At 31.7% G+C, this 61,784-nt stretch overlaps 2 protein-coding genes across 22 annotated transcripts; both read left to right on the top strand.

The window, feature by feature from the left end:
- Positions 1-14,265: 14,265 nt before the first annotated feature.
- On the top strand, positions 14,266-17,900 carry LOC109791528 (kinesin-like protein KIN-4C). 21 transcript variants are annotated; one of them, XM_083077029.1, is made up of 11 exons: positions 14,273-14,741; positions 14,818-14,892; positions 14,999-15,084; positions 15,622-15,705; positions 15,822-15,860; positions 16,189-16,278; positions 16,581-16,617; positions 16,700-16,791; positions 16,918-17,070; positions 17,163-17,255; positions 17,366-17,900. In XM_083077029.1, exons 7-10 carry the CDS (start codon positions 16,611-16,613, stop codon positions 17,253-17,255), a joined length of 345 nt encoding a protein of 114 aa, XP_082933155.1. In that variant the 5' UTR covers positions 14,273-14,741; positions 14,818-14,892; positions 14,999-15,084; positions 15,622-15,705; positions 15,822-15,860; positions 16,189-16,278; positions 16,581-16,610; the 3' UTR covers positions 17,366-17,900. The 21 variants fall into 21 exon arrangements, 16 of the variants coding, with proteins under 16 accessions (XP_082933178.1, XP_082933176.1, XP_082933141.1 ...); XM_083077054.1 differs by having other exon boundaries at positions 14,274-14,741; positions 17,163-17,198; positions 17,366-17,850; XM_083077038.1 differs by having other exon boundaries at positions 14,273-14,660; positions 17,163-17,900.
- Positions 17,901-28,210: 10,310 nt separating this feature from the next.
- LOC109817368 (uncharacterized) lies at positions 28,211-30,720 on the top strand. Its single transcript, XM_020382601.3, has 2 exons — positions 28,211-28,617; positions 30,066-30,720. Exons 1-2 carry the CDS (start codon positions 28,294-28,296, stop codon positions 30,534-30,536), a joined length of 795 nt encoding a protein of 264 aa, XP_020238190.1. The 5' UTR covers positions 28,211-28,293; the 3' UTR covers positions 30,537-30,720.
- The last annotated feature ends 31,064 nt before the right edge of the window (positions 30,721-61,784 follow it).

Raw genomic sequence — 61,784 nt, 5'->3', positions numbered from 1 at the left:
GGTATTTCAGTTAAATTCTTTTTTTTTTATTTCTTATCTATAATAATGATTGTTATAATAAAAACAAACATGTAGACATTTTAGGGTTAATTGTATTATTTAAACTTCAAGTATGTAAATAGTCATCAATAAAAGGGGATCTAATATTTAACTTATTAATTCTTATCTCATTAACTTCATCATAGGGTACCAATTGAGGGCGCTGTAGGGGTGCTTAATACATTCTCTACACGTAATCGACCCCCGAACCCAATTCTGGTTATCAAGGCCATTATTGGATTTTTAAAAACCTTTTCTTTTTCCAATGTTTTGAGTAAAACATTGGTGGCGACTCCATGAACTCATTTTTTAAAATCATTAATTAAGGATTAGTCTGGTGTCCGGACATTCCTTAATTGATAAGATCTTTAAAAGGATGTCTAAACCATAGGTCGCGAGATCGTAAATTTTCGGGTTGCGACAACACCATTTACTACTCACGTTCGGAACGAGCCATTCTGAAATCAGAACGGGCCGTTCTGGATTAAAAAATAACAAATGAAAAATGGATCAGAACGGACCGTTCCAAAATCAAAATTAACACATAAAAAGTGGAACCAGAACGGGTCGTTCCGCATCCAGAACGAGTCGTTCTGGCATATAAATATAAAAAAAAACTTTGTTCGGTTTTCACTTATCAAATACCAAAACTCAAAAACTAACATCAAATAATTAAATTTATTGTATATTTAATATTATAAATATATCTAAATAAATTTATTAAAATTCAATACAACAATAAAGATCAATGGTGACAGAAACTGATTTTGTTGTTCTCTAATGTCCATCTCTATTTTAATCTTGCTGGACTTTGGCCGACCCTTGAAAGTTCGCTTCATTTCTGGATTTGGCTACAAAGTTGGACTAGTGTAAGTTGGCCAATAATCTTCATCTCGGAGCTCTCCAAACTGTCCTTCGTATACCTTTTTGGAACTTGCCGCAATCATACCACATTTTATTTAGCCTTACTGTAAATCTCCCAGCGGGTCAAACTTCTCTCGGATGTTGCGTTTCTTTCAACTTTGTGGCCAAATCCAGAACTCAAGAGAACTTTCAAGGGTCGACCAAAGTCTAGCAGGATTAGAACAGAGATGGACATTAGAGAATAACATAATCGTGTAAAAAATTGTTCCTATTGTCGCACTCCTAGTCACACTAGGAAGACATATCCAAATATTGGTCATGAATTATCAGTTTCCACCACCATTGATCTTTATTGTTGTAATGAATTTTAATAAATTTATTTAGTTATATTTATAATATTAATATTCAATAAATTTAATCACTTGATGGTAGTCTCAGAAGTTTAGTATTTGATAAGTGAAAATCAAACAAAAAAAAATTATTTATAGGCCAGAACGGCCCATTCTGGTTCCACTTTTTATGTGCTAATTTTGATTTTGGAATGGTCTGTTCTGATCCGTTTGCCATGTGTTATTTTTTAATCTGGAATGGCCCGTTCTGATTTCAGAACGGCCCGTTCCGAACGTGAACAATAAATGATGCTAGTTGGGAAAATAAATTTACAGAGTTGCTATTTGAGTAAAGTTTTTTTTAAAATAGTATTATTTGAATAAAAAACTCTATTTTAAATTATGATAGATGAAATTTATGTAATATAATATTGTAATTGTTACCCTATGTTAGAATTCATTTTTTTAATACTTTTATAAAAAAAATATTTAATTAATTTTTAGATTAGTATAAAATGGGTATGGACATATCCGATATCCGACAGAAATAGAGATGAGAAAACAAATACCTATCAAGTATGGAAATAGTAATGGGTATAAAATATGGATTTGGAGATAGAGGTGAAGATATTAAAACCTACACCACTCATATTCATTCTCATCCCTAATCTAAACATATTTATGTCAAATATTCTCTTACTCTTTCTTGAATTGTTTTATAGGACTTAAATACATAATTCATCTTAATTAAAGAATAGTTAATTTGATTGATAATATTAACTTTATTTTAAATTTATATTTTAATGTTGAGAATTGTTTTGTTAAAAATAATTAATGCAAGAGAATTTTCTTAGATTTTTCTTTATAAAAATAATCAAAGCAACACGTTTGATTTTATTTTTCTCTTATTCTATCATATTTATTTATTTATTGTAATATTATGTCAGTTCAAATGAAAATGAATTCACTACCGAGAAAAAAAAAATGAAACTCAATTTAGGTCTCTTACACAATTTTGACTCGTGACCGGAAACAAATCCCACTAAAATTAAGCAATTTTTTAAAAAAAAGATATTCATCAAGAAAGTCGATAAATATTTTAAAAGTTTGAATATATTTTTACCCTCAAATTAAAAACCATTGTTTTTAGTTCTTGTAATTTTCAAAAATATTTTTTTAGTCTCCCAGATCACTAATAACATATATGAAATTAACAAATTAAGATGGTTATATAATATCAATTAGATTTAATGTAATATTTTCACTAATAGGACATCTATCTATGCAATAATATTTGATAAATTTCTTAACAAAATTTAAATATAAAAATTAAAATAAGACTTTTTGAAATTACATGAACTAAAAGCATCAATTTTAAATTTGAGGGACCAAAAATAAATTTATCCTAAATTTAATGGATTAAAAACATATTTAAACCTATTTTAAAAATGATAAAAATAATATATCACCTGTCTATACTTGTTTCATTTCTCGAATATTGTTCAGTGTTCATCAAACTTATTCATAAGGGTGGGTATTGTTCAATTGGAAGACACTTTGGTGGTGATTTGTTCTTCAATGGTGATGCAATATTATCAATCGCAGGGATATGCAAGTCTAAGTATGAATGTGGACCATTTTCTGCTTCCTGTTAAGAATGTATAAAGGCTATTTAATAACCAACAAGATCTTCTCGTTAATAAAAGGTATGACGTAGTTATTCTCGTATTCTTACGTCTTTGACTTTGCTTAAGTTCTTTGTTCTCAACAGCTTGGAACTTTAATTTCCTTGATGGTTGAATTCTGAATTCATAAGATAAATGTATTGAATTTTTTTTCTTATTTTGGATTCGGTTGTGTATTAAATGTATTTAAGACAAACATAATTTACCATGGTAGTAAAAATAGAAAAAAAGTCTATATCTCAAATCCAAATGACTAGGTTCTGACAATTTTCTAACTAATAATGTTTTTAACAGTTTAAAAAAATAAAAATTTATTAAGAGAATAAGGAAAAAAAAATTAAAGTTCAAGTATTAAAGCATAAGAGAAGAAAGTGTTGTTGAGTTTCAAAGGAGAAAAAAAAAACCTAGCTGTAATTTATAATTTATTATCTCTAATCCCTCAAGATGAATTTTACAAATTATAAAATATTGTCACCAATTTATTTATGAAATTACTAATAACTTTTGATCTAGGAAGTGTTTGTTTTAAGAAATTAAATTTCAAATTTATTATAAGAAGTTTATTATTAAAATAAATCATAAACACATAAAATAAAATAATCTAATTGAAAAATAATATAAACAAGTTTGATCATGCAAATTTAATTTATTTAGGATTTTGTTAATTAAAAGAGTTCAATCATGCACCTCTAATAATTAATTAAAACAAGAATGTAAAACATTAAAACAATTCAACAATCACTAAAGATAATTCATATTTGCAATTCATCTTTGGAGTTTAACTAAAAATAATTACATCACAATTCTAGAACACGAAAATTGGATAACATGATAGGCAAATATCCCAACAAGCTACATTCATTAAATATAGGGAAGAAAAGCTAATTGTAAGGAGAATAATCTTTCTTCGAGGATTTGGTTTTTAGCCTGTTATAAAATCTCAACATCGAATACAAGAAAGAAAAAAAATATGAGAGACTAAAACTAAAAATTGTATGATTAGAACATGATTTAAACATCCCTATTTATATTTAGAAATTAGGACAAATTTTTAAGTATAACTATGTATCTTAACAAGCACGACTGTACTTTAATAATATGAGTGTGCTTCATTACAACTTACAAGGTAAGGGGAAGCAGGCCGAGCATGGTTTCAAAGTTCTATTTTGTTCCATTCCCCTTAAGTTGATTTCATTAGTTTAAGTATTTTTCATGTTCGTTGCACATTAAGTAAGAAAAATGAATTTTTGTTAAAGACTTGACAATAAAACAAGATCAAATTATCGTGAATAGCATATTATTATGTAAGAATTTGAGAGTTTAACCCCTCTAGCTGATTGTGACTAAGCATCTGAGCCAACTCCTTATGTCACTATTTGAACAAGACTTGATCAATGGCTGAGTGCTTCTCGGTAGCAAGCAAGACAAAGTGTCAAAATTTAAAAGATCATACATAATAATAATCATAATGACATAATTTGTAAGATAAAAGTCATAATAGCATAATTTGTGGGATTATTAATAATAATAAATAACATTTCACAATTTACAATATCGCGTTAAGAAATAAGAGATTCACTCCTAAAATATAATTCCAATATAAACAAGGGATCTTCAACTTAAAAAGAAGACAAATTACACTTTTTTAATACTTGACTTTGAATAACTGTTAGATTATTTCTAGTATATTATTTTAAATTGAAATATTTTAGTGCCCATCATATAGCTTCTTAAAAACTTTTCTCACTATCACTATAACTACAACTCGTAACCACACAGTTGATATCCGCCACTAGACACCTCTAAAATTCAACATATATATATATATATATATATATATATGCTATCATCAAGAAATTATCTCAACTTCGCAACTGATCATCAGTGAAATCTTTTTTTTCTTCTTTGATTATATGACAGTTGTTTGCTTGTGTGTTTTTTACTTCAGTTTGTCATAGAATTTGCGTATCATCCATTGGAAGAAAGTTTGAGCAAATGATACCGGAAACATTGCGTTCGCATGGACACTATTCAACACCATTTGTTTATAGAACAAATGCCACTTTGCTGGCAAGGTCAATTTCTTCATTCCCTTTATATTACCATGAAAATAACATTCTCAAAAATAACATATAAACAAAATATTATATGTTCTATTATCGTTTTATAGCATCATCACCATTATAGTCATTCCTTTAAAAGTTATTGTTTGTTACTAATTGGCGATCAATGGGGCATATTTCCTATCAATTTAATGATATAAAAAGGTAAAAGTTATGCTTTATTATTTTGATTTTTTTCTTTTAAAACTTTATATTTACATACCAAATAGTATTAAGGTTTCAAAAACATTACTCGTTTGTGAAAATTCTCAAGTTTTATTCATCAATACACTATTAGAGAATTATTGTTTCATGACGACATTTCTACATCAGTTTTAAAAAAAATAATATAGGAAAAGAATGCAATGATATTTTTGTCATTAAATGTAAAAAGTTAGGATATTTACATCAAATTTGAAAGGGGACCGAACTAAATATCTAGTATTCTACAACGATTTTCTCGTAATATTGAAAGCATTCTACATCGGATTAGAGTATAATTGATGTAGTATTGAATCCTCCCTCTAACAATGCTTAAACCTTCTTTGGAAACATATACATTCAATATACTCTAACTTAGTCTCTCGTCGAACTCGTTCTTTGACAACACCCACTCAAAAAGCTTTACCTTAGCAACACTAGAACTCCAATCCCACAACCTCAACACCATGTCCCAAACTTGGCCTCTTCAATGAAGAGTTTCCCCGTCACTCCCAAACTTGAATTCCACAACCATAATCTTAACCTCAAAATTATCGAATATCTCGACCATAGTGACAACATCATCAACAAAGAGTTTTTATGTCACTCCCTTTTTGGTTCTCCAAACCCAAATCCTCTTCAACTACGATGACGATGAAATCCAAATCCCTTTCCCTCAACTCCTTCCTCTAATAAACCCTAAACCCCAAGATTTTTATAGTAATAGAGTTCTTTGGAGGGGGAAGTAGAGATCAAAAAGATTGCCAATCTCTTTCCACAAAGATTGCTGCCATTTGGTCACTATAGTGGATGACACTTGGAGAGACAACTACATACAAGGTAACTTCTCCATTCTTGTTTTTTATTTTTTTTTCTAAGTTAGGTTAGTGCTAATTTCTCTGTCGTGTAGAAAAACATCAAGTGGCTAAAATAAACTTTCTTAGATATATATCAAACCCAAATAATTGCAGAAAATAGCATTACTAAGAAATTATTAGGTTGATTTTTGATCATTAAATGTGTCTCAAAACTACAAGGTTTGAGGTATGCCACATTAATATAATAAGTTTGAGTTCCCTTATCCAAACAAGGGAACTACCCTTTGGTGATCCCTTGTGCTTGGATTTGCTTTTGTGTCGATGTCTTTGTCTAGTGATATGTAGGGCAAGCCTTAATAGTAGGAAGAGAGGATCACGCTAAGGCCACATTGGAGACTATTTTTTAGTTAATGTATTACTATTTTGTTCAAATTGCATAATATATTCTGGTTTGTGAAGTTTTGAGATGCAACATGTAGTAGTGACATTTAGATAGGAAAAAGAACTAGAGTTGTCAAAATGGGTAATCTGGCCCGGCCCGACCCATCACGGGTTGATTATTTGGTGGGTCAACCCAACCTGACTCATTTATTAGTGAACTCAAAAAAGTTTAACCTGACCCGGCCCACCACAATTAGTGGGTTAAATGAGTTAGCTCACCTAATTTAAAAAAAAAATGTAATTTTTTTTATTTTCTTTTTTTAAATATACAACTAAAACCCAAAAAACTCAAACCTATTTTAAAAATTTAAAACTCTTAATCTGCGAGGTGTGAGGTGGCCCAGGGTGCTGATGCGCGGTGGCTTGTGGTGCTCATGATGGCTTGCGGTGCCTGCGGTGGCTCGCGGTGCGCGCAGTGGCTCGCGGTGCGCGCAGTGGCTCACGATGCGTGCGGTGGCTCGCGACGTCTGCGATGGTGCTTGGTAGTTGTGGTGCAGTGGCAACTATGGTGCGGTGTGATGGCAGTGTGGCAGCTATGGTGCGATGCGGTGTGATAGGGTGTGAGAGGCATTGAAATTATTCTGATTTCTAAAGTTGAAATTGAAACCCTATCTCATATTCTCATGTTGGGTTGGGCTACATCTACACATTAGCCCAATAACTATTGCTTTTTTATTTATTTTAATTACGGGTTGGTAAGTCAGTCCGACTCCCACGGGTTCAACCCGGGTGAGCCGAGTTCAAAATTAGTCCGTACTAAAATTTTTAATTTTTTTTACCTAACCCGGCTCAAATCTGTGGTGGGTCGAGTTGACTCACCGGGCTGAACCCACTTTAATAGCTCTAAAAAGAACCATACATATCTAAGAGAAAAAACAAATTTAAGACAAACCAAAAAATTAACTAAACCATCACACACACAACTGCAAGACAAAATCTTCACATATATGCATATGTGGGAAATTAACCTTTCATTCTCCATTTGCATAATGTTTTTAAGGTATATTACCTTTTAGAATACAAAAGTATGACTTGTAATTTTACCTTCAATAACGCTAGGGTCATAGTTTGTCTAAAGAAACTAATTATTGCCAACCTACTAAATAATATTAGCAATTACAATGCTTGATTTTCCCTTATTAAATTACAATTTTTTTTTTGTATCTAATACCTGATTGTATAATCTCTAAAATCAGGGCATCATATCATCATTATAGTTTATTTATGATCATTATAAATAAAATTTTGAAAAATCATTCTCCTCAAGCATTCAGATTCATCTAAGTCTAATATAGTAATATTCAACATGCTTCTTTATTATCTAAATGACTATGATACATTGCGTTTGATAAATCATTCTCCTCAAGCATTCAGATTCATCTAAGTCTTATATTCAACTTTCTTCTCTATTATCTAAATGACTATGATATATTGTGTTTCCATATATTCTTCAATTTATACCTTTTAGATGTCATATTGCATGTAAATGGATGTAGAGGGTTGATTTTATACAAATTAGAAGACATGAAGTAGTGAATGAAGAGGTCAGAGGACATTACCTTTCAGGTTTGCAAATTTATTTCTTATTTGATCCCTTTCTTAAGTTATAAATTTGTAATAAATCTCGATAGTAGTTTCTATTTCAACGACGAATGTACAAGGTGTTAAGATATCAAAATAAGGTTGGAACAAATCAAAGGTGTTGGAGTTACTTGTCTGGGCATTTATAGTCACTTGCTTGCCGGTGTGAGATATGATATATGCATTATAGATGAAACTAGACAGACAACTCTACGAGCATACTTCTTATTTATTTCTTTTGTATATTTTACAAGGCACATGTGATATCTATTATTAGTGCTTGTTATTTACACAATATATATGTAACTGAAAATTGGAGTTGAAAATATTATTACACTTTGTTAAAATTAACTCTTTACTATTTATGTAATTTGATATCTATAACAAACACTACTAGAAAAATTAATATTTGTGACGAATTTTGTGACGGAAAAAATAGCATCGCAAATAGTGACGGATTTTGTGAGGGATTTTTAAGTTTTGTGACGGACAAGAATTTAATGACTTTTGTGACGGATTTTGTGACGGAATATATCCCGTCTCTAAAAATCCGTCACAAATTTCGTCACTGAATCAAAAAAAAAAGATTTGTGACGGATTTTGTGACGGAAAAATTTCCGTCTCTAAAAATCCGTCACAAATTTCATCACTAAATTAAAAAAAATGTTTGTGACGGATTTTGTGACGGAATGAGCTTCGTCTCTAAAAAATCCGTCACAGATTTCGTCACTAAAATGAAAAAATTTAGTGACGGATTTTTCCCTCTCAAAATTCCGTCACAAATAGGTTAAAATATTTTGTGAAAAAATTTGTGACAAATTATTCCCTCTCAAAATATTAAATTTTATTTATGAAACTTTTATATTTAAGAATTATGCATAATTAAAGAAAATATGTTAATTTTTTTTTAAAAATAATAAAATTAAAAATATTTTATTTCATTAAAGGACTGAAAAAATTATGAAATTCATTTAATTAAATAAAAAATTGTCAATTTTGAACATAAGAAACTAAGACATTCATTAAAAATATTTTAAAAAAAACTTGTGAAAATAATAAAAAAAATATTAATTTAATTTTGCCTTAATTACATTTTTGATCCCTCAAGTATTGTAATTGTGCAATTTTGATCCCTAAGATTTTAATTGGATAATTTTAGTCCCTAAAGAATTGTAATTGTCCAATTTTAGTCCTATAATTTTTAATTGAACAATTTTAGTCTCTCAAAAATCATAATTGTGCAATTTGAATCTCTCTCATTAAAAATTTAAAATTTTAATATATATATATATATAATAATAATAATAATAATTTAAAATTATACCATTATTTGCTTATTTAAGTTAACATATACTATAATTTTTATTAATGTAACAAATGATATATATTTATTATTACTAAATAAATAAAACTTATATATTATTAATAATTTAATATTGCTAATAAATTAATATCAATAATATTTTTAGTATATTTATAGATAAATTGATAATTTGATAAATATAACTTAGTATATATTAATATACTTTTACAAAAATATAAATATAGTAGATAAGATATGTATATTTATATTTTTGTAAAACTATATTAATATATAATAAGTTATATTTATCAAATTATTAGTTTATATACAAATATACTAATAATATTATTGATATTAATTTATGAATAATATTATAAATATATATATATATATTTTATGTATTTATTAATAATAAATATATATCATTTGTGTGACACCCTCTACCCCACATACCATAACACAAATAACAAAAATTGAATAACATAATCTTTTTCTTTCGTGAGGAAGAAGACGAACTGCACTTTTTTAAGTGCAGAGGAGTCGCGTAATCGATTACCTGACTATGGTAATCGATTACACCCTTTTCAGATCCTTTACATTTTTGGCACTGGTAATCGATTACATGACTATGGTAATCGATTACACCCTTTTGAGTTCTTTTGCATTTTGGCACTGGTAATCGATTACAGTATTCGATAATCGATTACACTATGCCCAGATAAGTGGATAAGCACTGGTAATCGATTACACTTCTCCGTAATCGATTACATATATCAGGACTAGCAAACATGCACTGGTAATCGATTACATGACCAATAACTGATACTTTAAAACATTCTATAAAAGTCATTAAAATAACTATAAGAAGATAATATCCACAAATATAAAATAAATAATAATTAACTAATTTAGTTATTTATTGCAAAATATGTTTCTAATTTTATATACCTGAACAAGAGCTGTCAAAACGGGCTAGCCCGGCCCGTTTGGCCTGGCCCACCTCAACCCATGTTTTAAATGGGGCAACCCGGCCCAGCCCACCAAGTTTATTATCTAAAATTTTGTAGCCCGGCCCGGTCCACGACAGGTTGGTGGGCTAAACGGGCAGCCCACCAACCCGCCTTATTTATTTAAAAAAATTATAATTTAAAATAAATTTCAATATAAAATAATATTTAATGTAAAGTTAATATAAATATTTTTATAATATAAAATTTTTTATAATATAAATATATTTAATGTAAAGTTAATATTTTTATAATTTAAAATAAATTTCAATATAAAATTTTTTATAATATAAATATATTTAAACAAAGAATTTAATTGTTTCGGTAATAAAAAATTCATACGTAAAAATTAAATTCAATATATAATTTAAATAAAATTAAGTATATACATACTAAATCAATTATTCATCTTTCGATATAATACTTGATTTCTTTTGGTTATGATATTTTAATATATTTTATTTAAAATATCAATTAACATATTTTATTATTATTATTATTTAATTTATTGTAAAATAATTAAAATATTTAATTTAACATCATTAAAAAAATAACCATTATAAAATTTAATTTTTTAGTTTAATTATTTATTATAATACTTTTTAGTTACTGTATTAACCAAAAAAATATTTTTAATTAAAATATATTTTTGAATTTTAGTTAATTCATTATCATTCACTCACTTTATTAAAAAGTGATAAAATTTAATTAATTTAATAAAATAAAAACTTTAAAATAAATATCTAAAATCTTTAACAATTTCTTAAATACAAATATTTAATTAATTAATTTTAATATATACTAAATTTAATATTAGAAAATTTATAAATATTTTAGTTATAATTTTTATTATCTTTTGAATTAATATTGGATTTCTTTTGATTATGAAAGATAGTAAATAAAATTTAAAATCTGAATGAGTTTGTTTGATAAAAATATTTAAAAATGAATTTAGAAATTATTGAAACGATAATTTATATTTATGTTATTTTATATATAAAAAAATGAATTTGATAAATAGAAATATCTTAAATTTAGATTTTTAATAAGTTGAATATGTAATAACTCAAAATTGCTGGTGGCCGGAACGGGCCGTTTCAAAAGTGAAACGGGCCGTTCCGGAATAAGAAAAATGCCCAAAACTGGAGAAGCAATATAGGGCATTTTTGAAACGGCCCGTTCCGTCTACTGTTACAGAATAAATTTAAATTCAGTATAAAAATAATAATAAAATGATTATAAAAAGTAAAATTAAATAACTTAGTTAAAAAATGACTATAATTAATAATTTAATGTAAAATTTGTTTAAAAAAATTTGAAAATAAATAATAAAATAAATCCTCCCTTTCGTCTTCTCTTATGGTGTGTTTAGATGAGGAATTTTACAAATTCAAGGAATTTTAAATTCTTGGTATTTGAATTACTTTGATTTCAATTTCTATCATTCTTAGAATATTTTGTTTGGATAATTAAGTCAATTCAAATATCTCAAATTTTAAATTATTAGGTTAGATATGATAATTTGATTCCATCATGATAAAATTAATTTTAAAAATATATTTATATGTTGAGATTTTTAAAAATAAATTTTATAAAAATAAATATTAGCTAATTTTTAAATATTTAATAATTTTAAAAATTAATATAAGATAATATTTAATAATTTAAAAAATATTTTTGAATATCTAATAATTAAAAGAATGAAAAGAAAATATAAAATATATAGGTGAAATAAGAAAAACAAATATGAGAAATTTCAAATTCTACTATTTTTGCGAGAATTTGAAATTATACTATTTTAAGGAATTTCACAAATGTTCCAGTGTGAGAACGACCCGTTCTAGGCTACTTAAAAATCAAAATATTATAAAAATTAATTTTCATAAATATTCATTATTAAAATACTAATAATTATTAAAAACCTTTAAAACACTCTATAAAAGTCATTAACTATAAGAAGATAATGTCCACAAATATAAAATAAATAATAATTAACTAATTTATTTATTTATTGAAAAATATCTTTCTAATTTCATAATTTTTATTTTTAAAATTTAAATTTTTAGTTAAAAATTAAAAAATTCTTATTTTTTTAATAAAATAATATCCTTTAATTTCTTATTTTTTATGCTTAAAAGCAAACTTATAAATTAATCTAATTTAGATTTATGAAAGAAATAAGCACAACTTAAAAAATGGAGATATTTTGTTTTGCATGAAAGTTGTTAATATGACAGGTATTACTCGATCTTGTGTTTTCAAGTATCATAATATTGTGAAAAATATGAATTAGAATTGATTCAAATGAATAATTGACATTGTAATAACTATCCACAGTCAACGGTAGAATCAAACACCATTAAATTAGCCTCAAACAACTCTAACCTCTCATTTGTACTCTCAAGTAATAATTTACAAAGCATGCACACTCATTATAAAGTATACAAATTTTTAGACTTATAAATTTCACTTTATTATATAAATCAACAAGTTTAATATTTAAAAAGATAAATAAAAGTATATATAATTTCAATATATTATTGTAAATTTAATATAATATATATTTGATTACTTTGTATGTTTATTAAATATATTTGATTACTTTGTACATTTATTAATTTTTGTATGTGGGTGGAGTAAATTACATTATTTTTAAAAAATATTGTGTTTTTTGTTATATATTTATGTTAAGATAATTCTATAAGATATAGTTTACATATACTAGTTTATCATCTCCTAATTTCTAGTTTAGTTTCCTTAGTACTTGAATCTGAATGATTTTCATGCTATTGAACTGATGGACACAATAAAATAAATAGGCATAAAACATAATCAATCCCTAAAGTTTAGGGATTTAGATAAAACTGACTAAGGAAACTAAACCAGAAATTAGGAGAGAATAAACTAGTATGAATTTGTTTGATAAAAATGTTTAATTAATTTTAATATATAATAAATTTAATATCAAAATATTTACCTAGATTTGAGTTATGATTTTTATAATCTTTTGATTTAATATTGGATTTTATTTATTATAAAACATAATAAATAAAATCTAAAATCTTTAGCAATTTCTTTGATACAAATCTGTAATTAATTTTAATATATAATAAATTTAATATCAGAAAATTTATTACAATTTTAATTATGATTTATATAATATTTTGATTTAATATTAAATTTCTTTTGATTATAATATTTTAATGTATTTTATTTGATATATCAGTTAGCATATTTTATTATATTTTTATTTTAATTTATTATAAAATAATTAGAATATTTAATTTAGCATTATGAAAAAATAACCATTATAAGATTTAATTTATTTAATTTCATTATTTATTATAATACTTTTTAGTATTGACCAAAAAATTATTTTTTTAAAAAATATATTTCAAAATTTTAATTAATTCATTATCATTAACTCACTTTTTTAAAAAACAATAAATATAATTAATTTTTAATTAATTTAATAAAATAAAAACTTTAAAATATATGTCTAAAATCTGTAATAATTTCTTAAATACAAATATTTTATTAATTTTAATATATATTAAATTTAATATTAAAAAATTTATTATGACTTAATAATAACTTGTTTGATTCAAATTAAATCTTAAAATAAATAAATATTTTTTTATTTATTTTAAATAAACTGAGCAGAAACTAAAATTAAAAATAATACTCATAAAGAATTAATTTATTTTTATTTTTATAACTTAGTTTTGTAATACACAAATTTATTTTTATAACTTAATTTAATTTATTCATTAAAAATTATGATTCCCACCTTTTTGTTTTTAATTATTTTTCATTTCCCCCTTTTTTTTAACTTATTTTTCATTGACCAATTCTACATCGGTTTTACTTATGACCGATGTAGAAATGAGCCCCTCCCGCGAACGCGTTAGGTTAAAGCATACTCGGGGCCAAGAACTCTTCGCTCTCTTCCTCCTCCATCTTTGCCGTCACCACGTCTTCGTCTTCCTTCAACCACCGCGTCACCGTCCCGATTTCCTAACCCTACACGAATCCCGCGCCTTCCTCCTCGTCCTCCTCAACGACCTCCTCCTCTCCAATGTCCCCTCCCGCACTCCCCTCCTCATTTCCCAAACCCTAAATTGAAAACCTCACGCATTCTAATTCGACGACGCAGACGTCATCGAGCACGAACTCCCTGCGCTCCACACTACCAATCGTTCCACGCTGCTCGCTGTCTCCGCCATTCTCGACCACCACTCTGTCATGCTCTTCGCCTTCGCTGACGTCGCCGCCGCGTTCTCGTGCAAGGTGCTCAAGGTCGACGTGATGCCTTTCAATTTGATGGATTCCGGCGACGGACATGCCTCCAAGTTGGTTGGCAAGAACAAGGTTCCCTCCGTCGCCGCTGACCTGAGGGTTCTCCTCAATGGATCCAAGTTAATATTTTTCCTCATTGTTGGTGCAGATGGGTAAATTTTATGAGCTTTTTGAAATCGATGCACATGTAGGCGTGGAAGAGCTTGACTTGCAGTATATGAAGGTGTGCATGAGTATCTAGGGTTGTTGATTTTCTTTAGAATCTCAAGGTGTCTTATTTGCTTGCTCTAAATAATGCATGCTTACTGGTTTCCATATGACTCTTACAGGGAGACCAACCTCATTGTGGATTTCCAGAGAAGAATTTGTCGATGCATGTGGAGAAACTGGCCAGATTTTTAAAAAAAATTTTTTGGTAAACATGACTTATTTCCTGGTAAAAATTTATGATTTCTTGTATCTTTAAAGGGATCAGATTATAACATTCTTTTTTAATTTCATGTCTTTCCCACATGCTTACAAAACTGTCATTTTCTTTATAGTATGTGGATACTGCAGTCATTTCCCAAGTAGCAATATTAAAAATAATTGTTTGAATTGGACTAGGAAGAGTTTGTTTTAAATCATGTTGATCTTACATATGCAATCACTTATTTACATTATATATTACAGAAATATGTCTTTCACCTTTTGCTGTTTAATTTTTTACTTGCTACTTCTTTATGATTTTCTTTTACCAGAATCAAAATGTATTATTCGCTTATAATATTTTAATGTCTGCACAAGTTCTAGGCTTGCTAACATATTTCTTACAGTTCCCTTTACTTATCCTTCATTCTTTCTGGACACAAATTCTTCAAAGACTCTTGATAATCATGAATTGTTTGTCTAAAATAATTCTTTCCCTTTGCCATTTCTACCATCTCAATTTTTTTTTCTCTATGTTCTGCAGCTTGCAAAGAAGCTCCATCCTTACACAAACAAAGATGATCCTGAGGCTGAAAAGAAGTTTTAAGAAGTTTCAATTGCATATGAGGTGTACTGTTGTTGTTGTTCTTTTTACTGCCTAGAACTCTAATTGAAACTGTTATGTGATGAGTGAACTGGCTTCTGGTTTCTTGACTTTCCCCCCTTTGAATAATTGCACTGTAGGTTTTGAAGGATGAGGAAAAACGCCAACAGTATGACTAGGTCTCATGTCGTTCTAGTTTTTTTTTTTGGCTCCTTTATTGAACCTTGTATTGTTACTATTAACTATGTTTATAAAATAGGTAACTGATTATATGCACAAGAGACCTAAATTGTAGATCATAAGAGCATAACATGGAAATAATAGTAGGACTTGAGCAAAAAATATCTGTTTTATGGATATTAGAGGATATATATATATATATTTGAGTGAAAAAGTAGAGGGGAGAGGTTGGAGAACAATGGCATTTTTACTTTTTTGCTTTAGTTGTTATTTTATTGTATTTATTGTCAATCTCTTTATTTGATTTAGTTTAACATGGATATGTAGATTGGCCATGATGGGTTTGTAAACCAACAAAGCTCTGGTTTTGGAGGCAATAGTGGCTTTAATCCATTTGAGCAGATATTTCGTGACCATGTAATGACTTACTAGCTTCTATATTCTTTTTTGCATATAATATGTATGAATTTTTCTATATCTCACTCCATAGTTTATGGCTTCTTTGGCTCATTATTTAAAAGGTCATGTATTGTTAGGAAAGGAGGCGTGCCTGTTATTTTTGTAGCTGAACTGAGTGTTGTGTGTGGGATTTATATATTGCAACTTCAATCTAGAAATGAGATACTAAATTTTTAGTTGTTAGTGTTTATTTTTGAAATATCTAAATCATGGATTCATATTATATTATCTTGACATGGAATTGGTTAATGAATATGTAGGATTCTCTTGGAGGAAACAACAAAACTGTTATGATAGGTACAATACTTGTTTGATGGATTTTGAAAATTTTACACTTTTAATATCTCATGTATCATCTAATCTGTTTGGAACACTGCAGCCTGTGTTAGTCCAGCTGACACCAATGCTGAAGAGACATTGAACATTCTAAAGTATGCTAACCGAGCTCGCAATATTCAGAACAAGACAGTTGTAAGCGCTAGATTTTAGTGTTCTTGATGTTTATGTTTTGTTTTGTTTCATTTTGTCCCTTTTTCTTAAAATGTGAGTGACAATTTTCATGTTTATTATATTTGATGATTTTAATTTTTCTTACAGATCAATCGTGACCCAGTGGGAATGCGAAGTCAGATTGAGCAATTGCAGTCTGAGCTTCTATTTTACAGAGGTGAAAAGGACCAACTGATCATGAAAATTGAATCAATTCGAAATGGTAAATCTTGGGATGAAATTGAATCAAATTCAAATCAGGTTTGAACTCATCAAATCATTTTGTTAATGTATAATTATAATTTTCTGATGAAGCAATCCATCACTGACTCACGGTCTAAACTTGTTTCTAGGATTATGACCTGGTTAAATCTTATGTGGAAGCATTGGTCTGTGTTCTCTCTTTTCCGTTGCCTACTGCTATAATCTCTTTAGATTTAGTTTAGGTTATTTTATTTTCGTGTCTGTTGCTTTTCTTTATCTTAACATGATGGCTGCAATTTCGTTGTTCTCTCCTTTTACTTACTTTTTACCAATTTTGTTGTTGATAATGCAGATTGGATAGTAGAGCCTCAATTTTGGACTTGAGAGTGGAATGTCAGGATTTAGAAAGATTTTCCGTCATCAATCGATTTGCCAAGTTTCATGGTCGGGGGCAAAATGATGGGGCAGAAACCTCATCCTCTAAATGCAACTGCAAATGCTCATAAATCATGCCCCCAAAAATATGTTACTGTAGTTCCAATGCCTACAAACCTACCAGACAGGGTACAATGTCTTTCACTTTGATAATTATTTAATTCATTTTTCCATCTTTCTTGGTCAGTTGTCTCCACAACATCCTGTTTCTGGTCCTTCTCTTTCAACTTATATTATTGCACTTCATCGCCATAGAACCATACAACTGGCAATGTAGGAGAAGAATGATACTAGATTGCCTCGTCAACCAATGGAGGCTATTAGATCTTTTCAATCTATATATGTATGTATGTTAGATTTGCGCAATCTAGTTATCTTTTACTATTGGTTTTCAGGTTCCAAGCCTTTTGTATATATTAAGATAAGATATGCAGTTTACTTAGTTTTAACCATACCATTTAATGATTTAGTAATCACTTATTAAATTGGTTAAACTGATCTATATTAAAAAATTAAATATTTGGTTTTTATGATGATACATTTGGTGATACTTATTCCAATTTAGTTTTTATGATGATAGATTTGGTGATGCATATTTTTTTATTAGTACATTATGTGATCATGTGATTAATGTATTTTATTTTTTTTAGGGGGGGATGGCATTATAACTTGTGGTATCATTTGGATTTTTCAGGCATAAGCTATAGTATTTTGAACTCTCCTAATGTGTGGCATGATCTATTTAAACGTATAAATTTATTTCACTTGTTGGACTGAGCAATATAATGATCTTCCTACTCTAGTTTCCTTCATTAATTTCTTTCTGTAGTGTAGGATTAGTTATTTCACTTTATTTTTAACTTGTAAATAAGTTAATTTTTAGTTTATGGAGAAACTTATTTTGATTTTCTTTTCTATATATATTTGATTGTTAATTTGTGTGTGAAAAGTAAAATCTTGATATCATTTGAGTATCAATGTATGTGAAAAGTAATTATTACACACACATTTTGTCTGGTAATCGATTACATGTATAGGTAATCGATTACCAGACTCTTAAAAATAATGGTTTCCTCAGATTTTGTCATCAACAGTTAGTGAGGGATTCATCACAGTTTGTGACGGATAAAATCCCTCACAAATTGAGAGGGATTTAATCCCTCGCAAATTGTGACGGATTCTACTTAATTAAAGTCATCACAGTTTGTGACGGATTTAATCCCTCACAAATTGTGAGGGATTTAATCCCTCGCAAATTGTGACGGATTCTACTTAATTAAAGTCATCACAGTTTGTGACGGATTTAATCCCTCACAAATTGCGAGGGATTTAATCCCTCGCAAATTGTGACGGATTCTACTTAATTAGAGTCATCACAGTTTGTGACGGATTTAATCCCTCACAAATTGCGAGGGATTTAATCCCTCACAAATTGCGACGGATTTTTATTAATTTCTAAACATTTATTGTTACAAATTAGTGACGGAAATTATATTGTTTGTGACGCCTTAATTCCGTCACTAATTGTGACGGAGAAAATAATCCGTCACTAAATATTTTGTGACGCCAAATTTTGTGACGGAATCATTTCCGTCACAAATTCCGTCACTAACTGATTTGTGACGGATTTTTTGAAGTTTAGTGACAGATTTTTTCCCTCTCTAATTTTAATTTTTCTAGTAGTGAAAAAGCCTCATGAATCTGCTTAGGAATAAGGGCCTATTACTAAAGTGTATTCTAGATATAATAGGAGAATAACTTTTAGAAGCATGGTATCTTATTAAAAAGAATAAAGGATTTCTCCCCTCAATGCAATGTTTAACTTGAAGAATTTGGAGGATCTAAACCTTTTTTTTTTTTTTGGTTCGTTATAGACAACATAATGTCTTAGTCAATCTATCTAAATCATCAATGTAGCTAACTTGTCATAACTAATTGTTAATAGGATTAACTAACAATAACAAACTTGAATATAATTACAAAGGTAATTAGGGTCATAAGTTTAATAGTTGAGAACTTCATATGCTTCTAATTCTTCGAATCTATTGATTGGGAATTTAAACATATATTCACCAATGTGAGTCATATCAGCCTGGAATTGCATGCTGTCTATTTAGGTCAAGAAGAACAACAATTAAGGTCTGTTGTTACATATCATGAATACCTGATATAACTCTTTCATTTTGGGACAAGAGTAATAGCTATTAAGTTGGCAACTGATCCGAAATTTGAATTATCAATGGACCTTGAAGAATAGTAAAGATTCAAATAAATATGAAATGACCCTTCTTAAAAGATAAATTAGGTTTATTATTTTTAAATTTTATAATATAGTTTTTATTTATTTTTCACATTTTATTATGGTGTTATTAAATTATTGCTGCTTGTAAGAAAAAAAAGCATAAATATCCAAAAACTTGAAGTGTCTAAACCCTAATAGTCTAGGAAGAGACATTTGATACAAGGACTCGCCCAGCCTCAGACTAAAAAAGAAGAGCATATGCTCTTCAAGCGTGCCAAGCCTTTGTTTGAATTAAAGCAAAAAGAGCAAAAAATAAAAAAGATGATTTAACCACTAAAAAACCCAAAATGCTTGAGAAAGCACTGCGTCTCTCTACGAGAACCTCACCACCACAATAAACTCATTTATTTTTGTTGGTCATAAGCTTTGGTCTTCGGCTCAATAAGGACCATCTAACAAGGACGAGAGTCTTCAACCAACATATACCGATAAGTGTTGAACAAACGCTAGCATGCTAACACTCCCATAGTCTAAGATGCAGCACCTACTGACCCAGCTACTACTGTTGAAGAAGTCTCACAATCTATCCCAAAGACTATAGGCTTGGCTGATGACTGTTAGTTTATGAATTATCAAATAGTAAAAGCTTATTCGATTGGTAGAAAGAATAGGGAGGCAAATTTATAATGATAGGCTTAGTTGAGAGGTAAAACTAGTTTAGAGGAATAGTTAGAATAGATTTGAGTAGTAGAAATGACTTACTAATTGCTTGTTACAAATGTTGAGTACATGACCTATTTATAGGCCTCAACACATCATTCATGTTTTATGTAGAAAACTCTAGAAATATCTATTCTAGAGTTTTCTATCTATATGTAATTATCTACATAATTCTAGAGTTTGTATCAACTAGTACTTACTAGTATACATCTATGTATTTTCTATAATAATCTAGCTTATTCTAGAAGTTTGTATCACATTTTAACAATGACAATGTACAATTGCCACTTGAAGTGTTTGAATTGGAGGCCATTCCATTAAATATAGATACCTCATTGGTGTAACCAGATCCCAAAAAACTAGAAGCATTTGCATCTACTGTACTTTCTATTGATGATGTTGATAGCATGAGTGTCAACTCTGAGGAAGCCACAAAGATGGAACATCTAGAGGAAGACCGCACAACTGATGAGGAGTCTTGGGAACCAATTATGTATGATTCTACTAGACATTCTCCCTATTCAACATTAAGGAATACCTATAAAAAAGTGTTATATGTGTACGTGCGTGTGTAAGCGCGTGAGATTAAAATTATATTTTTTAAAAATAATTAAATTATAAGTATAATTTTTTTATAAATAATTAAATTAAAAGTATTTTTTTAAACCTTATAACAATAATTATTTAACGATGTTAAGTTAATATAATAAGAAAGTGATAATATAATACTTGAAACTTTAAGTGATAAAAGTGTAATTTATTTTATATTTTAACATATGAAAAATGGATAGTGTAATACTTATATCTCTCCAGGAGAGGAATGTAATTTACACTAACGATGTTAAATTAAATGGACTAAATTGTATATTTTAACATTAAAAAGGAGGGGAGTGTAATGCTCTTATCTCTTAGGAGAAGGTAACGTAATTTTCTCTTATATTAAATATGAATTTTGTCGATTCAACTGTTGAATTATAACTTTATATCATGTTGTATGTTTGTGTCAAATTGTGTTAAAATTGAACAACAATTTGAAGGTAATCAAAATATTCATATTTTAGATTATTTTGAAATGTATAAATTACATCAATTTTGTTCTATATGGATGAAGTATTAAATCATCTTTAAAGTTTTGTGTATATGAACTATGAATAAGGAACATTCAATCTAATGGTAATTTTTGAAAAATTTACATTTAATATAAAATTATTAAGTTGTGTAATAATTAGTAGAAGTTATATCGGAGTTAGTTAATCCCTTATACATATACATATATATATATATATATATATATATATATATATATATATATATATATATATAGAGAGAGAGAGAGAGAGAGGAGGGGTTCACTTACTCCAAGAATAAGTATATATACACTTACTCTACTAAATAACTCATATTCTACATCAAATTTCAATAATTCAACCATTCAATTAAAAGTTCTTAATGAATAGATTAAGGGGGGTGTGTTGTATTAGAATTTTAAAGGACTTTTTTAATTAAAAAAAATCTTGCAAATTTTAAAAGACTTTGTAAGATTTTCATGACTTTTAAGACTTTGCAGGATTTTACAAGACTTTAAATCAAGATTTTAATGGATTCTGCAAGACTTTTAAATCAAGATTTTAATGGATTATATGGGATTTTGTGGATTTTGAAGAATTTTCATGGATTTTTGACATATGATAAGATTTCAAATTTTTTTTCATATATTCAAATTTAAAAAGAGTCAAAGACAAAAATAACAATAAACAACAATGTATAGATAAATAATAATAATAATAATTCTCTATAATATCCTATCCTCTTAAATAGCATTCACCTACATTCTCTATAATGTCACTACCTTCATACATGCTCAAATGTGACATTGTGCCTATATAAAACAATATAACTAAAAATAATAATATAATAAAAAAATAAAACATGTTAAAATATTTCAATCAAGTACGACCAAAATTACACAAAAACAATATAATTCCACCATTCAAAATGTGTTCATACACAACCAAAATATAAAGCAAACACTTCAATCAAATGCAACCAAAATAACACCAAAACAATATAGTTTAACAAATCCAACATGTGTTCATACACAACCAAATTATAAAGAAAATACTCAAATCAAGTGCAACCAAAATAACATCAAAACAATATTGTTCATCCTAGCATGTACTTTGCCCAATCTGAACGCTCTTCCATTGACAGCATCAAGAAAAATTCTTTCTTTGCATTAGTATCGAGCAAATTAGCCGCCATGTAATGAGTTCGATTATCAAAATTTGGGATCTCTTTTATGGCACTCCAAATATTTCCCTTTGCCTCTTGGTATCTTTCTCTTTTCTCCAACAAGTTAGACATTTTTTCAAAATTGGCAGCTATAGTCTCAATGCCAACGATAGATTTTCTAGAACTTTAGCTTGACTATTGTTCCCAAATGAGTTAGAACTCATTCCATACTCGGACCTTGTTATGTTGTTTGGCAAGTGTACCAAATCGTATAAGTAGTTCAATGAAAGTATGAGTATCGTCTCCCAAGGGACTTGCGCAACACTTTGCAATTACACTTGTTATACTAACTAAGCTACCGAAAAGCAATAAGAGTTTGATTTGCTGCAGTAAATAATGTAAACAAGCAATAACAATTCTTTTTGGTATTTTGGTAAACACTTAGAGTGCAAAACTTGATTCTAATGCAATATTTATAAATTGTTGGGGTTTGACTTCACTAAACCTTCCTCTCATGTTTATCACTAAGTTCACAATAGTTATTATTCAGAATTTATCAATCACTCTCAAAAGTAACCAACCCTAATCTATTACAAGTTGGCATCTAAGTTGCTAGCTTAAACTATCAATCTCTTGTATAGTTTAACCAAAAAACCAGCTTTAAAAACAAGAGCTTAAGAAAGACCAATGGTATTTACTCTATCTCTAGCAATAAGCACCATTAGTTGCTCTATTTCAAGTCAAAGGTTTAAAATCATTTCTCAATCTCTTAAAAACCTTAAGTTCAAGTTAAGGGTGATCAAGCCATAACAAGCATTATGCACAGAAAAAGAGCAATAAAACTGAATAACAACTTAGATTTAGCTTAGAGTTTACACATGAGAATGGGTTTAGTTACATCAAACCCCAACAAGGGTGAGTTTAGCTACACATAGACATGTAGAACTCTACAAATGATGAAGAAAGGAAGAAGCTTGATCTTGAAGGTTCCAGAGCTCTCCAGCCACCACACACACTCCAAGAATGATCCTCCTTGCTTCTCTCCTCGAAAATCCCACTTTTAGGTCATAAAAACTTTTGTCTTATGTGAATAATGACATGTCAGCACAATCCACGCTAAGCGTGAGATGCCACGCTAAGCTTGAGGATAGGTCTAGAGAGAAATGAGGTTTTGGGACTGCCACGCTAAGCCTCAATTCCACGCTCAGTGTGGGACTCAAAATTCTGTTCCAGGGATTCTCTGCCATGCTAAGACTAAGCGTGGATCTGGGGCTTGGCTTGGGGACTTAAACCAAAAATTCCTTCAACTTCAAATTCACGACTTTGTGCTTGACTTCCTTCCTTCTTTCCTAGCTTTCTCCTAAACTACAAAACAATAACCAAATACTTGTAAGTTACCTAAAAACATGATTCAAAAACAAAATGTGATCACCTAACAATTTAGATATGTTTTGAGTTAAAAACAAAGTCTAAAGCAAGGAAAATTGATATAAGTGTTGCAAACTAGGCCATAAACTTAATGAAATCACAACACTTATCAACCTACTCCACTTACGATTAATTGGTTTTTTAGTGGGAACCTTTGAACTTAAAGGGGGTTGTGGTGGTGAGATGCTTGGGTGAGGTGATGGAGGCTAGTAAGGTGGTTCATAGTGATCTGGTGTTATGAATACATCATTGTTAAGATCATATGAAAAGTTTTCCATCCCAAAATCAACATTTTCTTTTCCAAAAGTTGTAGCATCAGTATCATTAGGGTCTAGTGACATGGAAGTGTGCCCACTATAGCGGTTTTACCCCCAACAACAATCTTCAAATCCTCATATAATCAACCATACTTTTTTCTTAAAGATTTTTGTGACTTGCGTGAGATTAGAAAAAAAAATACATTTATTAATATATTGAAAATAATATAATGCACTAAACTTGTAAACTATTAATATATTCAAAAGATTACGAAGTAATCTCACCTTTAAGTACTCTTTCCATACTTCATCACTAGCGGTGAATGTCTTTGTAATTGGATCCCACCCAAAGCTAGAGTTGTTGCGCATAAGTGTTGACATATTTCTTTAACCACTTCATTCGACTCAAGTAATGATTATACATTTTAGGGAATTTAATTTTAGCACTAAGACGAGGAAGGATGATTCTCTCCACATTTAGTTTGTTAATTGATCCATTAGCATCATGTAGTCCACTTTTTATAGCATCCACTATCAGTTGTAACAATTCATCGAAATCCTCCTTGGTCCAAGCTTCATAGTTTTCTTTCTCTTTCCTTTTCCTTTATTATTTCCTTGTGAATATCTCATTTTAATTACTAAAACAATATATGTCGTAAACTAGTTATAGAAATAATCATGGATAAGAGACAAAATCAATAAAATTATTTATTATTTTTAGAAGCACATCAATCATACAAGATCGAATATATCTTGGCTATCTAAATGGATCAAATACCTCAGCCATTATAAAAAAACATGTAAAAACGAAAATATAGAAACATAAGATAATTTTTTATATTAAAAAATTAGTATATTCGATACTGAGAAAATATTTAGATATATAATTTTTTTATATAAAAGGAAGTATTTAGATACAGAGAATATATATATATATATATATATATATATATATATTAGTATTTTAGTTATATATTATATGATAATTTTTTAACAATATTTATAAATATAAATTATTCTAACAAATATTTTAACAATATTTTTTTTAAAATAAGTTAATGGAGGAATAAATCCTAAACCTTAAAAAATTAGATACTGCAATGTCTTATGTTAATTTACTTTTTTAAAATATATAATAAAAAAATTAAAAGAAAAATTCATAGTAAAAAAAATAAAATAATTGTTAAGTCATAAAAGGAGCAGAGATAAGAGTAATAAACTCAAAAGAAGGAGAGAAATCGCAGTTTTTATGCAGAGAGGGTTCTTCTCCCAACTAAGATATATTTTCATCTCATTCTATTCACAGAAACCCTAACTCAAATATATATATATTGTAGAGATCATGATATCAATTTCATCTTTCACCTTTCCCTTTTTCTTGATGTGTGTTATAAAAAAAATTACCACTTCAAATTTGAAATTTCAAACATTTTTTTTTGTGTTATATAAAGGAATGAATTAAACTAAATAGAATAAAACAGAGCAAGTCAATTAAAGAGAACAAAGAGAAAAATAGAGCAAGTCAATGACACTGTCATTTACATATCAGAGTTTCACAAAATAAGGAAATGGAATGGGAATAATACTATAATATTATATATGAGCAATGAAAAGTAGTACAATATTATTAGCAGAAAAAAATGGAGAAGATAGGAGCATAGAAAAAAAAAGATGAAAAACTCGCTTTAAAATTCTTGAAGCACTTGAAAAGTCACTTCAGACAATCCCCCAAAATCTGATGGGTTTGGATGAGATTGTTTTATGAATTTGGTATTTATAGATAACACTAGAAAGTCCTTCAAAATCCCTCTAACACAACAATCCTTTAAAATCCTTATATTTTAAATACCAATGAATTATTTTTAAGTTGTAAAAAATCTCAAATGAATACCAATGGATTTTAATGGATTCTTTAAAAAATCTTGAAAATCCATATTGAATACCACTGAATTGTTTTTAAGTGACATAAAATTCTGATTGAATACTAATGGGTTTTTTTTACTCAAAAAAGCCTTTTAAAATCCTATGAAATCCTAAACCAATACACCCCCTAAGTGTGTAAATTTTTAAAAAAAATTTAAAACTATTTGACATCTTGTTTCATTAATTCAAATCAACGTATAAAATATTTTTATAATTATCCATCAATTTGAATTAATGAAAAAGATATCAAATAGTATGAATTTTTTTTAAAAAAAAATTCAAGAGATGATTGATGCATTAAGAACTTTTAGTTTAATGGTTGGATTACTAAAAAAATTAATATAAAATATGAATTATTGAATGGAGTAAGTATATATATATATAGATAGATACATACATACATACACATCACCAAATCTTGTTAACATAAATGGTTCAACATCTCTCTTCCTTAATCAAGGATTGATGTTTGATTCTCAACTTGAATGAGTTGTCATTGGAAGTACAACTACTTAATCACATTAACTTCCATGTAAGAAACAATATTTCTTTTTACTATACAAATATGTTATGTTTTTTTTTATATTTCAATTAAAATTTTTAATTTGCTAAAATAAATTTATTTTTTAAAATTTATTTATGTGACTAACTTAGTATGACTCTCACTCATCAATATTTTTTCGTTTAATTTTAAATAATATATTAACGGTGAATCAACGTTAACTAATTTTAAAAATATCAAATTTATAATAAAAAAATTTAAAATCCAAAATTACAAGGTTATGAAGCTAAAATACTAAAAGTGAATTTACGGAACATTTGGTAAGGTAGAAGTTATTTTATTTCTAGGAATCATGATTTTTTGGTAATTATAATCATGAATCTTATAAATAGTTAAAATCTATTTGGATACTTTTAAATGTTCTTAAGAACATTCATACAGAATTTTCAGGAATTAAAGATTGTCACATTTGGTTATAAAAATATACATTTTTGGGTATATAAATATTTCTTACGATAATATCTTTTATTAAAATAATTTTATTAGATATATTTATTTACTCAAATCTTATTATAAATATGACATTAAATTATTTTAAAAAGTTAAAAAATTTATAGTTAAAATTATTTGAATACAGAATTCTACAAAAAGAAATAAATAACGAAAAATACTACATGATAAATAAAAAATATAGAAATATATTCTTTTATTTTAGTCAAATAAATAAATAAAATGTTATCAAATATCATTAAATTGTACAAATAAAATATTTTATTTTAATAATATTATTAAAATTGATAAGTTTAAGAAATAAGAGAAAAAAACAATAAATATGAGAGGGGAGAGAAGGAGAGGGAAGGAGAAGGAAGAAAGGGGAGTAAGAGAGAGAGAAAGAAAGAAAAATATAAGGAGAGAGAGGGAGAAAGGAAGGGAGAGAGAATGAGAGAGACAATATAGATGGAGAAAGAAAAAAAAAGTTGGATTTCTTTTTCTGTTTTGAAAAGGGGTAATACTATCTTTTGTATATATCTAAAACTTTCTTCTAATTTAAAAAAGTTGAATTCTCATCTTTCTCATAAAAATATTTTTTGTGAAAAAAAATGTGATAAAAATGATTTTTAACAAATTATGTTTATAAAAATATTTATTTTCTTGTAAAACCTATGAAACATAGAAAATTAAAACTTTTAATTTAAGATTTCAAAACTAAAAATAAAAATATTTCGCATGCGGAGGCTAAAGTAAAATTTAACCATATTTGTTAATTAAAGTGGATTGAGTACGCACTCGGATGTAGATTGCTCTTCTCGCAGGACGGTGATAACTACTCTTCACTTTATTCACTTTGACTCCCCAATTTGGTTACGAGTTAATTACTATTATTTACATTCCAGAAACCCCTGTGCGTGGACCCCACTATTCCTATCTTGAACAAAATATGCGGCTATATTATCGTAACAACACCAAGCTTGATCTTTAGCTAGGTCCGAGAGAAAACAGAGATACGCACACACACACAAACACAAACATAAGTCACAACGATGGTGTCTATGTTGATGAACTTCATTTTCCCACCGCCAGAGTCTCTGGTTGTTTCGGGCATGTCAGTGATAAGCTTCGTGTCACTGGCGAACTCTGGCCTCTCCGAAATAAGAGGGAAGCACTTGAACTATTCAAAGTTTTGGAATGCTAACTCCACTGCACAGAGGCAGATCAAGTTGTCAAGTAAAACTGGAATGCTTCTCTTGTACACTCCTGCTTTTCTTGCTGGCTTTGCGTCTTTCTGGATCTTTCCTCATGAAGGGGTTAGATCCACTATTCTTCAAGCTTCTGTTACCTTCCATTTCTTCAAGAGGGTCTTTGAGGTAACTTCCACTTGCTTTCTCACACTACTACCAAAGATGCCCTTTAGGACAAAATTGTTTTTTTTTCTTCTTCTTTTTTGTAATATTTTTTCACCTTAAGATCCCATTCGTTTTATAATTCATCTGGGTATTTTGTTAGGATGATGAATTGTGGAATTTAGGGAGACATTAAAAATTGGTCTGCACAACTGCAAGGTTTTTGGGGTTTGCAGGATGGCAATTGTGGTTATATCAGTTGCATTTGTATGTTGTTTTTTACGATATCGAAGATCGTTATAAAGCCAGAATCGTGATTGAAATCCTTGGAGTATAGTAGCGTGTAGGAGGTTTTATCACATACTTGATAGCAATGAACAAGGTGTAGTGTAGTTAGCACTTAGCAGATAACTATGCCTCTTAAGTATGTAAGTGGGTGTTCGATCTTCATGTTTGTGTGTGAGGAAACACACATGTTAGGAGAGGTTGGTGTCTCAAATTGATCTTTGTATGTCCACGGATTAGTCTTTCTTACAAAATCAAATGAAAAAAATTGCATGAGTTTGTTGCGATTCTTGAGTCTTGACACTGGGGGTAATCACGGCCACTGTAACTACAACTATTGTGGTTGCATATAACCCAAAACCTTGACATCGAGTCTGTTTAGATATAAATTTAGAAGTATTTTAAAGAATTTTCTACTAAAAAATATTCTTTATTTTCGGTAGAAAAATTCTAAAAAACATTTCTAACTTGTATTTAAACAGACTCATTGCAACCAAAATCACGGTTGCAAACCATTTTTTCAAAACCTTGGCAGAGAATAATGGTTCAGTGTTTGACTGGAAATGATGGTGTGTTTTTGTTTTCTCAGTGCCGAAATAGTTCTGCCTTTTCTTTTTCTTTCTGATACCTGGGCTTAGAGTTTCTAGCTGCACAATTTTGAAGGCAGTTTATACTCAATTGTGTAGGTTCTGTTTGTTCAAAATTGTTGGGAATAAGAGGAGTGACACTCTCAAACACTCTAACACACTCACTTTTATTGATTCATATGTTGCATAGGATGCAAATGGGTTTCAAATTATGGTATGGTAAATGATTGTGTTGCGGTTCTTGTGGTCTGATGCAGTCCACAATCATGGCTCGGTAGTGTTGTAGAGGCTGCCACAACAGAAATTGAGGTCACATCACCGTGATGCAATCTGCAAATTAAATCTAAATGACACTAATTTCAGGAGAAAATTTGAATTTGAATTACAATTATGCGTTTTTATTTTCTACTTTTCTAATTTAATGTCTCATTTATTTTTAGAATCAGTCTTACTGCTGTTTAGTTATAGAACTTTCAGAAATTAGTACTTCTGTTACCAGGGTTTTATCAAATACTTCTTTATTCAACACAAAGCAAACGATAGTGTCTTTTCTTGTTCTTTTATTGGTTTTAAGAATGTTATATTTTCTATATTGTGTAGGTTCTGTTTATTCACAAATATAGTGGTGAGATGCTTCTTGACTCTGCAATCCCCATCACTCTGAGTTATTTCCTATCAACTGCAACTATGATCTATGCTCAGCACCTAACACAAGGGCTTCCAGAACCACCAATCAATCTTCTGTATCCTGGCATTGCGTTGTTTGTGGTTGGCATCATTGGAAACTTGTACCACCACTACCTTCTATCCAAATTAAGAGGAGAGGGTGAAAAGGAGTACAAGATTCCAAAGGGTGGCTTGTTTGAGCTTGTGATATGCCCCCACTACCTTTTTGAGATTATGGTGTTTTATGGGGTCTCCTTCATTTCTCAGACGCTTTATGCATTCTCTTTCACTGTAGGCACTACTTTGTACTTGCTAGGTAGGAGTTATGTAACTAGGAAATGGTATCTTTCTAAGTTTGAAGATTTCCCTAAGCATGTTAAAGCTGTCATCCCATTTGTCTTCTGAATCTTTCAAGAAACAACTAATTATACTTGAGTTATAAGCGTGCTAGATTCTGTTTATTGGAACTGCAACTCTCCAAAATCAAAATTTGGGTGATAAGTGAAACAAATGTTGTAATTTTGGTTGATTATTTGCAGTGCAGCTACTGAAGAAAGAAAGAAAAAAATGTCATTTGGAGCCTTTAGAATTGACTGCATTATTATTATTATTTTATCTATTAAAGAATATAACTCATTTTCACCGAATAGATACTTGTAGAAGTTAAGTACTATACAAAGTAAAGGAAAATTAGACTCCAAAAACCTATGCTTATCAGAGTCAGTTACTCGTATACTCTCGGGTTGTATTTATAATGCAGAGTATGTATCGAAAGGTTTAAAGAGAAAATCTTCAAATGCAAAATTGTGGATTTCTAAATAGTTGATAGTAAGGATATATCACTAATCACGCATTTTATTAATTCTTACCTCATATGGTCATATCGAAATAAAATCGAAGAGTAGTAGATTGAGTTTCTCAATCAAGTTGCTTAGAGTTTAAGTTTTAATTTTGAATATAAAATAAATTATATTAAGAAGAAAATATTCATCTTGTGTATGTTTAAAACTTTCAACGAAAATTAATCACCGCATCTAGTTAGGAATAGGAATAAGTTAGGTCAAGTCAAATTTTAAATATATAAATTTAGGATTTAGGTCAAGTTTATTCTATAAAATTAAAATTAAGTCTGATCTATTATTTATTATAAATTTGTTTTTATAGGAATGATTTGACAATTTTTAAAAGTCTAACATGATCTATTAGTCTAATTAAAAGTCTATTTTACATTAATAACTCCATTTTGAATAATAAACTTAATTCTGAATAAGTTAATAAATCTATTTTTATATATGTATGTTAGTTTTTTTTTAAATTTTCATTATAAAAAATAATTTGTTATATTATTATTATTATTATATTTAAATTTAGAGTTCAAAAAAACTAACATAAGAGTGACAAAGATACAACTATGATGAAAGAAAATAATCTTACAAAAAAATCATAATTTTTTTTAGGTTTAAATATATTTTTAGTCCCTCAAATTTAAAATTATTTTTAGTCCTTGTAATTTCAAAAAATCTTATTTTAGTCATTATATTCAAATTTTATTAAGAAATTTATCAAACATTATTACATAAAATCTACTTATTGGTGTTCCTGTTAGCAAAAATATCACATTAAATCCAGTTGATATTGCATAGTCGTCTTAATTTGTCACTTTCAGATATGTTATTGGTGACCTAAGGGACTAAAATAAGATTTTTTAAAATTATAGGAAATAAAAACAAAAGTTTAAATTTGAGAGACAAAAAAAAATTATCTATAATTTGAGGGATTAAAAACATATTTAAGTCTATTTTTTATATTTCATTTAGAATATTCTAAATAATCAACCATGAAGATGAAGGAAGAAGACAGATAAAGATGTAAACACTAGATTTTTTATTTTCATTTTCTTGATTTCATACGAACGTGAATATAAAACATTTAAGTGTAATAAAAATGTAAAAATTATTGATAATTTAATTTTTTGTATTATAAACCTATTTATTTAATTATATTGATAAAAATGTAATATGTATAGTATTTTTTATTTGTATTATATTGATAAATATGTTGGTCTATTATGCCTGATAGTTTTTCATAACCCAAGTACGGTCATAGGTCTCTGTTTATGACTTAGTATTTTTCTACTTTCATTCCTACTTTCGATTGTTGTGGATAGGAATAGATTAGGCTCGATAGGCCAAACCAGACCATGAATATACAAGTCGGACTTGTTTTATAAAATTAAAGCGTAAATCTGACTTATTATCTATGATGAATTTTTTTTATAGGTCTAGCTTGACCTTTTTATAAAAGTCTGGTATACTCTATTAGTCTATTTTACATTATTAACATTAAATAAGTTAATAAAACTTAATTTTAAATAAGCCAACAAATCTATTATTAAATATGCATGCGAGTTTTTTCAATTTGCATTATTATAAAAAAAAATAGTTTATTTTATTATTATTAAAATTTAGAGTTTAAAAGAAAAATAAAAAACTAATGCACGACCATGTAAAATATTCTAAATAGCCAACTAGGAAGATGAGGGAAAAGAGCATGAAAAATGTGACTACTAGATCTTCTATTTGTTACTTATTGATTTCAGATGAATAGGAAATGTAAAATGTTAGTTGAAAACACCTCTTGTCCACCTTCACGGGAACATCTCAATAGATATTCATTCTCTCAAATCACATTAGAAGTTTTTCTAGAAAAATTTGAGAAACCCTCCTATTACAAAATTCCATTCCTCAGATAGAGTGGTGACTCTCTCTTTCTCTCATTGGGTAGCAACCCATTCTCTCTCAATAGGTAGATCCCCTCATTGGGAGGTGACCTTCTCTGGGTGGCGAACTTGGTAGTGACTAATCTCATTACAAGACATCTTATTTATAGGATTTGAAAAGACCCTTCATTCAAGACTTTTTTTTTCATGATTCTTCATTCATAACTTTTCGTACTCTTCATTCATAGTTGGAAATTTTATATTGATTTTCTAATAATAACAATGTTTCATTAGAAACCATATAATATTTTTAAGGTTTATCCCTATTGAAAATAAGGCTCACCAAGAAAAGGGAATGAATTGATGTTAAAAAATCTTTAAAATGCATCGCGGAAACCTTGCCCCAATTTTCAACCTTAGAAGGTTTAATCTTGAAATCAAATTCTTAAAACAATTATCTTGACCTTTCAAAAGACTAACTCTTGTTTTATCAAAGAAAGATAACAATGTACATATGTACACTTCATGAATTATACTAGAAAGATTCAAGAACAATAAACCATAGAAAAGATAAGCACGAAAATAAGAGAAGGGATAGAAAGACTCACATCAATCTATACTGGTTCACTTTCCTTAGAAAGCCATATTTGATCTTCCATAATCAACCTAGATTACAAGTCATCCACTATAAGCAAGAATGTATTATAAACTAAGCCAATCGATAATACCTTGAGTATTGATAGACTATGGCTAAGGCCAAGGAATCCAAGAGGTGATACATTGAAAGAACCAAGAGGAATGGGATGATGGACCATGGGCCAAGGGCCTAATCACTAGAGCTATGGCCACCTTGAAGACCAGTTGACACCTTGAAGATCAGTGCGCTTTCCAAGCCCAAGGTACTCTTCAATTTGGACTACTCTATCATAAAGAGAAGGTTATTTTTGTCTTTATATTTGTGAGGCACTTTAGTTTCTTTTATTAGTCATTGTATATTGATTCTAGGGTGGGTTACTTGGAGAGTTTGACTCCATTTAACCTCCTTTGTTGATACACTCATTTTTTTTATTTTTTTTCAGTAGGAAAAGAGGGATGGCATTTAGCAATGCTTGAGGGTGTGACTAGTAATTGGGCCAGAATTGGGCCTAGGCAAAATTTTACATATTGAACTCATTTTGCTCCTAATTTTTCATAGATTTGATTTAGCTAGGTTTCATCATCATTGGATGAACCTAACTAAACCAAATCAAACATTTTTGAAATAATCAAAAGGAGTAAAACTTGAGTTGGCCGCCCATTGCCTAGCTTCCTCTTTGGCCGAATTGATTCTCTCATTCTCAAGGAGTTGAGAAGCTTGTGCTACAAGCTTCTCCTTAGCTTGCTTCCCAAGCAAGCTAAGTGAGAAGCTTGCTCCACAAGTTTCTAAACTCACTTGGAAGGTCAACTAACCTTACCATGGTTCCTAGTGAACCATGGTTAAGGTTAGCTTGCTCCTTAAGCTACCTACCTCTATATATTTGTAATTTCTACTCTTGTAATCACTTTTGACATTTAATGAGACTTAGAATTCAAAAATTCTCTCTCATTTCAAGAGTCTAATTTCGTGGAGAATATCCTTCTCCTAGAAACTTCACAAAGGAACTTCTCCTTTGTGCTTGGTTCCTCAAGTTTCTCTCCTTCAAGAGAAACCGAACCACCTTGGGAAGCATCTTAAAGCTTTTGAAGCTTGAACTCATCCAAATCTTCCATTGACGTGAAGAACCTCAAGAGAAGAAGGGACTTAGCATGGTTCAACTTGAAGAAACATCAATCTTCTCCAAGTACTTCCATCAAGTATAGACATTTCCATAACATTTATGAGAACCTTTAGCTAAACTCTAATTAGGGAACCATTCCCTAACTTGTACACTTAAGAAAAGTTATCTCCAGAATACTCGGCCTAAATAGAATTGAAAACCCTACAACAATAAATCTACCCCAACTTCTTGAAAAGAAAGCAAAGAACAAAACAACATAAATAGTGAAGTTTTACCTTGATTTTGAATGCTTCTTGAACTTAAAGAAAGCTTTTCTTGGTTTATGAAAGATTCATAAGCATTTTCATGATGAATTCTCTCTCACAAAAAACTTTTCACTCACATGTGTTTACTCTCTTGAACTTTCTTAAAGAAAACGCATTTTCGCTTGGCAAAAAAGTCTCACACAAGTGCTTCTAATCATATTTGAACTCATCATGCAAATGAAAGGTGTTTGGTTTATATAGAAAAAATGTTAGATTGATGTAATAGATTAAATTGATCATATAATCAATTACATTGATCATAGATGTAATCCAAAAATTGAATGCATGTAAGGTAATTGGTTGTACACCATCATGTAATTGACTAAAACATGAATTTTTGTTTTCTAGATTATACTTGTTCCTTATGTAATCAGTTATCGAGAGGTCACCCAGAAGGTTCATCATCCATAAATCTCTACAAGTGAAACATACTTAATTGTAGAGTTCAAGTGATGAACTATCGAAAAGTAGAGACATCTTTTTCATATTGGTAGTATTAATTTCTTTAAATCATCCTTAACTGTACAATCTCACATTTGTACAAATCTATGGATCCTTCTCATTCTGGTGTGTTTAGGCTATTACAAAGCCACCAACATCCTCTTGGTTCGTCCCTAAATCATATCAAGAGTTGCTCTAATATCATTTGTAAGACTCTGATGGAATCATGCCTAGGAGGGAAAGAGGTGACATCTTGAAGGAGTCAAGAGGAATGGGCTAGACATGACGACTTGGGCCAGTCAAGGCCCAATTTGCTCTTCACATGGGCCACAACTTGAGATAGTCATTTTCTTCTATTTTGTATATATTATATTAGTATAGGTTTCATATATTTTGGTCTTGTATTTTGGACCACATATAATAGAATTTTGGGCCATAGGCTTATTGGGCCTAGTTTTGGGCTTTATGGGCCTTTGGGTTTTTGGTACCCAATATTGGGCTCATTTTCATTCTTGTAATTTTTCCTTTCCATTGTATTTGATTGGCCATTGTATTTAGGCCATTAGAATAGGAATTTAAAAGGAATAACTGTTAGGCATAAATCATAGAAATCTAATTACATTTAGTAGTAATTAGAGTTGCATTTGAGTCACATGTTTTGTGCCAAAGGTGGTTGCAAATGTGATCATTCAAATGAACCCTAAATTAAACTTAAATGTAATTAAGGTTTCTAGAAGGGGGGCTGCACATGGCTGTCATGTGGGACGTCCAAAATTTGAATTCAAATTTGAATTTGAATTCAAATTTTAGCGCCACCTTGGAGCACATGGAGGTGGCGCCACTTTGCTTGATTTCATGCCTATAAATGCTTGTTTCCTTCATCTTGTAAATACTTTGATCATTTTATGAGAAATATGATCATTATTCAACATTTCTCTCCCTTCAAAGTCACCTTGGCCGAACCTATCTTCTAGTCTCTCTTCTTAATTTCATTTGTACTTGATCCTCTATCACTTGTGATGGAGACAAAGGATGAAGTACAAACTTCTTTTCTTTGTGAGTGAAAGTTATTTCATTGGTAAGGCCATTATGCATGGTTTTCTTATCAAATTACCATGGCCTTCCTAACAAAATATGGCAAGCTTCCATGGGAACTATGTCACATACCACATGATCTTCATAGTTACCAATGGAAAACTTGACTTTCACTTGTTTATCCACAATAATATCCCCATCTTCATTTAGCCAATGAAGTTGATAAGGTTTGGGATGGGGAATTGGAGTGAGGTCTAGCTTCTCAACCAACCTTGTGCTACAACAATTGCAACATGAACCACTATCCACAATGAGAGAACAAGCTTTATCAGAAATTTTACTCCTTGTGTGAAAAATGTTCTCTCTTTGTGAAATGTGAGATTCATTAGGTTGACTTCCTAGAAGCCTTCTAATCATCAACAATTGACCATCATAGGGATAAGCTCTTTCAACTTGATGGTCTTCCTCACTAGTCTCACTATCACTTGAAGTAGTAGAGCTAGATTCATCATGGCTACTATAAATGCTTGTCCTCTTAAAATCATGACTTTCTTATTTGGGCATTGAGAAGCTATATAGCCTCTCCTAAGAAATTTAAAGCATTTGATTTCACTAGATTTACTACTAGAAGTGATAGCATTTTTTTTCTCTGTCTTTTTATTTTTCTTGACTTTTGCTAGAGTTTTTAGAAGAGTCATATTTAGAAAATTGACCCTCCCGCTTGTAATCCTTCTTGACATAAGAGTTAGATTGAGTTTTGTCTTTCTTAAAATAATTTTTCCTCAAATGTTGTTGTTCCACCCTTATACAATGTTGGACCAAATCATCAAGGTCCCTATAAGGAAGCAACTCAACTCTATCTCTTATGTCAAAATTAAGTCCACTTAAAAACCTAGCAATGGTCAACCTTTCCTCCTCCCTTATTCCAGCCCTCATTAAGTACAACTCCATTTTTTGTCTATACTCCTCCACACCCAAATTCTTTTGTTGGAGTCTTTGGAGATTATCTATAAGCTCCCTACTATAATAAGAAGGTATATGCCTTCTTCTCATAACACTCCTCAAATCATTCCAATATGCTATAGAAGGGTCATTATGAAGTCGCCTTTCTCTAACCAAGGCTATCCACCAATACATAGCTTGTCCTTGGAAAGCTAAGGTGGCCAAGGGAACTTTTCTTTCTTCACCTACTTAATGACAAGTGAAGATTTGCTACACTTTCATTTCCCAATCCAAGTAGGCGTCTACATCCTCTTTTCCATGAAAAGGAGGGAGATCAACTCGTGATTCCCTAACCTTTGGTTCCTTAATGACTCTTCTAGGCATAGGTTGATAATATTCATCCACATTCAAGCTACCTTCATCCTCTTGGCTTTTGGAGCTAAGGGAACTCTTATGACTTTTCTTTTTATTGATTTTTTCCAAAAGTTTTGCTTCTTGTTGCTTAATTTTGTGTATTTCCCCCTCTAGAGCAACAAGTTGTTCTTCCCTTTCAATCTTTTCTTTTTCTTTAAGAAGTACCTCTTGTTTTCTCCAAAGTTTTAGTGATTCAACCTCCTTAACAATTTGAGAAAAACTTCTAGTCTCTCTTCTAGGAATTAGGTTAAGCATTTGTGAGGAATCCATTGCTCCTTTAGCTCAAGTGCTTCCATCTCCTTCTATCTTCATCTTTTTCTTTCCAATCCGTGTTTGGAACTCCTCTTCAAGACCTCAAGGAAGTGATCAAAGGCCGTGCAACTCAAGAGTGAAGAACACCAATCTTCTTCACTAGAAGTTGCCATCACACTCTTCAAATTTGAGATCTTTGCAACTAAATTCCACGATACTTCACATGATGACACTTCACTAAACTTTTTGTTGATCAGAACCTTTCACTATTCAAAACCTTATATGAATAGTTGTCTTTTTAATATGTTTAGTCACCTCTTTGAACTAATGACTTTTCTAAGACTTAAGAAAATAAACTAGATTATCACAATTTACAACTTGTCTTCTTCTTGATCTTTTTGGTTGTTTTGTTTCTTCATGAGAAAAGTCAAAATATCATCATATCAATCTCCAACATTTTTCTCTTTTTTTAATCACATCAAATACATATTTTGATCTTTAAACATTTTGACAACTTTCAATTAGGTCTCTAAATTTAAGGAAAAAATTGTAATTAAAGCTTTCATCTTTTTCAATTATTGTAATTGGGTTCCTAGAATTGGTAAAAACGTCAGAAATTTCTACTTTTGTAACAATTTGAAATTGGCTCAAATCAACCACAAATATTTGATTACAAAAAAATATAAAAGAATAAAGATTTAATTACAAACTATTAAAGTTGAGAGATTTAATTAAGTTTTCCAAACATTTTGAGACCCATTAATATATTAAACTTATTATTTTTAATAGACTTAAATACGTTTTTAGTTACTAAAATTTAAAGTAATTTTTTTTTACTATCTGTGACACCCTTACTACCCCAACACATATAGCGTAATAATGTAATTAAATTAAGGAAATAAATTTTTCAACACTAGTAAAAGGGTTCACATAAAAACCTTCACAAATGTTCTTCAATATCCAAAATGATTGAAAATGAACATTGAAAAATAAAACGTAAGAGTTTGCAAATTGTTTTTAAAGTAATAAGTACAACTCCAAATCCATATAAAAATCCATGTCCTAGAAATCCTCTGCCCCGATGTCACAATATCAGAGCATACCCACAATTCAACCGTTGGCATTCTATATGTCACTCATAGCCGGATCTTCCTCACCTAAAACATCCACAATTGCACGGTGAGAAAAGAAAACATCTATATGTAAAACACACAAGGAAAAACAAAACATAATCTCATCAATTATTAAAGTCTTTACAAGCATATCCATACATTTTAATTCTATCAATCATGCATCATATTCACATCACAATTTCACAATCACACCATTCTATCACAAATCTTACAATTAACACTATGCCAATGGTCACACCACCTCAAGGTCATGCCACTCTAGACATAAGTGATACGTATTAATTGCTTCACTCATCCCACATTATGCTAGGGGCACGCCATCCTTGTAGCATCACTTACCTAGGGTCGTCTCATCCCTGGTCATATGTGTGAGGAACCACAATAACATCACAATCACAATCATCACAAATCTTACTATGTCAAGGTCACGCTACCCTTCATCTTAGGGTCGTGCTCACCCCTGACATAACACTGTGCCAAGGTCACGCTACCCTTTTAGCAGCCTAAGGTCGTGCTCATCCCTGACATAACATTGTACCAAGGTCACGCGACCCTTTTAACAGTTTAGGGTCGTGCTCACCCCTGATCATCAGTATGAGGATCCACAATCACATCTCATTCACATTTCACACATCACATTTCATAACTCAAATTCCATATTACATATAGATAAGTCCACACAATACAATGATTCACATACCCATCAAGCAATCATTCACCATGAATACACATCTATAAGAATAATATAACAATAATATTTATAAATTAATATAAAACCCAATTAATTCACCAATTTAATAAAATATTAAATCAAATAGTAAAACCCCCAATTTTTCCAAAAACCTAACTCACAGACACTTTTCTACAATTTCATTCTCTCTCCCAGATCATCATTCTTACAAATTAAATATATATTTCTAATCCTCAACACATACAAAATCTAATGAGATCATCAATTCCTCAAACAGAAATAATTATAAAATTACCCATAATTCTAAGGGACTCTTTATCTACCCAATCCCCTCATGTAACTCTACATATAAATCTCTCATTTTCCCTCGTACCTGGATAAACAGTAGCTGAAACTAAAACAGAGATCTCCTTGGTCTGCTCCTCTGAGTGCCCCTCGGTCTTCAGAGAGTGTAGAAGGAAAAGAAGAGAATGTGGAAGAAAGCAGTCAGAACTGAAAGAAGTCAGAATTGAAAGGTGTGCTTTTTGTGAGTGTCAGAGATCTCTATTTATAGGCATCAGGTGTCACCGGAAGAGCCCGTTTCAAATCCGGAACGACCCGTTTTGGACTCTAACGACATGTGTAAAATTCACATCCAGAACGGCCTGTTCTTAAACCAGAATGGCCCGTTCTGGGGTTGCACTTAACCCACAATGGCCATATTTGGAACGACCCGTTCTGAATTAGGGTTATGGGCATTTTTTATGATTTGGAATGCCTCGTTCCAATATAAAATTTGTAGGCAATTTTTGTATTTTGGAACGGCCTGTTCCAGTTTGGGAACGACCCGTTCTGAACTACAAAATCACTCTCGTTTTAGTAGTTTGGAACGGCCCGTTCTAGGCTACTAAATTACCCCTATTGGGCTTTTGGACCCTCAAACAATCTGTGAAAATCGGGTTGTTACGATTCTCCCCTCCTTTTAGAAATTTCGTCCCTGAAATTCACCTAAAAACAGAAATAGGTAGGCTCCTCGCATCTTGTTTTCTAATTCCCATACAACCTCACTACCTTACTCATGTACAACTCTAACAATCTCACCAAGAAATATCTATTATCAACGAGGGTAAGGCAAGTAAACTTGGTGAGCCTAACCACTATAACCCAAAAAAAATCAAATTTCGTAATCATCTTAGGCAAGCCTACAACCAAGGTTTATCTACACACCATCACACTTCCAAAATGGGACGTCTAAAGGCTGCAAAAGTCCTAAAGACTTCTACTATACTAAACACGAGTACACAAATTCCTCTACTCCTCTCTTCACCTTAGGCCACTACGCTTCCGCTGCGCCACTCTAATACATCTTAGTAGCTCCTAAATGAATGTTAAGAGTACTCTTATGTCCTTCCTCTAAGATCATCTTCCTTAATTTAAGATTACTAGGCACCCAAATTTTGTTCTTGCACCTCAAAACAATGTCAATTCCTACTTAGAAAAAGTTATTTATACCCCTACCAATCTTCTCCACTTGGTTCACTAAGAAAGGATTTGACTGTTGGTTTCTCTAATCTCATCCATTAACTCACTAGTCACTTTCAATATACCCAATTCCATGCTCCTAAGGGTAAGCTCACTCACTAAGCTTAAGTCTCTAAATTCTTCAATCAAATCCAACCTTTAAATCATCAAAGAAAATAGGTAAATGGTCATCCTACTCAAGGCATCTATTACAATATTAGCTTTATTTTTATGACCATCTCCAAAGATCAAGTGCCTAAGCGTAATTTCACTAGGTTCACATACACGGTCTCAAAGTCTTACTACTCCATTTATACCTAAGGCAAACTCTTATTCATTACCATGTCTTATAGCCTCATATCTTGACACCAAAAATGAATCAATTAACTATGCTTTTCTAATTCTTTCAACGATCCACTTGTTACTCGAGTCATACCTAGTTTCACATTACTAGGAGTAATCTCACAAGTCAAACTTAAATCCCTAATTTGAAGCCAAAGATCCATCTCTCTAATCATAAGGGAAGATAAATATAAAGGTTTCCTACTCAAAACATCGGTCACCATAATGGCTTTGGCCAAATAAAAAATAAGATCAAAATCTTATTCCTTAAGAAATTCCAACTATCTCTTTTGTCTCATATTCAACTCCTTTGGTCAAAAGATATTTAAGGCTCTTATGATATCTAAATACCTCAAGCTTAGAATCATATATGTAGTGTCTCCAAATCTTAGTGTAAATATTACAACCGCTAACTTAAGGTCATGGGTAAGGTAATTCCTTTCATGGATTTTCAATTTCCTAGAAACATAAGCTAATACCTTTCCTTCTTGCATCAACACTCCACCCAAACCTATCTTAGAAACATTAACATATACCACAAAAGACTTACTAAGATCGGCGTTAACACTGGTGCACTAGTCGATCTTTCCTTAAGAGTTTGGGAACTACTCTCACACTTACTATGTCACACAAAGACAACATTCTTTTTAGTCAATCCGCTCAAAGGTATGCTATCTTAGAAATTTACTCAATAAACCTCCAATAACAATGAGCTAATCTAAGAAAACTCTCTAACCTCACTAACTGACTTAGGTATCTCCCACTTAAGCACAACTTCTACCTTAAATAGATCTATATTATACCTCCGCTAGAAATTACAAGACCTATAAAATTCACTTCATACAATCAAAAATCATACTTAGATAACTTAGCCTAAATCTATCTTGGATATAACCTCACTCTCAACTCCAATCTGATAATATCACACCCTAAGGTCAATCTTACTAAACACATAAACACTCGCTAATTGATCCATAAGGTCATCTATCCTCATATCAAATCATATTAGAATACCTACTTTAATCCTTCATATATATCATCTCTAAGCATGTACGAATCAATCACCGTTTACACCATATAGCATGTACATGAACCAACCTTACCACATAGCATCATACCATCTTAAACAACCTCTCAATGACAACACCTCAGAACATCATATCCAAATCAATTTTTATCCTTGTTATGCCTAACAACTCGAAAACATCGACAGCATATTCCTCCCTTCAACAACTGTCAAAGAAAATGACACACAGAGAGTTATACTCATCCCAATGATCTCAAACCTATCTCAAAAGAAAGCTAAGAGAATAAGCTACAACTCTTATGAAGATATAAGATTCTAAAAAGATCATCTTCTTAGCTAAAAATTCAAAAACCACAACAAATATATTCAGCGCTTACAACTAGACTTCAGATCACCAAAGTAGTTATAACTAGAGTTCTAGACCTCTGTTTTACCTGATTCCAGTTCCATTAGAAAGATAACATCCAAGGCTACAACTTTTATGAAGACCAAAAAATCTAATTCTGTCAATATAACACTTGTACTGGCAAAATAAAATTGTAGTGCAAACATCCCCTACACCAGACAATAATAGTTTATCAACATATAAAGCCACGGAAATACCTCAATCCTTCCAAACTCACACCTCAAATTCATATCCAAGCTTTCCACTAAAATCCTAAACCAAAACAACTCACATGTTCATCACAAAAGACTTAGAGAATAAAACTCACATGCTACCTAAACCATAAAAGGTTAACATGCAAACACCAACACTCAAGGAAATTACCAACGTTCCAATCTCTCATCAAGAATATCAAAACTCCAATTCTCAACATACAACCTCCTTGGATTCAACTGCTACAACTATATATGTCAGAAACTCCACCAATCATAAACTCTTAATACACTCGACAAATCAATGTCTCACCCACATCCAACGTTCTAGTAGTTCTAGTTGGCTAGCACAAGGCTTCGTCCACTACTACTGGCACATATGCTTGCAACACGAGCGATACCACTCATCCACTACTTCTTACGTAAGCAAGAAGTATCAAAAAAAATAAGCAATCATGAATAGCATTAACTAAGCTATATCATGTCTTCCAGCCAAATTCTGAGAAAATAATATAAGTGTAAGCACAACACTAACAACACCAAGTAAACATCATCATTATCATCATCATTATCCTCATCCTAAAGCAAAACATTGTTAGAGTACACAATAAAAACAAACATAATCAATCATCATACTAGCATATCAATAAGTTCCACAATCAATTCATTCCATCATTCATCTACCAAACATGCATAGTAGACTCATAACTCACGACCGATTGGATCAACTGGCTCTGATACCACTAAATGTGACACCCTTACTACCCCAACACATATAGCGTAATAATGTAATTAAATTAAGGAAATAAAATTTTCAACAATGGTAAAAGGGTTCACATAAAAACCTTCACAAATGTTCTTCAATATCCAAAATGATTGAAAATGAGCATTGGAAAATAAAACGTAAGAGTTTACAAATTGTTTTTAAAGTAATAAGTACAACTCCAAATCCATATAAAAATCCATGTCCTAGAAATCCTCTACCCAGATGTCACAATATCAGAGCATACCCACAATTCAACTGTTGGCATTCTAGATGCCACTCATAGCCGGATCTTCCTCACCTAAAACATCCACAATTGCACGGTGAGAAAAGAAAACATCTATATGTAAAGCACACAAGGAAAAACACAACATCATCTCATCAATTATTGAAGTCTTTACAAGCATATCCATACATTCTGATTCTATCAATCATACATCATATTCACATCACAATTTCACAATCACACCAGTCTATCACAAATCTTGTAATTAACACTATGCCAATGGTCACGCCACCTTAAGGTCGTGCCACTTTAGACATAAGTGATACGTAATAATTGCCTCACTCATCCCACACTATGCTAGGGGCATGCCATCCCTGTAGCATCACTTACCCAGGGTCGTCTCATCCCTGGTCATATGTGTGAGGAACCACAATCACATCACAATCACAATCATCACAAATCTTACTATGTCAAGGTCACGCTACCCTTCAGCCTAGAGTCGTGCTCACCCCTGACATAACACTCTGCCAAGGTCACGCTACCCTTTTAGCAGCCTAGGGCCGTGCTCACCCCTGACATAACACTGTACCAAGGTCACACTACCCTTTTAACAGTCTAGGGCCGTGCTCACCCCTGGTCATCAGTATGATGATCCACAATCACATCTCATTCACATTTCACACATCTCATTTCATAACTCAAATTCCATATTACATATAGATAAGTCCACACAATATAATGATTCACATACCCATCAAGGAATTCACCATGAATACACATCTATAAGAATAATATAACAATAATATTTATAAATTAATATAAAACCCAATTAATTCACCAATTTAATACAATATTAAATCAAATAGTAAACCCCCCAATTTTTCCAAAAACATAACTCACAGCCACTTTTCTACAATTTCGTTCTCTCTCCTAGATCATCATTCTTACAAATTAAATATATATTTCTAATCCTCAACACATACAAAATCTAATGGGATCATCAATTCCTCAAACAGAAATAATTATAAAATTACTCATAATTCTAAGGGACTCTTTCTCTACCCAATCCCCTCATGTAACTCTACATATAAATCTCTCCTTTTCCCCCGTACCTGGATAAACAATAGCTGAAACTAAAACAGATATCTCCTTGGTCTCCTCCCCTGAGTGCCCCTCAGTCTTCAAAGAGTGTAGAAGGAAAAGAAGAGAATGTAGAAGAAAGGAGTCAGAACTGAAAGAAGTTAGAGCTGAAAGGTGTGCTTTTTGGGAGTGCCAGAGCTCTCTATTTATAGGCATCATGTGTCGCCGGAACATCCCGTTTCAAATTTGGAACGGCCCATTCTGGGGTTGCACTTAACCCACAACGACCATATCTGGAACGACCCGTTCTCAATTAGGGGTATAGGCATTTTTGGTGATTTGGAACGCCCCGTTCTAATTTGGGAACGCCTATTCCCATCTAAAATTCGTAGACGATTTTTGTATTTTGGAACGACATGTTCCAGTTCGGGAACGACCCGTTCTGAACTACAAAATCACTCTTGTTTTAGTAGTTTGGAACGGCCCGTTCCAATTTGGGAACGGCCCGTTCCAATTTGGGAACGACCCGTTCTGGGCTACTAAATTACTCCTATTGGGCTTTTGGGCCCTCAAACAATCTATGAAAATCGGGCTGTTACAGTGTCCCAAATTAAAACTGACTTTTTCGATTTTATAATTTCAAAAAAAATATTATTTTAGTCCATATACTCAATTTTTTAAAAAAATTTGTTGAATATTATTGTACAAAATCTACCTACTAGTGTCTTTGTTAGTAAAAAAAAATAATATTAGACATAGTGGATGTTGCATAACTGACTTAATTTGTCACTTGTAGATGTATTATTGGTAACTTGAGAGATTAAAATAATATTTTTGAAAATTATACTACTAAAAAAAATTTAAATTTAAAGGACAAATAAGTATCCCAAATTTAAATGATTAAAAATATATTTAAATTTTTTTAATAACTAAAATGAACGGTGTTATATTTTTTAAATACACTGAAACTAATATTATTAAGACGGTGTATTGTTACAATTACACAGTTTATATTAATGTTTCCTTTAAATTATATAACTTTAAAATGAATTTAAATTTTTATTTTGAAATTTGATTTCATTTTATATTATGTTATTAAAGAGGTGTAACTCCTTTTCCGAGGAGTAAAGAACTATACAAAGTAAAGGAAATTTAGACGCCAAATACTTATGCTCGTGCATACTATTAGAAAAGTGTCATTTTTCTACGAATTTTTCTATAAAAAAAATATTTGCAGATTTTTTTAGAAATTTCTTGCAATAATAATTTTACAATTTTTTTTACGAATTTATTTGTGAAAAATAATTTACAGATATTTCTTACAAATTTCTTTATGAAAAATAATCTATAAGAAATTTTTATAAATTTTGCTACAATTTTAATGATCATAGAAAAAAAAAATTCATGGTAAAAATTTGAAGAAAATATTGTAAGAATTTTATTTTGTTTCTTGTAGATTTTCTTCCAAAAATAAATTCACAAGTAGGTAGAAAAATTTCTCATGTAACTTTTCCTGCGAATTTTCCTGCCAATTTTAATCTGCAGGAAAAATTAAAAAAAAAATTGAAAAAAAAATTGAAATTTATAAGTTGAATATTTTAAAAAAACTTCAAGTCTCACATCGATTGAAAATAAAACAATTAAAGAGTATATAAGTTGGGACAACACTTACCTTACAAGTTGATTTGTATGGTTGAGTGTTAAACTTATAATCTACAATCTTAGAGTTTAAAAGATTATGTATCACATGTTGGAGACGTGGAAATAAATGTTTCGAATGAATTCATTGTAAGCATTTGAAAGTTGAATTATTGATAGAATTTGTAGTAATTTCTTTGATTTTTTTCGTAAAAAATATTCCTGCAGAATTGCTTGTGAAAAAATTCACAGAAAACTTTCCTACGATTTTTTTTGTAGGAAACTTTCCTGCAAATTTTTTTGCAAGAAATTTCGCAGGAAAATTTCTTGCAAGTTTTAAAATTCACAAAACATATTATCCACGAAAGTATTACCTGCAGATAAAATTTAGCAAAAAAATTCGTAGGAATAATGTTTGCTGCAAATTTTAATACAAAATTTATAAAATAAATCGTATGTAATAAGAAAAATTCTAATAGTAATAGAGCCTATTACTCGTTTACTCGGGTTGCAATTGTAATGCAAGGTGTTAAAAGGTTTAAGAGAAAATCTTCAAAGTGTAATAGTAATGCAAAATTGTGGATTTCTAAATAGTTGATGGCAACGATATATCACTAATCACACATTTTATTAATTGTTACGTCTTGCAGTGATAAAGAAATGTAATTTTCTCCAACTCATATGTGACATTAACCTTATATAGCCAAAAACATATATTATTGTTGTCAAAATTGCTTGAGTTAATTTGAAAAAGGGTATGATCTAGTCTTTTAGTCATTTATGGAGAACGATATCAGAAATTAATCTTCATTTCTTGGCAAAGAGAATGTTGTAATTGAAACTCTTCAATTGTGCAATATATATATCTGTTGATGATAAGAATAAGCTTTAACATATCTTTTGGACATTTAGGAGAATGTATTGGATTAAGATTATAAAGGACTTTTTTAGTTGAAAGTCCTGTGAATTTTAAAAGACTTTGTAGGATTTTCATGAATTAAAATTTTGTAAGATTATGCAAGACTTTAAATGAGAATTTTAATGGATTCTGCGAGACTTTTAAGTTAGGATTTTAATGGATCCTGCGATACTTTGTAAATTTTGCAGAATTTCATAGATTTTTGATATAAGATAAGAGTTCATAATTTTTTTTCATATATTTAAATTTAAAAGAGTCAAAGACAAAAATAATAATAATAAATAACAATGTCTGAATAAATAATAGTAATAATAATAATAATAATAATAATAATTTTCCGTAGTATCATGTCCTTCTAAATAGCATTCACCCACATATTCATATTTATATTAGTCTTCCAAGCATTAGCATCTTTTTGCTTTTGCTCCTAGGTTTTAATAATAGGCTCAAACTTATGATTTTTATTAACCGATAATGTTGAAGATGAATGTTCATCCACCACTCCAATTGGAAATTCATCGGAATGACATTTTTTACGAAGAAATTAGTTATGTAGTGTTGCACATGCTAAAAGTTATTATAAACAACATTTCAATTTTTTTTAATAATTTTTTATTTAAAATATTTTATTTATAAATTTATAAATGATTAAAAAAATAGTGAGACAGCTAACTTACTCTCTTATAACTAAATATGTCCCTGCATTTTATATTGATATTTGAGTCAAAATTTGTCTTTCATGCACTTTTATTCATTTAAAATATCTTAGAAATTTACAAACATCAACTAGGAGAAAAAAAAATATGAAATTTCTTATAGGTACAAAATAATTTTTAAAATTCTTTAATTACTTTCAATTATTTACACGTGAAGAAATATTTTTATTATTAAATTCTAAGATACTGCAATGTCTTATGTTACTTTTTATTAAATATAAAAAATCCTAATTTCACAATATAAAAATTTAAAAAATAAAATTCATAGTAAAAACAGAAATAAAATAATTGTAGATCACAGTTTTTTGTGGTGAGAGGATTCTTCACCTAATTAAGATCCATTCTTATCTCATTCTACTCATATATAGAAACCCTAACTCAAATTCATTTTATATATATATATATATATATATATATATATATATATATATTCTAATAAATCTAAATTAATTACAAGGTCTTGAAGATCTATAGTTGATTATAGAGATCATAATATCAATTTTAACTTTCATCTTTGTCTTTTCTTGACACGTGTTATAAAAAAAATTACTACTTAAAAGTTGAAATTTCAAGCGTTTTTTTGTGTTATATATATGAGGAACAAACTTAATTAAATAGAGCAAAATAGAGCAAGTCAATTAAAGATAATGGAGAGAAAAATAGAAGTCAATGATACTATTATTTACGTACATGTTTCACCAAATAGGGGAATAAATTGGGAACATTAGTACAATATTATATATGAGTAGTAGTGCAGTATTATTAACAGAGAAAAAAAATGGGGAAGACATTGTGACATCCTCTACCCCAACATAATATACAATAATTGTAAGATAAAATTAGAATGAATAAAAGCTTTCTCAATTAGATAAGTCTTAATTAACAAAGAGGTAAAGGGTTCACATTTGCATACATAATCATAATTCACTTGCAAAAATTACAGAAAAAATAAAGTTAAAGGTTTTCGAAAACAAAAGAAAGAAACTAAAGTCCTAATATAGTCTTAACTATGCCCCGATGTCACATATCCTATCAGAGCACGCTCAACTGAAGCCTAAGCTTCATCACTAACATCCTCATGTTGATAATCACCTGTAACACAATTTAAACACATACAAAGAGCAACAAGGGAGTGAGAAACATCTCACTTAGGTTCAGGTACAGAAATAAAGGTTAGACAACACACACAAAACAAACATAATACAAGTCACAAGCACAAACCACATATAAAAAATACACATACATAATGAGTATCACATGCACACTCATTTATCATGCAATGATGTCAGGGACTCCACTCATTAATGCATGCATGTGGTGCCAATCACATATCACATATCACGAGTGTGCTACCTAAATAATAGACCTAAGGTAGTCTATAGGAGTACATGTAGGGGGCTACCCATACACTCTCAACTCGAAGAATGTACTGCTAGGGTCTAGTCGGGATAATGAAGTTGCGCAAGTTACGTCTCGTGCTCACAAACGGGCGGAATTGAGATATCCAAACCGCATTATCCCCTTGGACTCCCCCAAGTTGTTACATAAGGAGGGCCTTCCCTAACGGTGTATGTTAAGTCTCAATTATACCTCTTTTGGTTGAGACTTATTGAACAAATCCACTCATCCTCTGAACCATTGCAATATAATTGTTCCCTTTTTGATTCATTTTTTGTGCAGATATAGCTAACCCAGAATTTAGCTAACAATACCTTAATATACCTCATTTTTTGTGCAGGTATTGAGCTAGAGAGTTGAGGATTGAAGACCCTTAGGATTGTAAATCTAAGGAGCTAAGGAGTAGAGCAGAGTGGCTGCGCCGGGCGCAAGATGACCCGCGCCGGGCTTGAGCAGAACAGAGTGTCTTATCTCTGCAAGTCACACCTACGCCGGGCGCGAGACTAACCTCGCCGGCATGATCGAGGCAGAGAGTAACTCAAACTCTCTGGAAGACATTGCGTCGGGCGCAAAAGGAAATTGCATCGGGCGTGTCCTGAGGCAGATAGTGCTCAACTTCTCTGGAAGGCCCTGCACCGGGCGCGAAACCCTAATCTGATCTCCCCAAGCTCGTATTTGAAGCCATTTTCGAGGTTTTCTCCCTCATTCACACAATGGGCGTGTTTTAGGAGCTGTGGAAGGGATTCCCGGAGCTTGGAGTCGTTCGTGTGTGGGTCTTTCCTTCGGTTCTTCATTCTCCCTTCATCTCTATTTTGTATTTACCCTCATTATTTGAGTGGTTCGACCTATTTTTTGTGGGGTTAGATGTAACCAACGTACTCTACTGTAATCCTTACGTTTTCAATGATATATATATATGTTGTTCATTCATTGTTGTGTTGTTTCTATTCTTAATGCTTGCCTTGGATTGATTATCCTTGCATGATATAGGTTCCATTGGGTATTGGAAAATAACCTTTGAAACTAGCTCTGAAACAAATGCCTAGTGGGAAATGTATAGAAATGGAGTTTGGCCCATTAGTAGTCTTAAACCCTAGCCCGTAATGCGGGTGTAGATATTGGGTACTCAAGGAATTGATATTCAATATCCGCACCTAGGCTCTTGCTCTAAGGGATTAGGTTTGAGTAAACTTATGAGTTGACTAAGCAATGTATGTAACAAGAGAATAAGGATTCATTAGTTTAACGTTTGGTGAAATCTGACCCCACAATCTCACAAAAACCATAATACCATTTCTACCCTTATCCACTCACAAACAAATATTTTTATAGCTTTCATTCCAATAGTCATAACTTTTGATTCAACTTGCATGACAAACTATGAATTTGGAATCATTCTTTAGTCACGAATAGTCAATAAATGCTTATGTTACCTTCTAATCCCTGTGGATACGATAATTTTACTACTTGAACGGCTGGTATACTTGCCGTGTTTGAGACCGTTGACAAAACAAAAGTAATTTAAAGTGATAACAAAAGTGGTTTTAACGGAAATCTCAACAAGTTTTTGGCGCCGTTGCCGGGGATTAGCAAGGCAATTTAGTATTTATAGCTATTTGTGACTTGTTCTTTTGTTGTTATTTTTATTTTTATGTTAGCAATGAGTTGTTGGAGCTAACCTGTGTACTCTAGTCCTCCGCTTTCTCTTGTATGCAAGGTACTGTGCACTAGATTGACCAATCCCTTTGAGCAGTTGTTGAGCAATCCTGAGATTAAGCATAGGGCAAAGAGGAACAATAGCAGCAGAAGGAGAAGGAAAATTAGAGCAATTCAAGTTGGTCACTGTCAGGCTCGGGACAGTAAACAAGCGCTTCCTGGGAGGCAACCTAGAGATCTGAACTGTGTTTTGATGTGCTTTTCAATTGCTTGTGTTTTAGCTTTCATTATGATTGTGTTATAATTGTATGCTATATTTGTTTATGGGACTTGTTTTGTGACTATTTATGGTTTTCTGTGCTATGTGTGTTGTATTATGTTATATGTGTTTTGTGTTATGTGTTAATGGTTTGAATCACGCTTGAGTGGATAAATATAGTTTGAATATGTTAGGAGTGTGAGGAGTGGAAAAATCTAGGTGAAAGCTTCACAAAGTTAACCACGCCGGGCGTAACATAGCCACGCCCAACGCACCTAGGGCCAATTGGCCTCTGCAAAGACCCACGCCGGGTGCAATTTCTATTGCGCCCGGCCCATCATTCAAAAGAGCCCTTGGAACGACCAAGCTTGGCACATTTATTGCGTCGCCGGGCGCATTAACTACTGGAAGGTCACAGCAATAAATACGTTGGGCGTGTATCTGCCAAGCCGGGCGCATTGAATGCTTGCACGTTTGTAACCCTAGATACGCCCGGCGCGAAATGGCAGCGCCCGACACCACACCAGATTAGGGTAACCTTTGGGCTTCTACTGATATGGCACCCGACGTGGGATTTGCAAGCCCGGCGCGACCCTTCAGATGCCTTAACCCACGTTTCCCACTCTTCTTTCTTCACTTTCCCACTAACTCAAACTCTCTCAACTGCCCACTCTCTCAACCTCTCAACTCCCTTCCCTCTTCTCTACAACCTCCCACACTCATGCAAACCCTCTCTCACGCCCCTCTCTCCCTCTTCTCCACTCATCTTCTTCCCTAAGGGCTCGCGGCTTCTCTTCCTTCCCTCCAACACACCTTCATTCAAGTAGGTTTCTAAACTTACTGTTTTTCTTTTCTTTGGAATTCTATTTTTCATTCTTTCTTGTTTTGGGTCTCCTTGAGGGGTTCGTTAACCCACATTGGGGTGTAGGGCTAGAATGCTTTAACAAAAAGTAACCCCTGGGTGCAGTCACGCCAGGCGCGAGGAATCATGCTTGGCACAAGCGTGATTAAAAATTTCTGGTTGAGCTTAAGCCGGGCGCGATGAACTACGCCCGGCGTGCCTACTGTTAAAGCCTCGAAACGGCCCGTTTCAATTCCAGAACGGCCCGTTTCGGACTTTGGAACGGACTGTTCCAACTCCAGAACGACCCATTTTAAACTTAAGAATGGCCCGTTCTGATCTTGAAACAGCCCTTTCTGGGCCAATTTTAAAAAAGGTTTACTTGCGCCCGGCGCAATTCTGTTTTGCACCCGGCGCGAGTGACTCTAGAGAGTTCTTTATACTCTCTGCGCCAGGCACATGAATCATAAGTCCGGCGCAGCAACCTCTGACCCCTTTGTTTTTGTTGTGTTTTAGTTTCTCTTTAGGTTTCTGTTTCAGGCTAAGGCCAAATTTCATTGTGAGTTACCTAAATTGGTCATCCTAGTCTATTTTGTTATGCTCATCTATCTGCCTGGGATTTCTTGTTTTATGTTCTACAGATGGCTTCCTCAAGCAAGCGCCCCCGTGCTGGCAAATCGGGTCAACCTCCCCGCAAGTCGAGTCGGCCCTATTTGACCTCTTCCTCACCGAGTGGAATGAGACTCATTTTGAGTCTATCAGTAGCAGGAAGTTTATTCTGGAGAGGCGGGTTGAGTTAGAAGAAAATGAGGCCCCGGAGTTCCAGACGGAGTTACACAGGTGATGGTGGGACAAGCTTGGTTCCTACCCACTCCCGGCCAACATAGCTGTGGTTAAGGAGTTCTATGCCAATGCCTTGAGACTGGAGGAGGGCATTGTGCCATTTACCAGCTATGTTAGGGGTGTGCGAGTCCCCTATGAAGCCAGGACGATTAATCAGTTTCTGGTGACTACGTTGAGGCCTGATGAGGAGTCTGAGTATGGCAACTACACAACTGACACGATGGACCCTACAGTGCTAGAGGCTGCCATCTGCATGCCTGGACTTGGGTTCCACAGGAACGGATCTCAGCAGCCTCTCCACGTGAAGCACCGGGATCTCCTTCCAGTGGTCAGGATTTGGTCTGCCTTGGTGCATACCAACATCCTCCCGTGCTCACATGTCTCCGACCTGCACCGGACTCAGGCCATGCTCATGTACTGCATCATGACACAGAAGACCGTGGACCTGGGCGGCATCATCTGTATGGAGATCTCTGGATGCGCCAACTCTGCACCTGGCTCTGCCCTTGGACATCCTTCGCTCATCACGCAGTTATGCCAGCTTGCAAGTGTGGATGTCCATTCGCCTCCTTTTGAGGGTCCTGGCCAGGCGATTAACAGCAGATACATCTCTGCCTATTGCCAGGACCGCGCACCACCGGTCGTCCCTGTACCAGAGCCCATTCATGCTGCTGGGCCTCAGGAGGACGTACCCATGGACGATGCTCCTGCACCAGGCCCTCCACTCATTATCCATCAGCGTTTTGACGCTCTGGAGGGCCGCATGGAGACATTTATGCAAAGACAGGAGGGCCGGATGGATGCTTTTATGTAGCAGGAGTCTCTCCACTGCGGGCAAATGTTCATATTGGATGCCTTCAGGAGTTTCTCCCTGCACTCCGCTCCCGGCTACCAGTTTCCTTCCACCGCTAATTATCATGCATATACTGGTTGGCCTAGGGACCAGGCTCCTTTCTTTGGGGGAGGTGGAGCTACTGCTGATGCTGATGCTGATGCTGCTGAGGAGAATGGAGCACCTGCTGAGGATGATGACCAGCTGCCTTAGCCATTTTTATTGTTTCTTGCCATTTATCTTTTTGTCTTGTATTTTCAGTGTTTAACTGTTTTTGTCCCAAAACACTATTATTATATTTAGTTCTTTTTGGTGATTACTCTGTAGGTTCTTTTTGTGAATATTCTGCTTTAGCACGGTTTTTAATCTTGTTGATACTTGCTTTGCTTGTGGTTGATTCTGGATTGTGGTTTGCTTGATGTTTGTGGTGCGTGTACCTTAGACATTTTCAAGTCACGTTAAATCTTTAGTTCATGACTAGTTGCATACGGGTTTCAATGTTGATCATAGAACTGAGCTGAGTTTGATAGTTTGTGGATGCACAGCCGGGTGAGGTTTGAGCCTAAATACTGATGAGTGAACTACGCTTAAGTTGCATGATAGACTTTGCTTGAGTTTCCCTGGTGGTTTGCTTATGTTGTGCACTTATATGATCAAGGCATTCATATTTTCTTATTTTGTTAACCATCTAAGCCAAAAAGCCATCTCCATTTTTCACTTGACTCATACCTTCCTAAGCCTAAACACCACACCTTCCACTTGTCCCAAACCATGAAAAATTAACCATAACCTCTGCTTTGGTTAAAAGAGCAAATTGATTACATCAAACAAGTTTGGGGGAGTTGAAGAATGGGGAATTTTGGGAAAAAGAAAGTATGTGGTCAGCCATTACAAAAAAAAAAAAAAACAAAGCAAAACAAAAACAAAAATATTAAGATGCAAAAGTGTAAATATGCATCTCATAAAGGCTAATGGCTTGGATCCGGTTAAGGGCATGTGCTGAATTGTTGTATTGGGGTATGGAGAGGGACATCAATGTAAAATCTCAATTGCTCTCTTAAGCTATAGCACCTTTAATCCTTAAAAAACCATGAGATTGTTATTGCTTAACCCAGATTTGCCCTAATAAAGACCTTGTGATAAGTGCTTGCATTTGTTTTACCACTGGTTTCATTTGGAAACGAAGAGCAAAGTTGAATCATGTGGCGTGAGTAGTAGACTAGAGAGAAACACTCACCCTGATACACTAGTGTGCATAGAGAGAAACACTCTCCTAGTGAGGATGCATACATAGATAGTCATTACTCTTTTCAGCTCTTTGATCTCTTTCGAAACCTTTGTTTGCACCTTGTCATGTTCTATTGCAATAATTGTGACTCGAGATCCATCTTAGGTTCATGCTTGTGAAAGGAAAATACAAGTGAACTATGATGTAGAATTTGACATACATGCATTACTTGTTATCTGCTAGATTAATTACCTGTTGCTTGAGGACAAGCAAGGTTCTAAGTTTGGGGGAGTTGTTAAGTCTCAATTAAACCTCTTTTGGGTGAGACTTATTGAACAAATCCACTCATCCTCTAAACCATTGCAATATAATTGTTCCCTTTTTGATTCATTTTTTGTGCAGATATAGCTAACCCAGAATTTAGCTAACAATACCTTAATATACCTCATTTTTTGTGCATGTATTGAGCTAGAGAGTTGAGGATTGAAGAACCTTAGGATTGGAAATCTAAGGAGCTAAGGACCAGAGCAGAGTGGCTACGCCGGGCGCAAGATGACCCGCGTCGGGCTTGAGCAGAACAGAGTGTCTTATCTTTGCAAGTGACACCTACGCCGGGCGTGAGACTAACCTCGCTGGGCGTGATCGAGGCAGAGAGTAACTCAAACTCTCTGGAAGACATTGCGCCGGGCACAAAAGGAAATTGCGTCGGGCGTGTCCTGAGGCAGATAGTGCTCAACTTCTCTGGAAGGCCCTGCGTCGGGCGCGAAACCCTAATCTGATCTCTCCAAGCTCGTATTTGAAGCCATTTTCGAGGTTTTCTCCCTCATTCACACATTGGGCGCGTTTTAGGAGCTGTGGAAGGGATTCCCGGAGCTTGGAGCCGTTCGTGTGTGGGTATTTCCTTCAGTTCTTCATTCTCCCTTCATCTCTATTTTGTATTTACCCTCATTGTTTGAGTGGTTCTACCCATTTTTTGTGGGGTTAGATGTAACCAACGTACTCTATTATAATCCTTACGTTTTCAATGATATATATATATGTTGTTCATTCATTGTTGTGTTGTTTCTATTCTTAATGCTTGCCTTGGATTGATTCTCCTTGCATGATATAGGTTCCATTGGGTATTGGAAAATAACCTTTGAAACTAGCTCTGAAACAAATGCCTAGTGGGAAATGTATCTAGGAATGGAGCTTGGCCCATTAGTAGTCTTAAACCCTAGCCCATAATGCGGGTGTAGATATTGGGTACTCAAGGAATTGATATTCAATATCTGCACCTAGGCTCTTGCTCTAAGGGATTAGGTTTGAGTAAACTTATGGGTTGACTAAGCAATGTATGTAACAAGAGAATAAGGATTCATTAGTTTAACGTTTGGTGAAATCTGACCCCACAATCTCACAAAAACCATAATACCATTTCTACCCTTATCCACTCACAAACAAATATTTTTATAGCTTTCATTCCAATAGTCATAACTTTTGATTCAACTTGCATGACAAACTATGAATTTGGAATCATTCTTTAGTCACGAATAGTCAATAAATGCTTATGTTACCTTCTAATTCCTGTGGATACGATAATTTTACTACTTGAACGGCCGATATATTTGCCGTGTTTGAGACCGTTGACAAAACAAAAGTAATTTAAAGTGATAACAAAAGTGGTTTTAACGGAAATCTCAACAGTGTACTCCATATCATACCTGTCACATAGATACACATGATGCATGTCACACACATCCACACTTCATGGACTCATCACTTTACTTGTCATGTAATTTCATGTCTTATCTCATTTCATCACGTTTCACATTCTCATAGTCATAGTGTTCACAATATCATGTAATTCACATCATTTCTCATGTCACTTGTTTACATTTCAATTTTTCATAGTCATACTCATAAGATCATCATTTGGATATTTTTGTCCTTATCATGCTTATAAAACATATCACTTACGTTAACACAGTAATAAGGCAATCCTCACACAATTTGTACCTTCAAACAAGACATCAAACATGTAAAACATCATAAGGATCATGCCCGGCGCGCCCCAACTCATGCTTGATGCATTAAATGACGCACCAAAAGCAGAGCATCACGCCCGACGAATTAAATGTCACGCCTAAAGCGGAGAAATCTGCCGACGAGACTTTCCTACGTCGGCTTAAAAAAATTGCACTTGGCTTAACTGTTAAGCCCAACTTAAAAAAATTACGTCGACTTAAAAAACCTAAACCCGACTTAAAAATTATGTATGACGCTAAGAACTGCACCCAACGCCCCAACGCTAAGAACTACGCCTGGCGCCCCAACGCAAACCTACATTACTTAACATCGCGAAATCTTGTGTATTTCACAACCAAACACGTAATTATAGCATTCAATTAGTAAAAACACTTCAATAACATCCAGAACACGAATTCATACTCAATTTTATTAAACTACCTCAAATCTTGTCAAAAGATCATACCCCTAATTGTTTCTCATAGGGTTTCCCATAAGAACCCACAGAAACTACACCAAAATTAGTTGTTTGTGACAATTAATTTATTCTTTAGCGGCCATATAAATGACCATTATTTTTTTTACCAGCATTTAAATAATGCCTAGTGTATACAATGTCGCTAATACTCTTACCGACATTTATATAAAATGTTGGTAAAGACCTACTAAATTGTTGGGAAAACTTATTTTTTTTTAGTGACAATTCTAGTAGTCATTTTAAAGGCTATTAAAAGTTAATTTTTTCAATTGTCTCCTTTCCATCCATTTAGTGACTTTTTTCTTTTTCTAGTAAAACTTTAAATAATTTATTCCTATAATTTCTTTTTTTAAATTCATAACTTATATACTTTTTTATCTCTAGTCTATTTGGGATTTGTAAGATGAGGATTGTCTTCTATTTATATATTTTTAATTTATTTTTTTAATTATCTTGTCTCTTAAAAGATGTGAGATTTATAAGGTGAAAGTTGCTCTCTAATTGTTTTATATAGCACTATTGAACTTGGTAATAGTGAGTGATTTGATACCAATTTAGAGTAGTGAATTAGGAGTCTAACTCAACCCTATAAAATCAACTTATAAGGCAATAGTTATTACTCACTTATATACTATTTAATTATCTTATCCCTAATCGATGTGGGACTTAAGTTTTTTCCAATAAATAGTTATCGCTAATAGTAAACTTTAGTGTAATATAAATACATTTTTAGTGGCTATTATATATTAGTCATTAATATTTTTATTATATAATTAAATAGCGGAAATTAAATTATTGTCATTAAATAATTATCGTTAATAACAAATTTTGTTGTAGTGAAAGTACTCTAATTCATATCAAAACTTATCTAATTTCGATATCAAACACATATTCACGCATCACATCCAACCAGAAAACCAACAGAAAACTTAGATATTAACATAGAAAACTTTCATAATTTGCCTGTTCCTAAAGCATGCATCAGGCAAGGGATTTGGGACCAATCTTGCTACCTAACAATTATTCCTACACTCCCGAGCGAGGTTTCTCACTCTCCCCTTACCTTTATAATTGGAAGACGAAGCACAAGCAGAGTCCGATTATTCCTCTTCTGGTTTCCTTGTTTTTTAGAGCACAAAGCAAAGTAATAAGGAATGAGAAGAAGTGAGAGCGTGAAATGAGAAAACTCATGATAACTTCTTTTGATAAAATTAATAATAATAATAATAAATAAATAAAAGACTAACACGCCCTTCCTTCCCTTCTCATAAATAATAATAATAATAATAATATTAATATTAAACATACCTTCTCCCTTTTATAAGGTAACTTAAACATAATTATTAATAATAAAATACATTTCATAAAAATAACTTCTGCTCCACTAATTAAACAAAATATAATTACAAATTGTGTCACATAATTAAAATAGAGCTCATATAACTAATTAAATAATATTTAAAACTCTAAAATAAATACATTAAACGTGAAAATAATTTATAAAATACTATTTATTATAGGATATGAAATTCGGGGTGTTATGGACATGAGCATAGAAAGAAAAAAAAGATGAAAAACTCACTTGAAAATTCTTGAAGAACTTAAAAAGTCACTTCAAACGATCTTCCAAAATTTGATGAGTTTGAATGAGATTGTTTTATGAATTTGGTATTTATAGATACCACTAAAAAGTCCTTCAAAATCTTTCTAATACAACAATCCTTTAAAAAAATTCCTATATATTTGAATATCAATAGATTGTTTTTAAGTTGTAAAAAGTCTCAAATGAATACCAATAGATTTGAGTCTTTAAAAAATCTTGAAAATCCAAATTGAATACCACTGAATTATTTTTAAGTGACATAAAATCCTGATTGAATACCAATAGACTTTTTTACTCAAAAAATATTTTAAAATCTTATGAAATCTTAAACCAATATCTCCCTTAGATTCAAAGAGCAATTAAACTCTGGATATGTGATTGTTTAATGACAACATATATCTAACAAGTAGTTATGATGCATGTGCTACTTGTTGTCTATATAGATTTGAATTAATGATCAAGCTAACAAGTAGTTATGATGCATGTGCTACTTGTGGTCTATATAGATTTGAATTAATGATCAAGGAAATTTTGCGTTAAACATTTATTTCATCTTTAAAGTGTTTGGTTTTTTTAATTTTTTATTTAATTTAATTTTTATTTATCATATTTATTTATGAATTCAAATATAATACTTTTAAAAATAAATGATCAATAAATCAATTTCTATATATATAATATGTAAAAAATTATATTGCGTGATAATACTTTTTAAGAGTATCTTTTTACGAGAAAATTTTTAAGAATTCTTTTAATTTCATATTTAATTTAATATTTATTTATTATAATTATTTATTAATTAAATTTAATATTTTAAAGATAAATTATCAATAAATAAAAATAATTTTGTATAACAATATAAATTAATTATTATAAATTTAAAATATAATTTATATATCTTTATCCAAACTTTAAATATAACTTATATTCAAATATAATATTTATTTATATACATAATTTATTTTAAATTTTAATCATATATTGTACCAACCTGGTTCACTAGATGACCAAGTTGAACCTACAACTCGGCCCTCTAGAGCGAGAGCAAAGAACGAGCATCTCGGAATGAAAAACCAAATTAAACTTATGACATTGAGCATGGACCTTGGCACACTTACATTGGATATACACCTTGGTATGGAGATGACCAACTTAATCATTGCTAACTTTCCAAAAAGTAACGGCTATGCAGTTACATAAGAAAACAATGGACAATAACGAGAAAGGGTAAGTAATTATATAGGAATGAACAATATTAAGAGAAAGACTAACTTGATTGTCAGAGTCCTTTTTGCAGGTACATTGGAGACGCTGAAGAGAACGAAGACCAACTTTAGAGACCAAGATCAAAGAGATGAACAAGGAAGCTGACTTGATCCTAGTAAGAACATCTTAGCACTAGAAGGAGGGTCGGTAAAACTTTTCCTTCGATAACCTTATGGTTTCAACTCGAAGTCAAACCCACAATATAGCGGATGCAACACGTCGCGATATATCACATATGGAAGATAACGCAACCTTGTGATGACTACTTGAGCAAGTAGAATTGATGCAGCAACAACACACGACGATAATAGAAACTATACGCAAACAACATGAAGCCGATCTACAACAGTTGTGCGCTAAAAATGTTGTTCTTTGAACTCATTGGCAACAACACCAACCACCACATACACCTCGGACCAGCCATGCTCCCCCTAGACGAAGAACATCATTCTTCTCCAGATCTCACATATCCTTCGAAGCCTATTCAGACTCATCGATCTGAACACACTCACGTCCATCCCATATATGATCACAGTTCTGTGCCCCGACATCCTTTCGTTAATGGGATCATGGAAGCCCCTCTCCCACCTGCCTGGAAATTGTTAAACATCAAAAGATATGATGGAACCACCGACCCTGATGAGCATATTGATGTATGTTACCCAAATCAACCTATACACCAATGACGATGCCATCATGTGTCACATATTCCCTACTTCCTTGAAAGGCACTGCCCTTAGTTGGT

Source organism: Cajanus cajan, chromosome 1, assembly GCF_000230855.2.
Source record: "Cajanus cajan strain Asha chromosome 1, NIPB_CcT2T_4, whole genome shotgun sequence".
NCBI classification, from domain to species: domain Eukaryota; kingdom Viridiplantae; phylum Streptophyta; class Magnoliopsida; order Fabales; family Fabaceae; genus Cajanus; species Cajanus cajan.
This window is presented reverse-complemented; position numbering and strand designations above follow the sequence as displayed.

What these genes read in the sequence shown, in the direction of transcription:
- LOC109791528 (XM_083077015.1), top strand. Translation starts at nt 14,616, where the DNA reads ATGCTCTTCGCCTTCGCTGACGTCGCCGCCGCGTTCTCGTGCAAGGTG. An exon ending in AGTTGGTTGGCAAGAACAAG is followed by an intron (nt 14,742 to 14,817) that starts GTTCCCTCCGTC and finishes TTGTTGGTGCAG; the next exon opens with ATGGGTAAATTTTATGAGCT. An exon ending in AAGTTTCAATTGCATATGAG is followed by an intron (nt 15,706 to 16,580) that starts GTGTACTGTTGT and finishes ATGAATATGTAG; the next exon opens with GATTCTCTTGGAGGAAACAA.
- LOC109817368 (XM_020382601.3), top strand. Translation starts at nt 28,294, where the DNA reads ATGGTGTCTATGTTGATGAACTTCATTTTCCCACCGCCAGAGTCTCTG. An exon ending in TCTTCAAGAGGGTCTTTGAG is followed by an intron (nt 28,618 to 30,065) that starts GTAACTTCCACT and finishes TATATTGTGTAG; the next exon opens with GTTCTGTTTATTCACAAATA.